This window comes from Lynx rufus, unplaced genomic scaffold (genome assembly GCF_022079265.1).
Source record: "Lynx rufus isolate CCGP_SWC_20201006 ecotype Redwood Valley unplaced genomic scaffold, mLynRuf1.p SCAF_2, whole genome shotgun sequence".
Lineage (NCBI taxonomy): Eukaryota > Metazoa > Chordata > Mammalia > Carnivora > Felidae > Lynx > Lynx rufus.
Genome location: NW_025814834.1, coordinates 29,901,458 through 29,973,240, shown reverse-complemented (window position 1 = coordinate 29,973,240; position 71,783 = coordinate 29,901,458). Strand labels below are relative to the sequence as shown.

The following is a 71,783-nucleotide window of genomic DNA, read 5'->3' as shown; positions in this document are numbered from 1 at the left end:
AAATGTCGGTAATCTTCCATTGGTAGGACATTGGTTTTGATTTGTCCTCCACCAGGAGTGAAGAACTCTTGCTGATCCATCTATCTGTCTTCCTCCTCCATTTGCCACCAAGAGCACAGAATTTTACAGGATCATACACAGTTGTAAAAGCAATGATTATAATTTCCTATGATGCATTACTCTGTGGACCAAAGAGCTTGATTCATATAATCTGTATGCACTTTGCTGGTTGGGAATTACATTGCTGGAACTAAATGAAAAAAAAAAATTAAACATTCTCTTCATACTCTTGGCTTTAACTGTGAATTTACTTTTTATTCATTTATTTATTGAGCTAATGTTTGAATGCCTGACTGTGCAAGGCACTGCAATAGGTACTGGTGGTGACTACTACTGGGCATGTAATAAATCATGATTCAAAATAGGGGATATTGCTTTTAGTAGCTAAACCTCAGGGAGTAATCCAGGTATCCAATATTTATATACTTATTTTCTGTCTGGAAGTTACTTCTAAAGACAAGGTTTCCCCATTCTTATTACTTTCAACTGACTAGAAATAAAATTTTTGATGTAAAGCATTATGTGGAAAAAGCCATAAGGCTTTCTACTCTAGTCCTAAACTACAGATGGGTTGCATACTAAATCACAGACTTCTAAACACACATTTTTAAAAAAGTAATCTCGGGGCGCCTGGGTGGCTCAGTTGGTTGAGCGGCCGACTTTGGCTCAGGTCACGATCTCCCAGTCCGTGAGTTCGAGCCCCGCATCGGGCTCTGTGCTGACAGCTCGGAGCCTGGAGCCTGTTTCGGATTCTGTGTCTCCCTCTCTCTGACCCTCCCCCGTTCATGCTCTGTCTCTCTCTGTCTCAAAAATAAATAAACGTTAAAAAAAAAATTAAAAAAAAAAAAAGTAATCTCTACACCCAATGTGGGGCTCAACTCACAACCCCAATATCAAGAGTTGGATGCTCTACCAAACTGAGCCAGCTAGGCATCCCTAAGTATACATTTTCATTCTTTCTTTTTAAAGGATGAAATAACAACTAACACTTATTAAGCACTACTCTTGCTTAGTGCTTTATATATATTATTTAGTTAACTCTACGAGGCAGGTGTAATTATCCTTGTCATTTCCATTTCAATAGGTAATAGCAATAGAAATGACATAGCTGATAAGTGGTCGAGCCAGGATTCAAATCTGGGCAATTAACTGATTCCAGAACTTTCTTTCTTAACACACAAATCAGTGTGTACATTAAAAAAAAATTTTTTTTTAACATTTATTCATTTTTTTGAGAGAGAGAGAGACAGAGTGCGTGCAGGGGAGGAACAAGAGAGAGGGAGACACAGAATCTGAAGCAGGCTCCAGGCTTAGCCGTCAGCACAGAGCCTGATGCAGGGCTCAAACTCACGAGCTGTGAGATCATTAGCTGAGCTAAGTCGGCGCTTAACCAACTGAGCCACCCAGGTACCCCACAAATTAGTGTGTACATTATCACATAGTGCTGCCACCCAGTAAATAGTGTTGGATATAATGACTGCCCCAAAAAGAGTGAACAGAAATTTTAGAAACAGCTTCAATGCTGCGAACGCTTAGTAAATCAAAGTCTTGTTGAGTACACATGCAATAACTAGAACTTAAGTTCATCATTGAGTTCGTTGTCTATTCGATAGCATGACTCAGAAAATATAGGTCCCAGCACAGTTATTCAGAATAAAGTAGAACTTCATACTAGTATCTGTTTTGCATTGGCAATTACTTTCCCATAACTGAGGAGGACTGCTGTCGAGTTAGGTATTTGTTGATTTATTTGTTATGATTTATTCAAACATTTATTTGAATGCTTGTGTCCCTTCAAAAATTATATGTTGAAATCCTAATGCCCAGTGTAATGATTTTAGGAGGTGGGACCTTTGGGAGGTGCTTCAGTCATGAGGATGGGGCTTTCATGGATGGGATCAGTGCTTTTATGAAAGAGACCTCAGGAGCCCTGTGCTCCCTTCTACCTTGTGAGGCACCATAGGAGGTGGCAGTCTGCAACCTGGAAAGGGCCTTCAACAGAACCTAACCGTGCTGGCACCCTGATGGTGGACTTCCAGGCCCTGGAACTGTGAAAAATAAATTTGTTCATGAGCTACCCAGTCCGTGGTATTTTTTTATAGCAACCCCAACAGACTAAAACAATATTATTTTTCTAGTTCTTGGAAAAATCCTGAAACTCTTGAGTATAAAAATTTTGGCTGCTTAGTGATAAATTCTGTAAAAATATTCTAATCTGGGGCACCTGGGTGGCTTAGTTGGTTAAGTGTCTCAGGTCATGAGCTCACGGTTCATGAGTTGGAACCCATGTTGGGCTCTGTGCTGACAGCTCAGGGCCTGGAACCTGCTTCAGATTCTGTGTCTCCCTCTCTCTCTCTGCCACTCCCCCCCTTGCATTCTGTCTCTCTCTCAAAAATAAATGTTAAAAATTATATGTATATATATATATATATATATATATATATATACACACATACATATATATATACACACATACATATATATACATACATACATATATATACATACATATACATACATATATATATATATATATATATATATATACACATATTCTATCTATCCCTAATTAGAAAGAATGTTTTTCATGTTTACTTTATTTCTGCATTTGAGTACACACATGTATCATTCATAGAAAGGTATAGTTTTCTATTCCAAAACACCTAAGTGTAAAATATTTTCATATTAGGAGTCTGGGTGGCTCAGTCAGTTAAGCATCCGACCCTGGATTTTAGCTCAGGTCATGACCTTACAATCATGAGCCCGAAATTGGGCTCTGCACTGGGCATGGAGGCCAAGATTCTCTTTCTCCCTCTGCCCTTCCCCTGTTCATACATGTGCTAAAAATAAATAAATAAATAATATTTCCATGTTGAAGTTGGTAGATATTTCCCAACTTAGTTTAAAAAATATATAAATCTAGGGGTGCCTAGCTGGCTCAGTCAATAGAGCAAGCAACTCTTGATCTCAGGGTCGTGAGTTTGAGCCCCAGCTGGGCATAGAGCTTACTTAAAAAAATAAAATAAATACACACACACACACACACACACACACACACACACACACACATACACACAAGTTGGAAAAGGGGAAAAATGGATTCAATTTATATCCACATTTGTACAAATATTTGAAATATGGATACACTCAACAAGAAAGAACATTATTCAAGATAATTGAAAGTTTTAGAATAAAATAGAAGATGAAATTTATAAAAAGTGACTTATATAGTCCAGTAAAATACACATAATCTAAGATATAATTTGAAAGTTTTGTCAGCATATATATGACTACATATGACTAATTTCTACTAGATTGCTAATCACTTGGAAGTGATTCACAAATAGGGTTGTCTATCAACAAATTTAAAGAAATGGAAGATAGTATCCTGAAGGACCAATAAATTATACAGCATGAGGGTTACTAGTTAATAAATGGATTATCTTTCTACATTTTTGTATTTTCCAAATTTATAGAGAGGCAGTTACTCAACATTTGACAACGTAGATAACTTCAGACTCTGCTCTGGGTGATTTGCTTATTAGTTTACCCAAGACCAAAATTTAAGACCTTAAGCCATATTATGAACATAGTTCTCCTAAAGAAGACATAGACATTCATTATTTAGGGGAAAAACAAAGTGCTAAAAATTATTTTCTTTTTTATTTTTGAAAGGATGTTTGTATTAGCTTTGGAAAATTGATGACCAGCATTGGAAACTTTGTTCAGGGCACTTGGGTGGTTCAGTCAGTTAAGCATCCAACTCTTAGTTTTGGTTCAGGTCATGATCTCACAACGAGCTCCATGTCAGGCTCTGCACTGACAACAGGAAGCCTACTTGAGATTCTCCCCCTTCCTCTCTCTCTGCTCCTACGGTGCTAGCTTGCTCTCTTTCTCAAAATAAATAAACTTAAAAAAAGAAAGAAAACTTTGTTCATTAATTTATTCATAAAATATTTATAGTAAGCCTACCTGCTAAAAGTATACTAAGACTTATACAGATGGTCACACACAATAAATGGTTGAGAAATTATTGTCTCTGCCTGAGTTTCTAATGCACATGTATGAGTGAAGCACATGTATGCATTTAGTGACCCAAAAGATACCAGATCTCAATTTCCTAATGGGCCCCATAGTTCTCTCCCCTGGTTCCTAGATGGGTATCCCTCCATTATAAGTGTTCTTAATGACACATATGAACAATGTATACATTCATATTTGTGTCTCTAAACCCACACGTGGGAGATAAAGTAAGTAGTACTTAATGTCCCCATTTTACAGATTCAAAAAAAAAAAAAAATCAAAGACCTTGTCATTTAATTCAATCACTGAACTACCATGACCCAGGCCCCAGTCTAGGGCTCTTCGGCTTGCAATTTACTTGTGTGCACTCCTAATCAAATAACAGCAATGATAGGAGGAAAGGACCACTTAGATAATCACTCCCTCAGATAAAGGACTAAGATGACTTTCTAGTACTTCTGCTAGTAAATTTTTATTTTATTTTCTATTTTATTTTTTAATAAGATTTATTTTATTTACTTATTTTTAAATTGTTTATTTTTGAGAGAGAGAGAGAGAGAGCAAGCAGGGGAGGAGCAGAGATAGGAAGACAGAGGATCCAAAGTGGGTGCTATGCTGATAGCAGGGAGCCCGATGTGGGGCTCCAACTCATGACAAGATCACTAACCTGAGCTGAAGACAGATGCTCAACCAACTGAGCCAGCCAGATGCCCTGCTAGTAAAAATTCAAATACCGTAAGAGGACAGCTTATTGCCTCTGATAAAAATGCTGCCTCCTCCAAACAAATGATACATTTGGAGGAGAAACTTTTCCTGTTCAAATAAAAATGTGTTGCTCTTTGACCTCATAATGTCATCTCAAGGAATTTGTCCTTACTGATATACTTAGAAAATGGGGCACCTGGGTGGCTCAGTCAGTTGAGCATCCACCTCTTAATTTCAGCTCAGGTCATGATCCCAAGGTTGAGGGATCAAGCCTCACATCAGGTTCCATGCTGAGCATGGAGCCTGCTTGGGATTCTCTCTTTCTCTCCCTCTACCCCTCTCCTGTAGTCGTGCCCTCTCTCTCTGAAAAAAAAAAAAAAAAAAAGTAAATATTTATGTACTAGGGTATTCATTACTGCATTATCTATATTAAAAAAAAATTTAAAGGAATCTAGAGAAAGGCCTAAATATCCCATCAACAGGGAAGAAGTATAGCATAGTGGTTAAGAATTGCCTAGATTCCAATCCCATCTGCACAATTTACTAGCTATGTGATCATGGACAAATTACCCCACTGTGCTTTTGGTTTACCAAAAGCTAATAATAGAATTTACTTCATTGGGCTGTGATATTTAGAACAGTGCCTAACCCACAGTATATGCTCAATACATTTTAGCTATCATTATGGATAGGAATTGGGATAAATTTTGGTAGAGGCACACAATGGAAGACTAAGTAACTAGTAAACTAGTAAAGAGAACCCTATATACTCTACTTAACCAGAAAGCAATCTCTGCCAACTTAGTCTCCCTCCAATGCCTAAGAAAAAAATTTAGCTAAACTTAAGTTGGCTAAACTTAGCACATATATATTGAAGAACAAAGAGTAAATTCTTTGAACTCTGGTGGAAAAAGCATTTGGGGGTTTTGGAGAAGGAAGGTGAGAAGCTTTGGAGAAACTGGAGTGTGAGGAGAGAAGAGGGTAGCCAACACTTTTGATGCATTAGCTTTGTGAGTGGGTTCAGGAGAGAAAAGGGACCAGGGAAAGAACTAGGGGCCTTATTAGAAATTGAGATTGGTATCTTTTTGGTCACTAATTGCATCCATGTGCTTTACCGCATCAGAAACTCTTAGCAGAGACAATAATTTCTCAACTGTTTATTGTGTGTAATCGTGCTGAGTCAGAGAGTGAGTCAATGCAGCTCTCTGGGAGGGAGGTACTCACATGGGAAAAGGAATGACCTCTTCTGGGCAGATAGGCCAGTTTAGGAAAATTCCTTGCCCATGCCCTAATCATTGTATCTTGGTGCCCGGGAAAAATTACCTATTATTCCCAAGAATGAGCAGTTGAGTTGTTCTACTCAACCTTGAGGATCAGGCATAATAACTCAAGTTAACATCAGATGTTCACATATACAGAGCACGTTGGGTACTGCCCAGGGAATAAAATTGAATAGGCACAGTTCTTGCCTAGTAACCTTAATTGTCAAGCTATTAAGGATATTAGCAGGTGACTGTTAAAAGCACAGAAGCTCCTAATAATCTCTTTAGTAGTTCACCTGGCAGAAAGGTTTCCTACCCCTCTTAGGGTGTTTTCCATTTTCCTTGTTAAAATTGCTTTTCTTGGGGCACCTAAGTGGCTCAGTCGGTTAAGCGCCCAACTTCGGCTCAGGTCATGATTTCACAGTTCGTGGATTCGAGCCCCATGTCGGCTCTGTGCTGACAGCTTAAAGCCTGGAGCCTGCTTCAGATCCTCTGTCTCCCTCTCTCTGCCCCTCCCCTGCTTGCACTCTGTCTCTCTCTCTCTCTCTCAAAAATAAATAAACATTAAAAAAATTTTAATTGCTTTTCTTGCACAGGAACTTAATGAACTAAACCATAAAACATGAATGGAAGAACTAATTCTCATCAAAAAGTTCACAGTAGAATAAGATGTGGATTCTTAAGACTCAAATATATTAATTATCAGTAGGTTTATACAGGGCACCACATGTTCCTAAAACCATTCCCTTACAAGATATTTGTCCTAATATTCCAGTTTCAGATGAGGGTTTTACCAAAGGGCAATACATTTTCTATACCGAGTCACATGAAGGAAAGATGCAGAGTACAGGGGAGGACAATGATAAATTGGAACTGGTAGAAAATGCATCTCAAGTATAAGTGGGAATGACATGAGAGGGAAATAATAGGTAAGAACACTTGAGGCAAACCACTAGAGATAGAGTGAAAGGAATATGGAACACATCTCATCTCCTATGGAACAAAAGGTTTAAAAGGAGATGGACATACACATTGGCTGGTAAAGTGGATAAAGGAGAGGGCATAGGTCACCAGAGTGAGGACACACACAGGAGTTACTGAGGAATAACCCCAATTTCCCAAGGGAATGCGGCTGCCCAGGGATACACTACCCTTCCTTATCATTCCCTCCGGGTTTGCAGGTACAAAACAAGCCCCAACCCATCAAGAGGTGTGGCTGTTTAGTTCCTGCTTCTAAGTAAATAATACATTTCCACTTCATGCTTTATGGGAATTGTAGTTTGAGATTTGGGGAGCTAAAGGAAGGCATAGGTTATTACTTAACTTTATCCACATAATGTTGCCCTTCAGATCGATACCAGGTTGCTTCCAGTTTTTTTTTTTTTGTTTTTTTTTTTAATGTTTATTTTTGAGAGACAGAGAGAGTACCAGTGGAGGAGGGGTAGAGAGGGAGACACAGAATCCAAAGCAGGCTCCAGGCTCTGAGCTGTCAGCACAGAACCCGACTGGGGGCTCGAACCCACGAACCATGAGATCATGACCCGAGCCAAGTCAGACACTTAACCAAGTGAGCCACCCAGGTGCCCCAGGTTGCTTCCAGTCTTAAAAAAAGAAATGAAACAGGCAAAAAATGTGTGGCCCTTATTCTTCTTGACAGGGGAAAAGGAGATTAATGAAATTTAGTCATGCTTTACTGCTCCTTTTAGATTTCCAACATTATCCCAGGCCTTTCCAGCAGCAAAGTAGATGCTTCTATTCTAGAACAATGGGGTGAGGTCACCCTATCCCTAGGAATATGAGGAAAATCCCAAAATCTTGGAAGAGTTTAAAGATCTCAGTATGCTCAGTGTCTGTCCTAGTTTGCCTTTGTGATTACAAAACTTTCTTTTTTGGGGGTGTCTGGGTGGCTCAGTCAGTTAAGCATCTGACTTTGGCTCAGATCATGATCTCATGGCTCCTGGGTTCAAGCCCTGTGTCGGGCTCTGTGCTGACAGCTCAGAGCCTGGATGCTGCTTCAGATTCTCTGTCTCCCTCTTTCTCTGCCCTCCCTGTCTCATGCTCTGTCTCTCTCAAAAATTATAAATAAAAATTAAAAAAAAAATTAAAAACCCAACTTTCTTTTTTTAATTCAGAAAAAAATTAATATACAGTAGACTGTTGGCAGGGAGGTTACTTATCCTGCTGAATAATGTAGTAAATCCTTTAAATGGAAATGGAATGGAAGTCCCTAGAAAACTACAGTTCGGGGTCCATTGTGGTGCTCAAACTGTGATACTAAATATGTCACCTGAGGAACACTACTTCGTTTGGACCTAGTACTTACCAATCTATAGCACCCCAGCCTGGACAATCTGCAAGCAACCTAACAAAGACTCATTTCCTCCTATAAATAACCTTAAGCCCACAAAGAACATTTCAGTTACATATGCCAAGGATCCTGAGCTATATTTAAAAGCTTAAAGAATTTGAGCCAAAGGGAAGGGCCTCAATGCTATCTAGTATATAACAGGACACTTACCCACTCTGTAATGGATACAAAAGTACTAGAGTTGTGTATGTAGTAAGTAATTAGAAAATAGTTACGGATTAATTGGTATATTATAGAAACTTCATTTTATAGTTGTTAATGGTCTCTGGCTTTCCTTCTCTCTCTCTCTATTTCCCTCTTCACTGCTGTGGTACAGACTCAGGACCTATGGCAGGAACTAATTGTCCCTCAATATTCACCCTTGTGGCAGTTTTAATTCTTTGACACTCCTCCCATGGGATGTATGTTTCCCCCTCCTGAATCTGGGTGCACTCTAAGACTGTGGACAGTGGAAGTGATGCTATAGAACTTCCAAGGGTAAGTCATAAAAAACCTTGCGGCTTCCTCATTGGTCTCCAGGAATGCTCTTGCTCTTGGAGCCCTGAACACTCTACGATTATCCTGAGACTGTCATGCTAAATAGGCCACAAGTAGATGCTCTTGAAGACAATCCCATCTGAAACTGTCCTTCTAGCATTCCAGCCCAGGAGCCAAACTTGTGAGTGAAGACGCTATCTGGGAACGGAGTCTTCCCACCACAGGTGCTCCAGCCCCGAGCTGTTTCAGTCATCTTGTAGAATTCCATTCATCCAGCTGAGGATCCAGCCTTATGGAACACAGATCGATCACCCCATCTCTACTGTGCCCTTTCTGTACTTTGCACTCATGGAGTCATCTTATAAGCATAGTAAGATAGTTGTTGTTTTATATAATTAAGTTTTAGGGTAGTTTGTTACACAGCAAAAAATAACTAGAACACTATCTCTTAGAATCTTTGTTTTAGGGGCACCTGGATGGCTCAGTTGGTTAAGTGTCTGACACTTGATTTGGGCTCAGGTCATGATCTCATGGTTTGTGGGATTGAGCCCCACATTGGGCTCCATGCTGACAGCATGGGGCCTGCTTAGGATTCTCTCTGCCCCTCTCCTGATCCTGCTCGCTCGCTCTCTCTCTCTCTCTCAAAACTAACTAAATAGGAATCTGTTTTAGTTAGGTAGATGGCTTTAGTTGGTATATTTCCCAGCCTCCTCTCTTGCAGGTGAATGTGGCTATTAAGTCTTACCTATGATATATGAGTGGAAATGATGCAATTTCTACGTCAAGTCAATAAAATGCTAAAAGGCAGGGTGCCTGGGTGGCTCAGTCGGTTGAGTAGCCAACTCTTGATTTAGCTCAGATCATGATCCCAGGGTCGTGGGATCCAGCCCCACATTGGGCTCCACGCTGAGCGTGGGGCCTGCCTGAGATTTTCTTTCTTCCCTTCTTTCCAATTTACGCACTCTCTCTCTAAAAAATTAATAAAATAAAATAAAATAAAATAAAATAAAATAAAATAAAATAAAATAAAATAAAACTCCACTTCCTCTCTCTCATCCATCCATGTCTTGCTGGCTGAAACAGTGATAATTGGAGCAGCTATCTAGGATACATAGATATTCCGGATGCTATCACAGACTGGATTCCCCACATAGCAGACTCTGAGAAGAGTTTAGTGTACAGAATATTTAATTTTTTTTAACGTTTATTTATTATTGAGACACAGAGAGACACAGAGCATGAACAGGGGAGGGGTAGAGAGAGGGGGAGACACAGAATTCAAAGCAGGCTCCAGGCTCTCAGCTGTCAGCACAGAGCCCAACACGGGGCTCAAACCCACAAACTGTGAGATCGTGACCTGAGCCGAAGTCGGTTGCCCAACCAACTGAGCCACCCAGGCACCCCAGTGTACAGAATATTTATTAAGGAGTTCCCTGAAGGTCAACACCTGTTAAGGAGGGAAAGAAAACAGGAATGGGCAGAGGGAAAGGCTGAGCTGTAGTACAGGCCCAATGACAATCTCATCCAAACCCACAAAGAGCTCAGAAGCTAAGATATAAGAAAGCCCTTTAGAGTTGTCCTCCAGTGGATCTAGAAGGTCAGGCCTTTATACTCCCACATGGGTCAGTCATTGTATGTGAGTCATCCTACCATATGCTTTTGCTAGGTTATAATTACAGCATATTAGTGATCTATTATTACATAACAAAATAACCCAAAACTTAGTGGCTAAAAACAACAAACATTTAGTACCTCAGTTTCTGTGTGTTGGGAATCTGGAAGTCTATGGGTTATAGCCATCTCAACTGGGGGCCAAAGGATTCAGCTTACTCAAGTGGTTGCTGAATCCTTAGCTGATGATTGCTGGTTCCTTAGCACATGGTCCTTTTCATAGGCTGCCTATGTGTCCTCTCAACATGGTAGGTGGTGATCTGAGAGGGAGAGAGTAAGAGAACAACCAAGATGAAAGCCAGTCTTTTAAAAACCTAATCTCAGCAGGGACATCCCTACTGATTACAAGTGAATCAGTAAATCCAGCCCACACTTAAGGAGAGGGGATTACATAAGGACATAAGGGCATGAATCCCAACAGGCAGGGATGGTGGGGGTCATTTTCAAGGCAGCCTACCACACATAACATGCGCATAATTTTGTATCCTATTTTTAGTTGTCATCGACTTTGATGTTTTCACTACATATTCATTAAAAAAAAACCTTTTTTTTAATGTTTATTTTTGAGAGATACACTGCGAGCGGGGTAGGGACAGAGAGAGGGGAGACACAGAATTCAAAGCAGGCTCCAGGCTCTGAGCTGTTAGCACAGAGCCCAACGTGGGGCTTGAACTCGTGAACCACAAGATCATGATCTGAGCTGCAGTTGATTCTTAACTGACTGAGCTACCCAGGTGCTGCTACATATTCTTCATTTAAATAAGAGTGTTGGGGTACCTGGGTGGCTCAGTTTGTTAAGCACCCGACTTCAGCTCAGGTCATGATCACACAGCTTGTGGGTTTGAGCCCCATGTCAGGTTCTGTGCTGACAGCTCAGAGCCTGGAGCCTGCTTCAGATTCTGTGTGTTTCTCTTTCTCTCTGCCCCTCCCTCACTCGCACTCTTGTCTCTCAAAAAAATGAATGTTAAAAAAAATAGTAAAAAAAAGAGCTGTTTCTAATTAAAAAACCTGCCTCTAATTTGTCCTTAATTCTCTATTTCCACAATTACAAAATGCATATGTAATACTAGATTTCTTTCTATAGTCCTTTCCAGATCCAAAATTATATGCTTCTAAATAAATGTTATTCATCTTGTGATCTCTTTACATACCAATTCAAATTAAATATTATAAACTAATGACTAGTCGTAAACCACACATTTGCCATGTTTTTCAATACCAACATATGCTTTGTAGTGTAAGTTATTTTTGAAATATTAAGATGTCAAAGATCTTGAATATCAGTCATAGGTAAATCAATCTTCAAAGTTTTTCAATGGTAAAATTCACAAATACTTTAAGCAAAAGGTATTTGTTTCCAAGATCCTTGTTCTCTTAAAATCTAGACCTGAGATCTAGTCAGTTTTCTCATTAACATGGTCTCTTAGGCTAAATTAAACAAAATAATTAAAGTACTATGCAATTAAGATATTTTAAAATATTGGTTATTAAAAATTATTAGGGAGTTACTAGCTATCTTCATCATTATTAAAAGGTGGCCATTTTTGTCTCTCTATATTTTTTTCCAATAGATCTTTATCAGATTTTTTCCCACTCGTTTTCAAAAGTTGAGTCAATCACTAACAAGGTCTAGGCATGCTAAGACACGACTAGCCTCACCAAATGTCCTAAAAAAATAGCTTGTAATATTAATGTGTATCATAATTTCTATTTGAACCCTCATTTTCACAGCCATACAAGACCTTTGCTACCAACAGATTTGTAGTATTACCAGGGACATCTTAACAGTAGTCATGACATGTTAACATTAAAAAACAAAACAAAACAAAACACCTCTTAGCACTGCTTTCTTTTCTCATGTGTTGAATAGTGGCAGTGTAATTGGTTAGAGTAACAATAAGGCTGAGTTTATATTAGCTAGAAGTTTATGTTGGCAAAAGAATCCACTGGCCTCCTTTGTGCACATCAATAGCTCTGACCCTCTATTACCTTACTATCTATCTTACTACCCTTACTTTACTAGCAAGTATTTTCCCCCTCTTCTGATAGCATTGTTTTTATGGTTTTGCTCTTAGAAGTACTCTCTTTTAAGGGTTAGAACACAACACTCAGTAAATCTTTCTACTTGACTGGTAAAAGTTCTATCAAAATAAGCAGAGTTCTACATAATAAATTTCACAACCTTGGTGGACGGTCCGTAGTAGCAGTGTTTTGTTGATTAGGTTGACCTTGGATAAGTCAATTTAATTCCTTGGAGCCTTAGGAAAGGAATGGATTTCTTTAGAAAAATGTAAGCTGGAGGTTATATTAGGCATGACTTTCACAATCAATAGTTTGAGTTTTTCACTTGATTCATTTAGAATGGAACTTTTAATTTTAGGATAAAGAACTTCCCTGGCGGTGCCTGGCTGGCTCAGTCAGTAGAGTGACTCCTGATCTCTTGTGAGTTCAAGCCCCATGTTGGGCAGGGCACAGAGTTTAAAAAAAAAAAAAGAATTCCCACGGATGGTTCACTGCAACCTCCTGAAACTGAGCAAAATTTTGAGTACACATTTTCCTCTAATAATGGTCTTCAGTTATTGAGCACATTGAACATTTACTATGTGTCAGGAAGAAAGCTAAGAGTTTCATAGGTTTTCTGACCTACTCCTCAAAACAACTCTTTGACGTCAGAAGTAAATACAATTATTCGATTTTTTATCCCCGTTTTACAAACGAACAATATTAAAATTTTTCTAAATACCTTTCCAAAGTTGAACTAGATATGTCAGACCTGGCAAGAAGTGGTGTTTAAACAACTCAGCAACAAACAATAATGATTGTATACTGAGTATTATTAAGAAGGCATAATACTTTTTATTAACGTATTTGTTATAATACAATTCACAATAAATTTGGGGAGCATTCTGTATGGAGCTTAGGCATTAAGATTCTTCTTGTACATGTACTCAATTTTCATACTGTCCAAAAGGTTTACATTTGAGGCAACATGGGACAATAAAAATATCTTGAATTTAAACTCCCTTACCTTTAGTCTGTAACTCTGTAGCTTTAGGCAAGTTACTTCATATTTCCTGGGTCTCAAACCTATTAGTTGCAGGTTTTTTGTGAAATTAGACATAATGTACTTCAAGCTTTAGAGATACAGATTTAGAAGGTCCTCTTTAAATGATATTACTTTTCCCATTGCTTCTTAGCTTCCCTTTTGGCTAAATCAAGTATAAATGAGTATCATTCTTCCTGGATATTTTCAGACTGGTTTCTTCACCCAAAGGGATTTGGCCCTCAGCCTTTGTAGACCTTCTCACTGCTGACCCTTTCATTACTTAGAACCATAATTCCATCAGCCAGGTTAGTCTCACCTATACATATTTCTTTTCTATCTGGGAGCTTTTCTTCAGAAAGTCTTTTTTCCCTAGCAACCACCCTTAATGTTTATGTCCGCAATAACCTTACTATTAAGCATTACACACAATAGGCACTCATCAGACAGACTTGCATGTTTACTTTATGTAAAAACAAGCCAATTTTACAGAGCACTACTTACCCCAGACAGAGCATTCTTTAAAGAATTACAAGTTCAACACGCACTGCCTAGATGGCAGCCCAAGGATTCTGGACCAATTTGGTTATATGTCACCTCTTCTCCACTTGAACACAATGTTCCCTCACCAACAAGCCTATGAAATCTACTAACATTCACTGAAAAGTACTGTGTAAAATACAAAACAGCATATGCCACATATGCCCCCTCGAGGTCAGCTACAGTGCTAAGGGGACAGAAAGGTTGTGCTGAATTCAAAGGCTTTAAGCAAGAATTTGTATAATTTCAGGCAACTTAGAATTTTAAGTACTTTAAGCAAAATACATTTCTTAATGTTTTACTAAAGAAGATAAACGGTTCTGAAAAAGCTGTTACAAGTGACACATTTTGTACAATTTCTGAAGATAAAGTATCGATGACATATTATTATTTTAAAAATCTTATTGTATCAAGAATATTGCATCCTATAATTGGGCTAAGTCTTTAGTGAAAATAGGAATAAGGATTATAAAACAAAAGGATTCTGACCATAGATTGTGAAAAAAATTTAATGTTAGATTATCTCCTAGGTTAATTGTAAAATTTTTACTTACTTTTTAACAATGAAAATTATGAAAGCTGTCAGTTTTTCTTCTATTATTGGAATAATTTAGTTCATTTAAGACGACAGATGGTGTTAATATAATGAATATGGAACTTCAATAAAGACCTAAATTATATCTCTTTACTCCTTCACTCTAGTGGTGTATGTGTATGTATAATCTCTTACACAAAGAAAAATGTCACATAAATCACCGTGACATAGAAACAGATTCAAGAGAAAACAGAAAAATGGACTATATATTAAGCTTCTCAATGCTAATTCTTAGAAGTAATAACCTATAGGATCTGTATTAATGGGAGGCAATTATGTGTAGCAGGAAAGAACAATGGGCTTTGGAGTCAGAACTAAGCTTGAGTCCTCGACTTTGCTGTGACCTTGGGCAAGCTACCAAATACCCCTAGGCTTCAGTTTCCTCATCTGTAAAATGAGAGAACATTATCTCAGTGAATTGTAGCAAGGACAAAACAAGACAATACACATAAAACCAGAGTGCTTAGCATACAGGAAAAGCTGAATAATCATGATCTACCATTATTATGATTAATTATAATTGTTCAAATACATATCTGATGTAGGATTATATTATATATATATTTTCTATTTACCCAGCTTGACAGAATGCTTAGATCATTAGCACTAGAAAACAGTGGCTCCTAATGGAAGGACCATTTTACAAACATAAACGATCAATGAAAATAAACAAAAACTCCTATTTTAAGGATTTTCTTTATATGTGTCACAAAGATTACCAACGCTTTTATGTGAAAGAGCATCTGTAAATATGTTCATTAAACTATTTAACAATGGTTACATACAACACATAAATGTTTTTGAAACCTCAAAATTCACTAATAACCACAGTATCATTTTCAAATAAGCATGGTACAATCTTAAATATTACATCATTCAGATTATTTTTTAAACAGATAAACCTGTAGGAGATCACTCCAACATAATTGTCCATTAATTATTTGTAACAAAACAGGGTTCCTAGTAGATGTTTCAGCAAACGGATGGCTCCTCTACTGCTTGGGCACCTTCTGTGACAGCTTTGACACATTTGGCCATTGTCTGTGAGGCTCTGCTAATTGAGTCTGAAAGATATTTTAAAAAGTGCATTTTGATAATACAATTTTTAAAAAAGCACACAGTAAAACTTTCTTGTTGCACATATTCAGGAACAACAAAAAAAGACTATAAAACCCTATTGAACTATATGTAATGCGAGAGCAACAAATTCAGAAGTCCCTTATTAGCTAATAAATGTTTTTAACAATTACTCCTAGGAATGATTAAATAATTATATATATACAGCCATGGAGTGTCTGCGTGGCTCAGTCAGTTAAGTGTCCGACTCTTGATTTTGGCTCAGGTCATAATTTCACGGGTTCATGGGATCCAGCCCCAAGTCAGGCTCTGTGCTGCCAGCACAAATTGGTATTCATTCTTTCCCTCTCTCTCTCTACTTGTGCATGCTCTCTCCCTCTCAAAATAAGTAAACTTAAAATAATAATAATTATATACATTCATACAACATGCTAGTGTGCAACATTAAAAATATTGTAGAAAATTATTAAAGACAGGTAAAACATGTACAAAATACTATTTTTGAAAAAAAGTTTATAAAATAGTATGTATACTAAAATCCACTGAATTGTACACTTTATGAGTGAATTTCATGGTATGTGGATGATATTTCAATAAAGCTGTCAACCCCCCTCCCCCCCATAAATGAATAATCATATCTTTTGTTTAAATAAATGTATGTGTATATCCCTGGATGCCTGACAAAATGTTAAAAAAATAAATATAGTTATTTTTCTGGATGGTGGGATCATAGTAATTGTTTGCTCTTTGGGCTTAAGTATGTATTCTATAACAAACATAACTAAAAAACAATTAACAATAATCTTAGATACAAACTTAAAAAATTAAAAAATACACTATCTGCTTTGATAGAAAATTATTTAAAATCATTTTTAAATTACCTCATAACACAGATATTATATCAGGTGTTATTTTATACCAAATGGAAGATTTGCAGTAAAGAAGTTTCAGTAAGTCTGCATTCCTTAAGAACATTCCTAACAATATACATCAGAAGCACTGGGTTTTTTTGTTTGTTTGTTTTTATTTATTTTATTTTTGAGAGAGAGAGAGACAGCGTGAGCAGGGCAGTGCAGAGAGAGTGGGAGACACAGAATCTGAAGCAGGTTCCAGGCTCTGAGCTGTCAGCCCAGAGCCCGATGCGGGGCTCGAACTCACGAACCATGAGATCACGACCTGAGCCCAAGTCAGACGCTTAACCAACTAAGCCACCCAGGCATACCTAGAAGCACTGTTTAACATGAGTTTTGTTATTTCTACTGTATTTCTCAGAAAAACCTTAGCAATTCTGGCTGTCACTTACAAAAATGCTTCCTAAATTAGTATACAATGATTTTATACACAACAGTAAAATTTTATATTGAAAACATGCTTACATTTCAGAAACAAAAAAAAAAAAAGAGTAAAATCAGATGATACAAATTACATTACTTCTGATGTTTGAAAATTTTCAAAGATTAAATAAAAATATCAAATATTCTTAATAACAGGTTGGAATCTTTTTTTTTTTTTTTTGGCATTTATTTATTTTTGAGAGAAACAGAGGGAGAGATTGAGCGGGAGAGGGGCAGAGAAAGGGAGACAGAGGATCTGAAGTAGGCTCCGCACTGTGAGCACAGAGCCCAATATGGGATTCGAGCTCATGAACCATAAGATCATGACCTAAGCCAAAATCAAGTCAGCCGCTTAACAAACTAAGCCACCCAGGCACCCGAAGACGTTGGAATCACGATGCTAAATTAGGTGATCTTCTACCTTCCCACCTTTTATATTTGGCAGGCATGCTGACAGATGCATACCTGTCATGTAGAAGTCTTTTATTGTTAGCTGAGGTGGAACAAGCGGATCAGCAAGAAGTTGCTGGTTCACTAGCTACAACAAGAAGAACAAAAAAGCATGAGATCAATAATAGAATTGAAAACTAACACCAGAGGATACACTAGTATGAAAACTGCATACAGGCAAGTTTTTACCTTGGAGAGCTCATTTGCTTGCTGGAAATAATTGGCTCCTTCAACATCATCATATCGGACAAGATTAGGAGAGACTTCCTCCAATCTGTTCCTTACTTGATCCAGAGTATCATATGGAAGAGTCATACCTGCAATCTATACATATCAGGTCCCAAAAATTGACACAAAGCTTTAGTATTTAAAAATTCAAATCATACATAATTGCAACTATAGTGAAATAATGTTGTGCCAATGAAAATTCTATTGGCGTTCATTAGCATGTATATTGTGGTTAAGTGGAGAACACAATGGTCAAAAATTTTAATTCATAAACAGCTATCAGTATGTTAGTAATTTCTCTTTAGAAATTAGACTGATTATGAAATAAATCATTAAAGAGATAATGGTATGCTAAATCTGAATGCTTTTGCTAACCTGATACTGATCATAAACAAAATCTACAGACAACTGTGTATAATTTTAAATCTCATGATGCCTTTTTTCTTTTTTACAATAAAAAGAGTTAAAAGCAGTATTTTTAGGCAAAAAATAAGCCAAAAATAAAAACACCAATATCAAATTCCCATTTTCTGAACATATTTTTCCAACAGAGATTATTCAAATCATCTCTGCACTTCAGACTTGCATCCACTTTGTCTTTGACAAGCTAACAAGTCAAACTTCCCATTAGCAACATCACTAAAAACAAATACCTCAGAGAGGGCTCTTATAATTTTCCAGTCTTCTCTTGCCAAGCCAGGAGGTGTCACTGCTACTCTTGTCTGCTGAGCTCGGCCTTCAGTATTGACATAAGTGGCTGACTTTTCTGTGTAAGCAGCGCCTGGGAGAATAACATCAGCTATTGGAGCTCCAACGTCTCCATGATGTCCTGCGAAAAGACGGAAAATGCAAACCATATTTTAGCAAAAAATTGATTAGGTACCATACATGAACCCAGAAGATACCCTTTTGTAAATCCCATTAAGAATTTAAAAAGTGTTAAAAAACAAAAAATAATTACAAAATTGTTTACTAAATTACAATATACAAAACAATATAAAAATTTTTTGGAATAAAAAGCCCACATTTCAACTCCCTTCCCAAAGAAATCACTGATAAGCATTTGCTATGTATCTTCCCACATAATTTTTTGCAAATACAGAAATACACATAACACCGCACATATATGGGCAACTAGCTATATTATTTCTCTTGATAATTACAAACTAGAAATGCTCAGGTATATGTAAGTGAAATTTGGTAAAGTAGATGGAAATGGTGGAGGAACAAAAATGTAGTTCAGGAATGACAGTGATAATACTAAAAACACAATAAACAGAAAACTATACAAAATAGCTTGCTGAAAAACTGAAATAGTATAATGAAAGTTTTAATAGTTTAACGAAACTGTTAGAAGGAAAAAAGAACTTGAGTTAAACAAAATATATAAAATATTTAGTCTCATTTTTGTACATACATAGAAAAATACATGAAGCACACATTTCAAAACCATCATCAATGATTATCTCTGGATACGATAAGGAGCTGGATGTAATTTATGTATTTTGCTTTAATTTTAACAAACAAAAAATACAAAACATTATATAATGCTTTTTATGTGCCATGGCAATAAAAAGCCTATTAATAAATTTATGGTGTTTGTGTAAAATGAAGTAGAGAGTTATGTAATACTTTTCCCTGTAAAATATCCAGGAACACTCTGGACTCCATCTATTCCAGGGAAACTTGATTACATTTATGAGTAAGAGTTCAAGAAAATGAGTCAAATACAAAGAAGCCAAAGGAGTACTGTCAAATATATTTCATTAAATGTTCTGTAACATAACACTCATGATTTTTTAAACTTTTTATACTGTTTATATAAAAGTGCTTTCCTCTAATTATATAATAATGGTAAACATTCTTTGAAAAGCAGAATTTTAGTGCTACATAATATTTCACTGTATAAATAAACCATAATTTAACCATTCCTGTTACTGAAGCATTTAGGCTTCCTTTAATTTTTTGTTATTAGATATCATCAGACAGTAATTTTTTTTAAATTTTTTTAAATATTTGTTTACTTTTGAGAGAGAGAGAGAGAGAGAGAGAGAGAGAGAGAGAGAGAGAGACAGAGTGCGAACAGGGGAGGGGCAGAGAGAGAGGGAGACACAGAATCCAAAGGAGGCTCCAGCCTCTGAGCTATCCGCATAGAGCCCAATGCAGGGCTTGAACTCATGGAGCGCAAGATCATGACCTGAGCTGAAGTCCGATGCTTAACCAACTGAGCCACCCAGGACCCTTAAGTAATTTTTTTTAAAGTGATCTCTACACCCAACATAGGGCTTGAACCCATGACCCTGAGATCTAGAGTCAGAAGCTCTACCGAATGAGCTGGCCAGGTGTCCCAGGTAATAATTCTTTTTTTCTACAGGTAATAATTCTCAATTGCAGTATCAACTATGTAACTAATAAAACCTATGATTTGGTTTTTAAAAAATATAGGGGCGCCTGGGTGGCGCAGTCGGTTAAGCGTCCGACTTCAGCCAGGTCACGATCTCGCGGTCCGGGAGTTCGAGCCCCGCGTCGGGCTCTGGGCTGATGGCTCAGAGCCTGGAGCCTGTTTCCGATTCTGTGTCTCCCTCTCTCTCTGCCCCTCGCCCGTTCATGCTTTGTCTCTCTCTGTCCCAAAAATAAAAAAAAAATAAAAAACATTAAAAAAAAAAAAATATTGAGGGGCGTCTAGGTGGCTCAGTCAGTTAAGCATCTGACTTCGGCTCAGGTCAAGATCTCATGGTTCATGGGTTCGAGTCCTGCATAGGGTTCTGTGCGGACAGCTCGGAGCCTGGAGCCTGCTTCGGATTCTGTGTCTCCCTCTCTCTCTGTTCTTCCCCTACTCACACTCTGTTTCTCTCTCTCAAGAATAAATAAACATTAAAAAAATATATTAAAAAAATATTGGGGCGTGTGTATGAAATTCTTGAACAGAAAATATTCAATCCACTAAATATATTGCCATACAGTTTCTAATCTACACAATATTCGATTCTCTTCTGTTTCTGGTATCACAGATGCTACTTACCTTGATAAATAATGAAACAATCCTTTGGCAAATCCTGTCGAGTGATACAACCTCCATCTGCTCCCAGGAGAAATAGCACTTTGGGAGGGCTCTTACGAATTGCTTCCACCCCAGGTTTATAGCCAAGGTCCAAAGCAGCTACTTGGCTTGCAATCCTGTAAAACAATCAGATTTTTAGCACACCTGCAGTGTTATCATTATAAAAAATTAAATGTGATTCTTGAAATGATACTTAATCTCCTTTCTATTCAATGCTGACAAAGACCTTCCCTTATCTTCTTTACCCATTTTAAACAGATGTCAAAACCAGAAACAGCAGTTTTTTACTGTTTTAAGAATGGCAAACAAACAAGGTGCTTACAATTATTAGAATAATTGTGGAAACATTATGCCAATTGAAATTACCCTAAAATTGGTTCTTAGTCAACACAGTAAGCCAAAAACTGTCATTAGATAAAAATTAGACGATTTTGAAAACCGAAAGGGAGAAATTAAAACACTACCCATAAGACTGTAACTTGGAGAAAACTATAATTAGTTCATGGGTGTATGTCCTTATGAAGTTCTTTCTATGAACATATACTACTCTTATAAGCAGAAAATAATCCTTTAAAGAACAAGTCTGAAATAACTATACACTGAACAACTCAGTCTTTGGTCTAATTTGCTAATGTTAACTTTCTTTCTAGAAATAGTAGCCATTCTGAGGACCTACTATATATAAAGCAGATTGGTGTTTTACCTATTTGTTGGGGGAGGAGAGCAGGTCAAACCAACTCCTACCAGATGCTACTACTCTGTCAAACTCTGACTGGATAACGTCAAAAGAATGAAACGTTTTTAAAAAAAGTGTAAGACATATATAACGAAAACTACAGAACAACTTTGAAAGAAATTAAAGACCTTACTAAATGGAAAGACATCCCACGTCCATGGTTTAGGAGACTTACTACTGTTAAGACAATACTCACCAATTGAACTTATAGATTCAGTGCAATCCCTATCAAAAATCCCAGCTGAATACTTTACAGAAACTGACAAGTTGATCCTAAAATTCATATGGTTTGCAAAGGACCCAGAATAGCCAAACCTATCATGAAAGTAAACAAAGTTGGAAGACTCCTAATTCCCAATTTCAAAACTAATCCCTGTGCCCCAATAGTATTTTTTTAATGTCTTGATATCTCTCTCTCAAAGATCTGAGCAGAGACTCACATTAACTTATGACAGTCTACCTCATCCCGGAAAAACAAACTCAGTAAGCCTAAGTTTTGCCTTTGCAATAAAAGATACGTCCTAATAAACTAAAATGAACTTTCAAAAAAGGAAATCTTTTAATAATGAAATGAAAAACAAGGTTAATAAATTAAAAATTACATCAACGTCAGTGCTGTCTAGAATGAAAACCGACAAAATGATGGAACAAAACAAGACATTTTCTCTAAGGGTGCCTGGGTAGGTCAGTCGGTTAAGCATCTGACTCTTGGTTTCAGCTCAGGTCATGATCTCACTGTTAGTGACTTTGAGCCTCGTGTCGGGCTCTGTGCTGGCAGTGCAGAGCCTGCTTGGGATTCTCAATCTCCCTCTTTCTACCCCTACCCCACTTGTGTTCTCTCTCTCAAAAGTAAATAAAGTTTTTAAAAAATGTTTGTTTATTTTTGAGAGAGAGAAAGAACGCAAATGGGAGAGGAACAGAGAGAGAGAGGAGACACAGAATCCAAAACTGTCAGCACAGAGCCTGACACAGGGCTCAAACCCACAAACCCCAAGATCATGACTTGAGCCGAAGCCAGCCACTTAGCCAACTGAGCCACCGAGGTGCCCCAATAAATACACTTTTTCTAAAAAGGCATTTTCTCTAAACCCAGAAAAAAAGGAAATGAGAAAAATTATGAGGGAAAAGAACCAAAAGTCTGAGGGCCACCAATGCATAACAAAAGAAGCTTCTGCATGAGAGCAAGTAACTAAATAAACCAGTAACTATGATATTCCCAGGCAAAGGTAATGACAGCTGAGTGTCACCACTTATGTTCTGGTAGAATTTTCTTTAACATCAAAAATAAGGAACCCTTAAAAATCAAGAACCAAAGGGCAAGCAAGCAGACACGCACACCTACACAAAGTCAGGTCATTCTCAGGGACAAAACTGAGATTACAGGAGATTCTCTTTAAAATGTTAAATGAAATGATGAAAAATTACTGACTATTAAAGGAAAAAAGACTGTCACCTTTGTACTTAGCCAGGTGTTTATCTGTGAGAAGGAACCAGAAATACATTGTTAGACATTCAGGAATTTTTTTGAAGTTACTAATTTTGGTACCCATTCAGAAACACAAAACTGTACGAATAAGGACATGGATGCAAGGGTGAACTAAAAATAAGAAGTAAAAATTGTGACCAGAAAGGATCCAGAGGTGTCGGTTAAGCGTCCAACTTTGGCTCAGGTCATGATCACGTGGTTTTTGAGTTCGAGCCCCATGTTGGGCTCTGTGCTGACAGTTCAGAGCCTGGAGCCTGCTTCCAAATCTGTGTCTCCCTCTCTCAGCCCCTTGCCCACTCACTCTGTCTCTCTCTTTCTCTCTCAAAAGTAAATAAACATTTAAAAATATATATAAAATATAAAGTTTTTCAAAGTGTTTACAAGATTTGCAATGCCAAATCAAACCAATAAAGGAGAAATATAACACTGAAATTGATGTTTTAGAATGTATGAAAATACTTCTAAATGAAAACAATTTGCCTATCATATTTAAAAGTGGTTAGCTTGGGGCGCCTGGGTGGCTCAGTCGGTTAAGCGGCCGACTTCGGCTCAGGTCATGATCTCGCGGTCCGTGAGTTCGAGCCCCGCGTCAGGCTCTGTGCTGACAGCTCAGAGCCTGGAGCCTGTTTCAGATTCTGTGTCTCCCTCTCTCTGACCCTCCCCCGTTCATGCTTTGTCTCTCTCTGTCTCAAAAATAAATAAACGTTAAAAAAAAAATAAAAAAATTAAAAAAAAAAATAAAAGTGGTTAGCTTTAATCCTTAAACGAATTTGAAAAGTAATACGTGGAGTGCCTGGGTAGCTTGTAGGTTAAGTGTCTGACTCTTGATTTCGGCTTAGGTCAGGATCTCAAGGTTGTGATATCAAGCCCTGGGTTGGGCTCTGCGCTAAGTGTGGAGCCAGCTTAGGATTCTCTCTCTCTCTCACTTTCTCTGATATTGCATTATTTTTTTTTTTTAATTTTTTTTTTCAACGTTTATTTATTTTTGGGATAGAGAGAGACAGAGCATGAACGGGGGAGGGACAGAGAGAGAGGGAGACACAGAATTGGAAACAGGCTCCAGGCTCTGAGCCATCAGCCCAGAGCCTGACGTGGGGCTCGAACTCCCGGACCGCGAGATCGTGACCTGGCTGAAGTCGGACGCTTAACCGACTGCGCCACCCAGGCGCCCCCATATTGCATTATTTTTAAAGACTAGCGCCTCCCCCCAGATTTAAAAAAAAAAAAAAAAAAGCTCAACATGACTCTTCATCAGGGAAATACAAATCAAAACCACAGTAAGATACCACCTCACACTTGTGAGAATGGCTAAAATTTACTACACAAAAAACAACAGGCTTTGGAAAAGATATGAAGAAAGGGGAACGAACACTCTTGCACTGCTGGTGGTACAGCCACTCTGGAGAATAGTACGGAGATTCCTCAAAAAACTAAAAGTAAAACTACCCTACAATCTAGCAATTGCACTATTAAGCATTTACCCAAAGGATAAAAAATAATACAGATCTGAAGAGGTACATGCACCCCAATGTTTACAGCAGTATTAACAACAATAGCAAAACTATGTAGAGAGCCCAAATGTCCATCAGCTCATGAATGGATAAAGAAAATGTGGTGTCAGGGTGTCTGGGTGGCTCAGTCGGTTGAGCATCCGACTTCAGCTCAGGTCATGATCTCGCGGTTTGTGAGTTTGAGCCCCGCATCAGGCTGTGTGCTGACAGCTCAGAGCCTGGAGCCTGCTTCAGATTCTGTGTCTCTCTCTCTCTGCCCCTCCCCACTCACACTCTGTCTCTCTCTCCTTCAAAAATAAATAAACATTAAAAAAAAAAAAATGTTTTTAAGAAAATGTGGTATACACACACATACACACACACACACACATATACAAACACGACAGAATATTACTCAGCCATCAAAAAGAATGAAATCTTGCCTTTTGCAATGACATAGATAGAGCTAGAATGTATTATACTAAGCCAGATAAATCAGAGAAAAACAACTATCATATGATTTCATTTATATGTGGAATTTAAGAAACAAAACAGATGAACATATGGGAAGGAGGGAGAAGAGAAGAAAGGGAAATAAACCACAAGAGACTTTTAACAATAGAGAACAAACCAAGGGTTGATGGAGGGAGGTAGGTGGGAGATGGGTTAGATGGGTGATGGGGATTAAGGAGAGTACTTGTGATGAGCGCTGGGTGTTGTATGTAAATGATGAATCACTGAATTCTACTTCTGAAACCAATATTGCACTATTAACTAACTCAAATATAAATAATAAAATATAAAATGAAATGAAATGAAATATTAAACTAGGGGTGCCTGGGTGGCTAGTCGAGCATCCGACTCATGATTCTGGCGTTAAGTCATGATCCCAAGGTTCTGGGATCAAGCCCCACATCGTGTGGGGAATCAATCTCTCTCTCTCTCTGCTCCTCTCCCCTGCTCACTCTTGCTCTCTCTTAACGAAAAAAAAAAAAGACTAGCATCAATTTACATGTTAATAATAATGAAATAGCTAAAAATTTATACATATTCATGATATTAAACAGCCATTAAAGTTTATAAAAAATTTCTAATTACAGGAGGAAATTTTATCAGGTAATGAAAATTGATCAAAACCAGGTTACAAAACTGTTTACACAATATGATTTCAACTATATAACTAGAAAAATATTTACACAGGAAAAAAAGGACCAGAAGTAGCAACAGTAATTATCTCTAAATTGTGGAATAAGGATAATTTCCATTTTTGTATACTTTGTTCTCTTTCCAACTTTCTAAAATAAATTTGCATTATTAATATAGTCAGAAAAAAAACTTTCCTTACATTGAGTTCTCATGTTTACATTTTTATCATTTAGTCGAAGTCACAGGACTTGTTGCAATTATTGAACCAAGGTATACTAATAGGGTACAGATTTTCAAAATTTTGTCAGCACTGCTTTTTCAAATATTTTAAATATTATTTATTATCTCAGGTTCTTCTCACACAGAAAATAAAGGTTTTAATCTGTTTTGCATCTGCTACAGATGCTAAATATTAAGCTGTTTGTAAGTCTAAATGTGACAATGTAACAGAATACACGTACACAAATTACTTGAATTTTACAGTATATAAAACAATTACTCAACATACCTATGAAGGATATTCATAACTTTCCAATCACTGGTAACATCACTACTCGTCCGAATCTTTTGAGCAATGTTGGAAACAGCTGCAAGAATTGCTGCCCCATCATTTCTTTGGAGTGCAGAACTGCCTAAAACCACCATTGGTTTTTTAGCTTCATGTAATACCTATTTAAAAAAAAAAAGAATTTTGATTAAAAAAATCTAAACAATCAACTAAATCTAATCAAGTTTGCATCTACGATATGTTGTGTCAAGTTTTAGTTTCAATGCAGAATGCCTTTGATTTTTACTAATCAACATATAGACATACATCCAACCAGATTTAACCAAAAACATGTTGCCAATGCTACGGTGAAATGGCTAAGTGAGAATCAGATAAAACAGACTTTCTAAAACTAAGTACTGAGAATGAAAGACTTTCCCAAATATCCTTTGGTCAGAATGATTATGGGTATGTCCAAGAAAAACTGGGCAACGTCCCTACAGACATTTAGTTGGTACCGTCTAAGAGGAAAAACCACACTCAAGTACCATGCTACAGTCTATCTACCCACCATGCTCCAGACAAGGAGGAAGAGGTAGGGAAAGCAACAATCACTAGGATTACAACGCAGAATAGCTAAGACTTTAAGGGCTCTGCTTCCTGAATGTCAAAACATGAAGGGAAGTGCACGCCAAAAGCAAAGGAAACAACAGATTTGGTGGAGGATAGAAAAATTAAAAGCTGAAGACTATATAGCTCACTCTCCTGTCCACCCTCTATATCATTCCTCAATAAATAAGCGGCCCAAAGCAAAGAATCAGCATGAAAATTATGCCTACATACTAGGGGAGGACATTGATCACAAGAGGAATTTCCCAAGAAAATGTGAAGTGTGCAGAGAAATAGTTTTCAATAGCCTCAGAGAAAATGAAAAACACGCTTTTTCTCGCTTGAAAAGAAAGGCTTAGAAGAGTGACAAAACAGAGAGTATTATACAATAGAAAGACATTTTGTCACAGAACTCAGGAAAGAACTGAAAGAGAAACAAATTAGCGATGAACTTCATTCCAGAAACAATAAAAAACAAAATAAAACAGGACTTCAAAAATAGGGACAAGAAAGACAGGCAATACAAAATCATATAAAGCAAACTGAAAAAGAATAAAAGAACAAAGGAAAAATGACAGAAAAAGACACACAAGGGGATCCAGTATCTGCTTTGTTGGTTCATTCTTTTTTTGTTAGCAGCACATCTTAATAGAAAACAGACTTAAATCTAGTATAGAAAAAAAACATACTTATCATCTTCTGGGGCATGGAGATAGGAACTAGAAAAGAGGGACACTTTTAAGTATTTTTTTTATATTTTTGATCACTGCAGTTGTAATCATGTTTTTCCTATTCAAAACAAAGGAACTGGGCTTAGCTGCCTTGTCCCCCTTGACTACGCCTAAAGCTACACCATCTTGGAACAATAAGGAGAAGCGCACACGCAAACACAAGGAAGCAAAGGCACAGAGGATAGTAAAGCAGGAAGGAATGTCTTTCCATGATGACATCCTTGGACAACCACAACATCTGTCAAACTGCCTACCCTCCAGAGCCATTACATGAAAACCAGAAACTTCTTTCATTTTTTTAACAATCAGCACTCCACCATACACACACAAATACTAAAGTAAAAAGAACCTTGAATCTTCACAATGAAAGGTATACCATGTCCCATAAAAATGTGACAGAGAACCACCGTTAAGGTATTCTGGTGAAGTTATTAAATTTCAAAGATAAAGATCTAAGTATAAAGTATCAAAAAAAAAAAAAGTTTCTATGGGCGGCTCAGTTGGTTAAGCGTCTGATGCTTGATTTTCGCTCAGGTCATGATCTCACAGTTCTTGAGATCAAGTCCCACATGGAGTTCTGCGCAAACCCCTGGTTGGGATTCTCTCTCCTCTCTCTGCTCCTCCCCTGCTCAAGCTCTCTAAATAAGTACCTAGACAGTTAAAAAAAAAAATTAGGACAGGGGTGGGGGGGAAATATGACTGACATCACACTTCTCCACAGTAACAAAAGGCCTTGTTTATAAAGTTCACAAAGAGAAAAAAAAGAGTGTGGCTCAAGAACTCTGTATCCTGCCAACACTCTCTTCAGGAATAAAACAGACACTCCCAAGCAAGCAAGAACTCAAGGTATAGTGTACTTATCAGCCCCTCTTGGAAAAGTAAATTAAGACCTATAAATATCAGACAGCAATGAGATAAATGTAAATAAAGCGCTCAGTAGGGAAGGACTGGTGAAATTTAGTAATAACTCTTGCAATAAAGAAAGATTTCCTAAAGTTTAATTGTTTCAGGTTCACTTCAATTTCTTTTCTGATAATTTCAAGTAAAATTAAACCATGGTACATAAAAACAGCATGTATAACACGATCTCATCTTTGTTTGCCTATCCATCCATCTTGCTCTATACATGAATAGAGATGACTATGATGGTTCATCAATGCTTGTTTGGGTTGGTGGAATTTGGGGTAATACTTTACTTTCTTCCATTTTCTTTTCTGTACTGGTGTAATTTTTAACAGTAATCATATATCACTATTATAAAACAGTAACTTTTTAAACTAAAAATGCTTAAAAATTAACAAAGGTAGGTACATATAACTTGAGAGCACCTGGCTGAATGGATGGTTACCCAAAGCAATCTCCTGAAGAATTTTGGGGGAATCTCCCAGATGGTCATATCTGTAAGTGAGATCCACTGGGCTGCCAATAAGGGCCACTTTTAAGTCATTATGAAGCCAGCTGAAATAAAAATGACAAACTTTTAGAGCTAAATTACTAATTCAGAATAGTCATCAGTCTCATCAATGCTAGGGTCTACATTTACGTTACAAATGTTAAAAACACAAAAACACTCACAGCACACTTAACCTTAACAGATACAACTTATTGTATACCTTTCAAAATAATAATGCTGTAAGAATACACACCAAGGTAAGTCAGTGAATTAATTTGCTGTTAGGAACCCTACGCAACCTATAAATAAAACTTTTAATTTTAGAATAAATGATTTATAATTTTTATTTTGCCTTATCACAGCAGAGCCAGTCATCTCCTAATTATCCATTAAGGCCACTTTAATATAGTTCATGAAAATAAACTACATCATTCATATTTATTCTCTTTGATAGGCAAGTATAGAACCAGTTCTTCTAAAAATAGTTACAAATGAAGTGACCAAATATTGTTTGTCTGAGACAGTGCTGGTCTTCATCTGTTACCCTGGAGTAATTAATTCCCCCTGTCACTCTCAACAGTATCACATTATAGACAAATTATACCAACCTATTTATAAATCTCTAAAATATGAAAAGATGGAGGTATTCTACAAAATACCTGGCTTTGCTCTTCAAAAAAATGTAAAAAAAAAAAAAACAAAAAACCCTGGAGAGAGTCATGACACTAATTGCAATGTGTGACTTGAAACTGGATCCTGGGCAGGTAAAAAAATATCATTAGAAAAAATTATAAAAGAAATTATGGAAAAATTGGTGCATCTTGAATTATTTCAAAATGAGAAGATAAAGTAAAACGATCAGCAGGAGAAGAGGGAAGGAATGGATTGATTAGAAGCAGCCCTCCAATTATCTTCTGGAGTCTCATTCCGACTAACACTATTAGGAATCAGCTAAGTAGTCATTTTTCAGATGTAAAACAAATTATTATATAACCAGTTTTTAAACCCTGGATATTACTAACCTCTTTCGAATTCTAGCATTAAACAGCGGTGCCTCAAAACGCGGATTTGTACCAACGAGAAGGAGAACATCTGCCTCTTCCACACCAGCAATTGTAGTATTAAGAAGATAATTAGAACGCAAATCTGTGCTAGAAATACAAAATTAAAAATGCAGGTTTACTAATACACAATGACAATCCACGCAACATTCTCATGTCCACAAACCCAAGGTATTCCCAGACAAAAAATTCTTAGGAAGTATTTCTAAATTACATCAAAGTTTCAGATACTTATTATTGATAACTGGATTCTCTAATAGTTCCTGGCTTGACTTTGGCCTATATATGTGAAAACAAATTGGTGGGTATGATGGAGAATCCAAGCGGTCACATATCAGCCATAGGTGTATTTTCTCTTTTTTAAATTTATCTTTTTAAGTAAACTCTACCACCAATGTGGGCTTGAACTCAGAACCCCAAGATTAAGAGTCACCTGCGGCGCCTGGGTGGCTCAGTCAGTTGAGCATCTGACTTTGGCTCTGGTCACGGTCTCAGAATGCATGGGTTCGAGGCCCGTATCAGGCTCTATACTGATGGCACAGAGCCTGCTTGGGATTCTCTCTTCCTCTCTCTCTGATCCTCCCTGACTTGCACTTTCTCTTTAAGTAAATAAACTTAAAAAAAAAAATCAGGAAAAAAAAAAAAAAAAAAAGAATCACTTGCTCTACCAACTGAGCCAGCCAGGCAGGCGCCCAGATGTACTGATTTATACACAGCTTGTCACCACCACCACAACAACAACAACAACAAAGCAAGCCTAGATGCTAGATTCATACTGCTCACCCAGCTCCTGCAGTGGGGAAGACCTCTTCAGTGCACAAGGTGTCAGAGTCCACTCTATTAAGCAAATCTTTGAGAGCTACCAGGGCTTCAGCATCCACCAAGCCACCTGCAATTGCTGCCACATCCTTGCCTTGAACACTCTGCAACTAGAAATGGATGAAAAGGGTATCACCAAAACACCTCCGTTCGGCAAAGACCACTGCTCAGAACACAAAGCAATAGTTATTTATAAGTATAAAAAAAAGCAATGAACTTTTGACTTAAAAGGTTTACACTAATTATTAATAAAAAAGTGAGAAGCAAAGGTGTAGATGAGGCTAATAATACCACCAGCTTGGAGGGAAGCTGTTTTATATTAGAAACAAAGAGGTCTCATAATGAAGTTTGGAGAATGAAGAGTGAGGAATTACAGCTAAATACAATTTCTTCTGAAGTATCCACCGTTCCCTCAAGTCCTTTGTGTATGTTGCCTTTGTCTCTGGCTAGAAAGCCATTCTCTCCACTTTTGCTCTGGCAAGTTTGCATTCATTCTTCGATTTTGCCTAAGTCACCTCACGTAGGAAGGCATCCCTGATACACTAGTCGTGGTTAGGCACCCCTCCCACAGGCTCTCTCAGACATGATTTCCTGCACAACTAACTGCAGCAGCACATGATACCTGACTGACTCTGCATCTTTCCCAACTACAGAATTGTGGGAAGTAGGGACCATATATTAGTGGTCTCTATAGCCCTACTGCCAGCTTGATATCTGGCATTTGGTTCTTTTATTTGTTTTGTTGCATTTTTTTGTTTTTTGATTTTAGAGAAGAGAGAGCAAGTGAGCACAAGTAGGGGAGAAAGAGGCAAAGGGAAAGAGAGAACCTTAAGCAGGCTCTACATTCAGAGCAGAGCCCGATATGGGGCTCGATCCCACAACCCTGGGATCATGACCTGAGCCACAATCAAGAGTTGGATGCTCAATAAAGACTGAGCCACCCAGGTGCCCCTCTGGCATATGGTTCTTAATAAATGCTCATTAAATGGAAGGCAATCTTGGTAAAACAAAAGAAGTGAAAAGACATACATGACCCCTCTTTGTTACAAAGATGTCCCTTAAAAATTACAAATACTATTTATTCTATATTTCAATTTTTTACCATTCCAGCTACACGAGAGAGTGCATCTTCCCAGGAAGTGTAGGTTAAAAGCCCCTTTTCGTTTCTGACCATTGGCTCGGTTAGTCTTTGACGTTTTAGCCCATCATAGGCAAATCTAGGTAACAGAAAATACACCATTTACGGAATCTTGCTAGGGGCAACTATAGTTTTCAAGTTTAAAATATAAAAGAAATGTTATTTAAATACAGCACTGGTTAAAGTGTCAAACAGAATAAATACCTGAATACAAATAATTACTTCAGGTCTTTTGAAGGATGAACTAATAAATTATTTTATGAACACCATCTGAAACTAAAACATCTAAAAAGTTTGGGTTCTTATGATTTGTTTTCAGCTACCTGAATACTCTTGAAATTGTAACACATAAAAATCTGACAGCTAAAGAAGCCAATCATTTAATCACTTTTTCTTTTTTTTCTCAAATCACTTTTACTTATAAAACTTGAATACCTCCAGATATTTTATCAAAATTATCACGTGCAAGCTCTAACTTATATTTAGCTTCTTTTCTCCAATGAACAAACTGGAATAGATTAAATATATTAATCCCCTTCAATTTTTCCAACTGAGAGGAAAATGGTATTTGTCAAACTTAGTAAGAAAGCCATTGATATACCTAGGACTATTAACATTAGTTTTGTCCAGTTCTCTATACAAATAATCTAGATTAACTAATTTACAAGAATAAAGACAGTCCCTTAAAATTAAAGTGACTATAAAATTTAGTTTAAATCAACTGCAAAAGTGAAGGAAAACAATGTAGTAGCACATACCTGGTTTTATCAGAGATCCACTCTTCATTGATGTCCTCATGCATCCTTGGCAAAATCCGCATCACCTCTCCAGTTCTTGTGCTTACCACAATATTACTTCCAACTGCATCCATTACATCAATGGATTCCGTCTTTCTGAGAAAATAAACACCTATGTTTACCACATTTATTTTGGCAATAAGGACAAAGTTTCTATTACCTGGTTTCTCAAAAACAAAAAATTTTACGAGGACTTTCCTTTCTGAGTTTCCAAAGTTAATGGGACCCAGAGAAACTGCAAAAAAAAAAAAAATACCCTCGTATTTGAATACATCACATTAATTCCTACTGTAAAAATAAAGCTTTAATAATTGTTATCTAGGGGCGCCTGGCCTCAGTCAGTTAAGAGTCTGACTCTTGATTTCGGCTCAGGTCATGATCTCATGGTTCGTGAGTTTGAGCTCCGTGTTGGGCTCCACACTGACAAAATTTCTTAATCCGGCTGTCAGCGTGAAGGCTGCTTGGGATTCTCCATCTCCCTCTCTCTGCCCCTCCCCCACTGGCGCTTGCATGCATGCGCGCTCTCTCTCTCTCTCACAAAAATAAACTTCAAAAGAACAGATAAATGAATAAATAAAAATAGGAACTGTTAAATAATACAAAAGCCAATGGTAAGGGCTCCAAATGGCCAAATCTGATTATCAAGATAAATAGCAAGAGAGTAAGATTTTTGGGTATGGCCAATTAAAAAGTCTGATAAATCCTCCCCACAAAAAGCAAAAATAAAGCTGGACAGAATTAACAAAAAACAACCAATTCAGCACTTTGGAAATCTTCCAAAGGCAAACACCATCATGAGAAGCTTTTATGTGGTGCAAAACTACTGAACTTCAAGCAAGAAGCACAGAAATCAGCGGTGGTGTGTCTTGGGGCCTGTTCTCATCCCCTTCCTACCACCTGAACAGGAGGCTCTGCCAGGCTCAGGGAGGCTGTGGAGATGGAAGTTTCTTTTCTGCATGCATTATGGGAGTTTCAGGAAGCAAAAGAGAAAAACCTCTACTTGAACATTTCACCTATGTACTGTGCCCCATCCCCCCAATCTTTTTATATACATAAAATACATGGCTTAAAACACAGAATTTTGAGATACTCCCACATATTCTAGTGGAAGTCTAAATTTGGGGGGCAATTTAATGATAGGCTTTAGAACCTTAAAAATACCCAAATTTGTTGCAACTACCTACTCCATTTCCCAGTTTAGTCAGAAGAATCAGAAATATACGCGAAAATTTACGAGTAACAATTTTTATCATAGATTTACAACTATATAGAAACAAACTAAAATGTCTAATAATAGGAACTGATTAAATAAAGGATGATATAGCCACATGTCTGAAAACAATATACAGTGAGAAGAGACTATAAATTTTAAAACATCAAGACAATTTTACTCTTTGGAAGAACAAGTGAATAAAATAATTATGTGGTTAAGTACTTTGGAATCAATCTCCAAGAAAACTATAATTAATTTGCCAGATCATCCTATCCTTTAATCTATCTACTTACTTTCCATTAAGAGGGTTTTACTTAAAGCAAATACATAAAACCTTAGCAGACCAAAACAATTAGAATACAGGAAGAAAATGAATCTTAAATTTTTTTGAATAGTAGCCAATTAAAGGATAAAAAACAAATTGTCAAAAATTACAACACTGAATACCTTGTTTCCCAAGGGCGGGCAGTAAAAGCATAGGGCTTCGAAGTCAGGGCACCTACAGGGCAGATATCAATGATATTTCCAGACAGTTCAGACATGAACATCTTTTCAATGTACGTGCCAACTTGCATATCATTTCCTCTGCCTGTTGTTCCCAAATCATCTACTCCTGCAATCTCACTTGCAAACCTGCAGGATAAAAATATACCATCAAATGGTAAAATCCAGCAAAATTATCTCCTTTCCTATGATCACAGTGAGATAATGATTTTCAAAACACTAAAGAGACACGAGTTTATTTTCAATGGTGAGCAAAGTCCTTGAATAAAAAATTGTTCAATGCTTGCATGTAATTTAATCACAGCATAACACAAACTGCACGAATCATAGGTATAGCTCAGCAAGTTATCAAGGAGTTAATGCTTGTATATTCTTATTTGTAAACTCCACAGAAGTTGATATTCACTGAAAGTGAACAATCCATTTTATTGGCTTATGCAGAAAACAATAAAAACATCCCTCTTCTCCTACCAAAAAAAAAGTTGCCTTTTTTCTCTAGTATTGTTATTCTACCAAATTTTGTGACTATTAAGTATCTGAATGATATTGCAGAAGAGAGAAGGAAAAACATTACCTGATGCAGCGAGTACACTGTATACATCTAGTCATGATAGTCTTTACCAATGGCCCAATATTCTTGTCCTCCACAGCACGTTTCCCATCTAAAAATCTGCTCCTATCATTTCCAAACATCATGGACTGGTCCTTTAGTAGATTAGGAGAGAGTTAACATAATGCTGCTAATGAAATTAAAACCTGAGATAATCAAAAAGATTTATGAAGTTTGACAACATACCTGCAGATCACATTCACCTCCCTGGTCACAAATAGGGCAGTCTAGTGGGTGATTTGCTAACAAGAACTCCATCACACCTTCTCTGTATGAAAAGTTGTAGTACACAAAATGACATAAATTTTTGGCACTCAAAATGGCTATCTAACCTTCAGGGATGTACCTTTTCATATAGTATTAACTTTACATTTATTATCAAAATACCAATGTAACCATCATTCTAGTATTAGACACATAGTCTAAAAAATGCTTATAGAAGTCCAGGAATAAAATATCATTAAAGAATCTAGAAAATTATGACTTTTAAAAACACAAAATTACCCAAAGTCACTAAATAGTCTTCAGAAAACATCAATTCAAAACAAAACAGGGTGCCTAGATGGCTTAGTCAATCAGGCGTCCAACTTCGGTTTAGGTCATGATCTCGCAGTCTGTGGGCTCAAGCCCTGTGTTGGGCTGTGCTGACAGCTCAGAGCCTGGAGCCTGCTTCGGATTCTGTATCTCCTTCTCCCTCTGCCCCTCCCCTGCTCACACTCTGTCTCTTTCAAAAATAAACGTTAAAAAAAAATTAAGAAAAAACAAAACACCCACACAAATGCACAGCAAAAACAAATATAATCAATGCCTATATAGTAACAGTAATACTTTACTACAATAATCTCAGTTCAATAAGCCCCAAACTCACTATTCATCATAAGTTGAACAGGTTACTATATAAGAGATTCTTTTTCAAGTTTATTTATTTTGAGAGACAGTACGGGGGCGCCTGGGTGGCGCAGTCGGTTAAGCGTCCGACTTCAGCCAGGTCACGATCTCGCGGTCCGGGAGTTCGAGCCCCGCATCAGGCTCTGGGCTGATGGCTCAGAGCCTGGAGCCTGTTTCCGATTCTGTGTCTCCCTCTCTCTCTGCCCCTCCCCCGTTCATGCTCTGTCTCTCTCTGTCCCAAAAATAAATAAACGTTGAAAAAAAAAACAAAAAACGAGAGACAGTACGAGCAGGGGAGGGGCAGAGAGAGACAGGGAGAATCCCAAGCAGGCTCTTGTGCTGCCAGTGCACAGCCCAACACGGGGCTCAATCTCATGAACTGTGAGATAATGACCTGAGCTGAAACCAAAAGTCAGACACTTAACTGACAGAGCCACGCAGGTGCTCCTAAATGAAAGCTTTTTTTTTCTTTCCCCTAAGAGCTTTGAATGCTCAAAACCATAAACACCTGACTTCACCTCCTCAACATGTACTTAATTCCACTGCTCCTAGAAGTCAAACATGCCAACTTTTTCAAAACTTGCTACTGAATTTCCCATCTATGGGAAGGTCTAAATACTGAAATGAACAATTTTCTTCTCTAAGAAAAGTTACTATGCTAAATAACATGAAAGTACCTTGCTTTCTTAGATTTCTCTGAGTTTGTCAGGATATTCCAACCTTTCATTACTGGCATGGCACAAGCCGCCACAACCTGGAATTTCAATGGAAAAATGTCTAAGTATTTGTATTTAGTTGTAATTATAAGCAACCCAACATATAAAACATTCAGCTATACATTTGAAAATAAGCCCAGTATCTTTGAAGATTCATTTTCTTTACTTTTCATAGTCACGATACGATAATCTGACACTTTACATTTCTCTATGAAAAAAAAATAAGATCTTGTACTTCTAAATTCTATCCTCCTAGTCAATGCAACTCTATATAGAGACTCTGAAACAGAACATCAAATAACTGTGTTTTGATTAGCAGGTACTACTGAATTAAAACTTAGAAGACAAAATGAAATTAAACAGAAAGTGAACCTCTTCATTGTAATCCCTTTCTCTAGTGAAAATGGCTCGGCATGAGCCCTTCCAATGTACTGCCTGGCAATTCCACATCCTAGTTGTCACACAGCCATTTGGAAATACTACTGCCAGCTGTAAAAAGTCACCTTTAATTTCTCAATCTGTTGTAATTATATAGTGCTTGCATTTATAAAGCACTTTCATCAATGCATTTCCAGTTTTGAAATGAACAGACTCAACTGCACAAAATAATAAATTTACAGATACAATTAAACAGGGCTAGGTTTCTCCACTACAACAATGATTCTAAGTAAAATTCGCTGCAAGATTTAAAGTTTTCTACCTTCTACAGCATGGTGTGGAATTTTAGGTATCAAGTACCTTAGGAGCTTTCTCAATTTCAACAAGGCACATCCTACAGTTTCCAGCAACAGACAATCTTTCATGATAACAGAATCGAGGGATCTGCATGCCAACCTTCTCACAAGCCTAGAAGACAAAGGAAAAAATTCTTGCATTAGAACAAACTGACCTCATCCTTGCTTTGCCTAAAACAGAAAAAGAAAGGCTATAACCACCTGCCTTATTACTCCTATCTATAAACATCTATACTTTTATTCATTCTTCATCCCTAAAGAGATTTCCCTCCTTCTTTGCTCTTGACTCCTGCTCCTGTCTGCTCTCAAGCCTGCTCTAAGGCCTCAGCATGCCTATACCTTATGGAAGAAACTGAATAAATGAACCTCAGATTGTGCTGAAGGTCTGACTCCTCATTTCCACTTTGAACCATTGTCCATAAAGACACCCCTTCAAACTTTGTCCCTGTGGTTTCATACGTGGACTTCCCACGTACTAGATGTAGTGGGTATAGTAATAAGCAAGATCTTGTCCCAACCTTCATACTGGTTCACATTTCAAATGATTATACCCAAACCCTCATCTGGAGCCCTGACAGTTCACCACTTCTCCAAGTTCTAGACTTAAATAGTTCTGTGCATGGATACGCTCTATGGACAGCTAAAATTCAATCTATTTGTGTCCCCTATGATACATCTCCAAATAAGTTAACAAAGCCAGAAACCACAAAAATTTTTCCTGCTTTTCATTGTGCCTAAAGGCCTATCAACTCACTCTCACTGAATCTATCCTTTTATTTTCATTCCCATTGCCACTATCTATTTTAGGCCTTTAATTTTCAGTTCTACTAATGCAAGATACTCTTCCCTTGTGTCTCTCACCAGTCTTGTTATTCTCCAAACTAACATCCTCTATGGTCACTGCAATACAGCTTAACTGCCATGAAAACTACTGAGAGGTCAAACTATAAGCTCTTTAGTATGACATATATCTTCTTTCATTACTGAATCTATTATAGTAATTTGATTTCTTGTTTTCTCATCTTCTATATATACCTCATGTTCTAACAATAGCAAACTATTTAAAGATTCTTTGTCCAAATATAAACACTTATCCTTTACAAATCTCCTCAGGGAGCACCTGAGATATCCCTAACATCTCTTTCTATCACTTCCTATATACCTGGCAAAAATACTCTCCACTGTACCTTTAACATACACTGTTATGTATTTATTGTTTACAGGTCTATGCCTGGCAGATAGTCTAAAAATGACTGCTAAATGAATAAAGAGCATTTAGTTCTTGGTAACTTGCAGACAGAATGAAGTATCACTTCTTCAAGACCAATTTTGTTAGTTCTGAAGGAATCTGGAGAAATTATATATTTAACGCATGAATTCATTTACCTGCTTTGTAGGACACATTCTTAAAAAATATTACTAAAAATAGAGAAATCACATGAAATGAAAAGCATCAAGCAGGTTCACAACAAACAAAAATTATCTTTTCCCCAAACTTAACTAAATTAACTCGTAATTTATTTTTGGTAACTTCAAATTTTAAATGGGTATATACTCGGAAGGCAGAAGTGAAACAAAATAACTGCCATAATTCACTGAAGAAAGTCAGAAACAGATAAATGATAGCTCACTTTGAAATGCCAACATTTTAAATCCAACTTACTTTCATATAATTTTACTGTGTATAGTTCTTTTATGAGCATTTATCAAGGAATCTTAAAAATTTTTAAAGTAAATAAAGAGTGTAACAGAAATAAATTGATACAAAAAACCCACAACATATACAAAAACAAAGAATCGGAACATATGCCTACTTGGAGTACGGTAGTTCCTGGCTCCACCATGACAGACTGACCGTCGACAAATACTTCAATTAAGTTGCTTGCTGCTGTGGCAGTTGTTCGAACTGACCGTCAAAAATATTGAGATGAGAAATAAATTAAGAGTTGAATTTATTATAGCAGAGGATAATGGGCTAATTCTAACCTACAAGTCTAAAATTTTTCCTCATTTTACACCATTCCCCTCTATTTCTCTAGATGCAAACTTTTAGAATACTGAATTAGACAAAAACTTTTCCAAACCTGAATACCAAGGTAGAATTTGGCTGCCCACTTTTAATGGTAGTTAATTTAAAATTTTTAATACCATGGGAAGTATGTTCATGGGAATACTACTTTTCAAAAGCAGGACTGCTTTTTCCATTTTGGGACTGATAGTTCCTACTACTTTTTATTCCATGACAACTTCTATAAACTGTTTAAAGTTATATTTTTAAAATTATTCAATTTGACTAGGGTCATTTGTTTCTATTTTATTTAAAACAAATTATGTTTAGGGTCTTTTAAGAAACATTCCATAAACCAATGAATTGACAAAGACAGTAAATGCAAAAATAGTACCCACAAATGCAAAAAAAAATACTCACCACATCCTTTATGAGACTTAGAAAGGCCTACTAAGGCCCTTTTTAGAGGTATCCTTAACATATTGCTAAGAATAAAACAAAGAAGAGTTATATTATCATAGGAAATAATAAAACTCTAATTACAAACTTCTGGGTAATGGTTCTTAGGTTTAATAGCACTTTACATACATTATTTCATTGAACATTCACAAGTCCTGATATTTTTCCTCAAATTCTAGAGATGAGAATACTCAGTCTGAGAGAGAGTAACTAACTGACTTGTACAATGTCAAGGAGCTAAGAAGGAATAGCTAGTAATCAAATTTACGTAAAGGGCAGTGTTGTCGTTTTTAAAGTATAAACAATCAAATGTAAAACACTACTATGTAGTAATATAAATTTTAAGAATAAGTGAGCTTATCATTAATACTATGTAAATAAGACCTTCTGCCTTCATTTCGTACCAATACTCATTCTAACATTCCATGTTCTTTTTTTTTATTATTTTTTTAAATGTTTATTTATTTTTGAGACAAAGAGAGACAGAGCATGAACAGGGGAGGGTCAGAGAGAGGGAGACACAGAATCCCAAGCAGGCTCCAGGCTCCGAGTTGTCAGCACAGAGCCTGACGTGGGGCTCGAACTCATGGACCATGAGATCATGACCTGAGCCAAAGTCGGACGCCCAACCGACTAGGCCACCCAGGCGCCCCTGACTTTCCATGTTCTAAGCAGTTATCTACTAAATGTTCCTGAGATTCTGAGCTGGCTCAGAAGTCCAAGCCTTTTAAGTATCTGGAGAGCCATTTTCTGGGCTTGGTACAATTATTTTACAGATTTGCAATTATAGGTCTGTTCTACCCTCATTGGATTAATGAACTTCTTGAATCTTTGTATCTTTGGTGCCTATTTCCAAGGCAGATACACAGTAAGCTCTAAAATAGTGGTTCTCAGGGTGCCTGGGTGGCTCAATCAGTTGGGCAACTGACTCTTGGTTTTGGCTCAGGTCATGACCTCATGGTTTGTGGGTTTGAGACCTGCATGGGGCTCTGTGCTGACAGGGTGGGGCTTGCTTGGGATTCTCTCTCCCTCTCTCTCTGCCCCTTCTCTGTTCGTGCTTTCTCTCTCACAAAATAAATAAACTTTAAAAAATAAATAAATAAAGGGGCGCCTGGGTGGCTCAGTCAGTTGAGAGTCCGACTTTGGCTCAGGTCACAATCTCACGGCTTGTGAGTTCGAGCCCTGCGTCAGGCTCTGTGCTGGCTCAGAGCCTGTAGCCTGCTTCATAGTCTGGGTCTCCCTCTCTCTCTCTCTGCTCCTCCTCCACTCACGCTGTCTCTGTCTCTCATAAATGAATAAACGTTAAAAACAATTAAAAATAAATAAATAAATAGGAGCTCCTTGGTGGTTCAGTCAGTTGAGCATCTGAGGCTTGATTTTGACTCAGGTCATGATCTCACCGTTTGAGATCGAGCCGGACATCGGGCTCTGTGCTGACACCTCAGAGCCTGCTTGAGATTCCCTCTCCCTCTCTGCTCCTCCCCGACTCACACTCTCTCTCTCTCTTTCAAAATAAATAAAAATTTAAAAACAAATAAATAAAACAGTGGTTCTCAACCAGGTACAGTTTTGCTTCCCAGGGAACATTTGGCATCATCTGTACACACTGTTGTCACAGCTGGGGGGAAGTTACTAGCATCTAGTGGGTAGAGGCCAGGGTACTACTAAACATCCTACAGTACACAGGACGGTATCCCATAATAAATCTTTGTTGAATTACTGAAAGAAATAGGAATGAATTATATAAATAACACCAATTAAAGACATACGTAAGCAAACAGAATGTTAACTGAACTTTAGAGTTTTCATCCATTCACTTGATCGTAAGGGCGTGGAACTGAACTTTTTGTCTACTCACTTGATCGAATGCACTAAGCATCTAAATTATAATTTTTCACTTGGAACTTCTAAAAATGGAAATTATGTGATCAGAATGTAACAACGTAGGGGCACCTGGGTGGCACAGTTGAGTGACAGACTCTTGATTTCCGCTCAGGTCATGACCTCATGGCTCATGAGACCCAGCCCTGCCTGGGGCGCTACACTGACAGCATGGAGCCTGCTTGGGACTCTCTCTCACTCTCCCTCTCCCCACTCACACACACCCTCTCTCTCAAAATAAACTTAAAAAAAAAAAAAAGTATCAACATAATGACTTTCAAAAGTAAAGAGAGTAGGGGCGCCTGGGTGGCTCAGTCGGTTGGGCGTCCGACTTCAGCTCGGGTCATGATCTCGCGGTATGTGAGTTGGAGCCCCGCGTCGGGCTCTGTGCTGACTGCTCAGAGCCTGGAGCCTGTTTCAGATTCTGTGTCTCCCTCTCTCTCTGACCCTCCCCCGTTCATGCTCTCTCTCTGTCTCAAAAATAAATAAACGTTAAAAAAAAAAAAATTAACAAAAGTAAAGAGAGTAGAAAACAGTACGTATACGTAAGTTTTAAGCATAAAGTTTCACATATCTATTATAGAAGAGGTATAACAAGGTTTCTAATTCAGACTTGTTAATTCATAAAATTCATTAATTCAGAACTTGTGACACTGAATTTGCAGACATAAAGGCTACCACATACCAATGAGTGATTTTTGATAAATCAGAGCTTCCGCTTAATGTACAGATCAGGAAGCAAACAATACTTCTTAGATTATGTGGTATTAGTAGGAGTTCAGTAAATGTCAATTAGAACTAAATTCAACGTAGACAGAAATAGCCACTGAAGATCAGTTTCAAAGTCCTCTTCCTTGGTATTCCCTCTCTGTACCATAGGCACACATTGTGTACATAACTTTATTTTTCCACCTACTAAACTGTAGGTTAGTAATTGAGTTTAGTACCTACTAAACTGTAAGCTCCTTGAAGAGGAATAGTGCAATTCGGTCATTTCCCTTTTCCGAAGACCTAGCCCTTGAAAAGATAGCCATCAAATAATCTTATCAAGTTCCAAATGAGTAAACTCTATCTTATTAAAATGTATTGCTATATAAAGGTAAATCTGAATTTGCTGAATTAATAGTGACAGAATGAAAATCAATAATCAATATTTCACACAACATCAACACTTTCTTACTATTATTTTGTCTCCATACAATATAAAAGTATTGCCCACTTTAGCTAGGAAATCAAGCAGAAATAGGTGGTCTCTTGAAAATCCAGCAGGGAATGGTGCATAGCCCCAACAAAAGACAGTTTCACAAAACTTTAATCTGTACTTTACATGTATTTATCTACCTCGTGGGAATGGAGATAATCGCCTCCAAATGGGAAAATGTTAATGACCAATCATTTCTAAAACTAGACTGGACAATTTTAGCATAGGAACAATACAAAATATTCCCTACCATATAGCCTGCATCCACGCACTTCTCTCCAAGATACCACTCTATTGGAAGCCACCATCGTCTTGCCTGAACTATTATAAAAGCCCCCCCCAACAGGTCTCCTGCTTTCTACACTGTTCCTACAGCCTCTCCCGTCTTCCCACAGACTGTGGCCTCGGACTTCAATGCATTCCTTCAGAGCTTTCTGGCCTCTCCTTGTCCTTCAAATTCGGGCTTAAAAGCCATTCTCCAGGGAGACTTTTCTTGATCAGCCTGTCCTAAATTTCCCAACTACTCCCTAGTCCCATCACCCATTTTATTCTTCGTGGACTCGGTTCTAGTTCATAGCAGACGTTCGAGAACTATTTGCTAAATGAATTCTATGTCTAATCTCTGGCCGAAACTTAACTTCCACTTCCCTGGAATTAAAAAGTGCAGGTGCTCTGACAGCCTTATAGCAAACACCCTGCTTAACGATGCACACGCGACTCGGTGGAAAGAAGAACATTCCGTAAAGAAACAACTTGATGTTTATTCAGCAGACACGGTTCACGTTACATTTTCAACGCCCTCTATTCGTTCTCGAGCGGAGCTGGGGCGCGTCCACGGTCTCCCGGTACGCGCGTTAGATCCCAGGAACTTTTAAGCAACCAAGCTGTGTTATCCGCAATGCGACCTGGGGCAAAGCTTTTAAATATTTCCTACAGTTTCCCCACCAGGGAAAGGGATAAAAAATGTTCCCCAACGCACTCAATGGACAAAAGCAAAAACAACAAAAAACCCCCGAGGAGTGGATGGTGGCTAAGGCAATAGCGGCCAAACAACGTACTGTACCAAGTACGTGTGAACTCGGTGGGGGCAATGCTCAATCCGCGGGCCTAAGTCAAGTACATAGACCCTCTCCCGGGGAACAAAACGGCCTCGGCTCCACAAAGGGGAATGACCTGCATTTCCCTTGCACAGTGAAGGTCACCCACAAGCCTGTCTCCGGGCCAGCGCTCCCAGGGCTTCCTACTCCTCCACCAGCTTTCTGCTCCGAAAGACCAGAGACCATGGCTAACAGCCCTCACCTGCCGGCTCTCGGGGGTGCCGGAGGCGGGGTGGGATGCGGCACCCAGTCAAGGACAAGAGTAGAATGAGTCACCTGGGCCAAAGGAAACAGTCTCGTCAAGAAATCAACTTCTGTGGCAAGAGGCACCTCAGCCTTCTCACCCAAGCACGACCTCACCTTCCCCCTGGAGCCGCCGAAGCCGCTCTGCAGAACTGTCTGCACCGCACCAACCCCCTCAGAGACCGGCTTGCTTATTCAATATGGCGGCCTCGGCTAACCTCGCCCGCCGGGCCCGGAGAACGGGAAGCCAGGAGGGACTAGAAGCCCCAGATTCGACAATTTCCCCGCTCAGGTTGAGTTCGGCAATTTCCGTCAGCTGGCCAGGGGGCGGGGCAAAGGGCCAGTCGGTTGGAAGGGGCGGGAGCGGGGGCGGGGTGGGGGTGGTAGAGCTTGGAACCGCAGTTCCGCCGGAAGTAGTCAGCCTCCTGAGGCCCGGCGTTTTCGGTCATTTCCGGCACTTCAAGGGGCGGTTCCTGTAGTGTTCCGGGGCCGCGCGGTACTTATTTAAGAAACACCCTTTTGTATCAGTTTATTTCTAAACACAAAGGCCTGCGAATAACACGTGGGCCGTTCAATTCAGAGCCACCCAGTTTTACATTGAGGATGAGGAGATTAACGTACTTTGACCTTTAACCTTCGGCCCCGTGCGGCAGAGGGAAACGCCTACGTCTCTATATAAGGCCTTTTCCGGCATTCGGCGGCCCCTTTTCCCTTCTAGCGCTAGGCGCTCGCTCCCCGCGCTCGCGTTCTTCCCCCCGCTGCTGCCCCGTTCCGCGATCCGCTGGCGCCATGGGTTTTGGAGACCTGAAAACCCCCGCCGGCCTCCAAGTGCTCAACGACTACCTGGCGGACAAGAGCTACATCGAGGGGTGAGGACGGGCTTCGCGCTGGGGCCGGGCACCTGCGGTCGGGCCACGTGGCGCGGCCTCTGCCGCCGCTGGGGGAAAGGCAGCGGGCTTGCGAGGGGTGAGGGATTAAACGTGTGCTTTCTTTCCGTTGACAGGGTTCAGCCGGGTTTTCCCGCGGCTTTACTCAGCGAGTGTAAGCCTGTAGGTCTGGGTTAGAGGTTACAATCTTGAGGGATTTCTCGGGATAGCGCAGAGGACCAAACACGTGGTCCCTGATCTCGAGTTTACTGAAAAACCGGGCAGCTTAGGTTGCCAGGTAGCAAATGGCCCAGTTCCCAGGAATAAGTTAGACAGGGGTGGCGTTTGTCATTTATTTGCTGGCGTTGGTGGTGTTTTGTTTTGTTTTTTCTTTTAAAGGCAAGTGTAATTATTTTTGTGTCCGCGGCAGGTATGTGCCATCACAAGCAGACGTGGCGGTATTTGAAGCAGTCTCCGGCCCCCCACCTGCCGACTTGTATCATGCCCTACGTTGGTATAATCACATCAAGTCGTACGAAAAGGAAAAGGCTAGGTAAGATTACCTTGGTATTTGTCTGAAGAGCAGGATGCTTTCTAAGCTTAAACCCAAGATTTAACACCTGACCAAATGGGACCCAGGCTACTTTAGTTTTGTTGGGATATTGTGAGCTAAGTATCTTTGTGACTTGAGAAGGCCAAGAGACTGAAGTCCTCCGTTTTTTCACAGAACAGGTAGAACATGGACAACAGCAGTTCAACTTTTCCCCACACTGCCCAGACAATGTGCCTCGACCCTGACCTGGGGGGCCCACCTCTGGGGTGAGAGGGTGGCTCATTCATTCAGTACTTGGCCATTCTTCTGAAACTGCCAACAAGGGTGGAAGTTTGGGGAAGTGGACTCCAGTTCACTAAGAATGGAACTGAGCATACTTAATGAAATCTCAAACTGAAATATTCATACTGAAAGAGTAAATCCTAGTGAGTATTGAATGTAATAACGTCTCACATGCTACTAATGTTTGTTGGGTGAGGAGGTAAAGATACAAAAGTATTTATCTGGGAGTGGTTAGGGGTAAATTCATAGTACAAAAGGGTTCTATTGATAAATAGGGATGGAAACAAGTTCTGGCGTATGGTCTGAAAAAGAACAGCGTACCCACCTCATCGTGATTGAACTTAAAATTTTTTTTCAAGCCTTCCAGGAGTGAAGAAAGCTTTGGGCAAGTATGGCCCTGCTAATGTGGAAGACACCACAGGAAGTGGAGCAACAGATAGTAAAGACGATGATGATATTGATCTCTTCGGTTCTGATGATGAGGAGGTATGACATACATGAATACGTATGTTGAGCTTAGTTGTAGACTCTGGTGAAATTGCCTGGATTTGAATTCTGGTTTCACCACTTTGTTACCTACCTGACTTAAAAATGATGAGTAAAACCAAATCACCATCTTTCGGCTGAGCTCGTGATGGATTTGCTTTTTTCTGATGAGACTGGTCTTTGTTGTGATGGTCCACTAGCTTTTGAGCTGAGAAACAACTAGCTTTGTGAAATGCATTTAATTTTTCTTCATAGGAAAGTGAAGAAGCAAAGCGGCTAAGAGAGGAACGCCTTGCACAATATGAGTCAAAGAAAGCCAAAAGTAGGTCATTTTATAATTTGTGCTGCTTTAATTTTATAATAATGTGAGTAATTTCATTTGAAGCTTGCTCACCAAAGTAATTTCCTCCTTTGTTGAATAGGTCAGTATTTTAAAACCCGTGTAGGTGGCTCTTCATAAAACTTCCACAGCTACTGGTCTGCAGCCGCTCTTATAGTAGCAGTTGTGGCATTCCTCTGTGGGAAAGAAACTGTCACACAATTAAATACCTCTTTCTTAGCACGACAGAAAGTGGGCATGTGAGTGACAAACAGATGACTTCTGTGGTTTCGTTGGGCTGAGGAGATGACCCACCGGAAAACAGATGACGATTTTAAAAATGTCTTCGACTAAAATGAAAAAAACGTAATTGAGTGAGTAATGCTGTTTGTGCTCTTTTTAGAACCTGCGCTTGTTGCCAAGTCTTCCATCTTACTAGATGTGAAACCTTGGGACGATGAGACAGATATGGCAAAACTAGAGGAGTGCGTCCGAAGCATTCAAGCAGACGGCTTGGTTTGGGGCTCTTGTGAGTTCAGTCTTTACTTTCTGAAAATAGCATCTGGAGTTTGCATAATTACCACCTTTGTCAAAGAACAGGCCTTTTCTAAGGTTTTTTTCTTGATGCTCTTTCAGCTAAACTAGTTCCAGTGGGGTATGGAATCAAAAAACTTCAAATACAGTGTGTAGTGGAAGATGATAAAGTTGGAACAGATATGCTGGAGGAGCGGATCACTGCTTTTGAGGACTATGTGCAGTCCATGGACGTGGCTGCTTTTAATAAGATCTAATGTTCATTGTAGATAATTGCCCTTAAATAAAAGCTTGAAGACAACTGTTGACTCTGACTCTTACATGGGGTGGTTTTTATATTTTTCCCATTTTGAGGGAAGAAACTCCATGGATGTGTAATTCAAAAATACAAATTTGGGTCAGTATTGTTAGATATTTAGCCCAAATTAGTAGAAATGGACTCGATCGTAGTATAGTTTCTGGACCCATTGCACAAGGGTACCACTTTGACCACAATATTGCAAGTTTCCTATTTGCCTTGTTTTCAAAAGAAACTCTATAAACTTCACTTGTGGAAAATTTGGATTAAGAAATTTGACGAGGGGTGCCTGGGTGGCTTAGTTGGTAGAGCGCCCAACTCTTGATTTCAGCTCAGGTTGTGATCCCAGGGTTGTGGGTTGGAGCTCCATGTTGGACTCTGCCCTGAGCATGAAGCCTGCTTGAGATTCTCTGTCTGGGTGGCTCAGTTGGTTAAGTGTCTTCACTTCGACTCAGGTCGTGATCTCATGGTTACTGAGCCCCAATAGGGCTCTCTGCTCTCAGCATAGAGCCTGCTTTGAATCCTCTGTCTACCTCTCTCTCTGCGTCCCCCACCCCATGCTGCTCTCTCAAAAATAAATGTTTAAAAAAGATTTTCTGCCCCTTTGCCCTGCTTGTGCATGTGTGCAGGCACTTGCTAAAATTAAAAAAAAATTTTTTTTACTAGATTTTTAGCCCTGCAGGTTTATAATGGTTCAGACCTTGGGTACTTTTGCAGGGAGTTAACCAAGTTAATACCCAGGCTGGTTTTCCTCAGTGGGGATGTTGGGGGTATTTTAATGTTTGCTGGAGTACTTAATGAAACGCTGGAGAAAAGGAAATTAAGTGTTGAGATGGACCAATGACTTCAATTGCAGATGAAGTATAGTAAAACCTTGGTTTGCGAGCATAATTTATTCTGGAAACGTGTTTACAATCCAAAGCACTTGTATGTCAAAGCAAATTTCCCTTTAAGAAATATTGGAAACTCAGATGATTCGTTCCACAACCCGGAAACATTCATGTAAAAAGGGTTACAGTACTGTAATTTAACACAAAATTATAAAATATAAAGAAAAATTAACTTGCATGTACCTTTGAAAACCCTCATGGCTGGTGTGAGGGAGGTGAGAGAGGAGGGTTATTGTGCAGGATGACTTTCACCATCACTAATGAATGTTGACTACAGTACAGTTTTTTTTATTTTGAAAGAAGGATCAGAGCGAGAATCCCAAGCAGGCTCTCCCGAGCCCAGTGGGGCTCGAACTCAAAAACTGAGATCATGAGCTGAGCTGAAACCCAAGAGTCAAAAGACGATTAACCCACCAAGCCACCCAGACACCACAACTACAGTACAATGTTGAGAGACTCTTGTCATGTATGTATTTAACGTAACTGGCAATAAGGCAGCAGAGGGTCTCTATCTGCAGGCAGCCTGACCTAGAATAAGCAAGGCATTCCTAAGCTTACTCTTGTATGGACAAGCAAAGGACTGCCCAGAGGTGCTTTGAAGTGACAAAAAAATACACTAGTGCCAGACACACTTCCAATGAAAAATCATTGATTTCTGCCAAACACCGCAGCCTGAGAGCAAGCATCTGAGCGTGGGAGACAATCACCCACGGTCTGCAGCAAGAAAGAGAACCATTGGTTTAGTTGTGATTTGACGTTTGGCACCATATACCACTTGTATTGCAAGACCTTGCTCGTTTATCAAGTTAAAATTGAGAAATGTTTGCTCATCTTGCAGAACAAGTTACTCGCAGTACAAGGTTTTACTGTAATTTGTTGTCACCTAAGGATCTTCAAGTCGGGGGTTACTTGAGACTGAAACTTCACACAATTAACAAATTCCACTTGAAAGCAGTATGATAGGAGATGGGGTGTGCAGTGTTACTAAAGGGACACCTGACCCCAAGGAGGGAAATCAGCTCCAGGGAAAGATTCCCAAATTTGTCACAAATTACAACAACCATTCGTCAGGCAGATGCTGCAAGTTGAAAACCATGCCTCATTGACTGTTAAGGGAGAGCTTGTTTTAAGGGTTTTTGGCAGTGTGGTTTTTGAGTAGCAGTGTCTTGGGAAGGGTGTTTACAGGTAATTGATTCCCAGGCTGTGGTTCATAAGCCTGGCTTGGGTGTGCAGGTGGGGACCGAGTGGCACATTTTACTTGGATTTGGAAATATGAGAACCTATTGGGAAGGGACTTCCATACTGTGGTCTTGCTGCAGGTAAATACTGAGATGAAGGCAGTATGTCTAAGTCAAGCATACTTGACTTACTGGAATACCGGAAGCAGCCGCATCATAGTTTGGAATATATGCAACCTTTGGCCTTTTTTTTTTTTTTTACCGTAGTTTTTATGAAAGAGTTTAGGAATTCTATCTTGAAGTCTTATTTTTGTGGTCCCTATAGACCAAAGAGATGAAATGATATGTTTGAGGTCAGAATTTTCCTAGCCAAATCAGACAGTGCTATTCTTTTCCTCTCAGTTGGATTTTCTTTATATGGGAGACCACTTTACATGTGGGAAATTGTTTACATTCGAAAGAAAATGTATTTAATCAGTGCTTCTATGTATTGATGACTACAATCTGCACTAAGCAGTATTTCCACCCTCATGAGGAATTTTCCAATTGTCAGTGTTATGAGAGCCAGCAGAGGGCAGTGCTTCATTTTCTGGAGAACCAGAGCCTGGAGATTATGGAACTGTTGCTATGGAAAGATCGAGATGTAGCAACTGGGGAATAGTAGCCCCAAATCATTCACAATAGTTGACATGTTAAAGGGATTGAGCTCAGCCAAAATGTAACATATTGATAAAAACTAATGATTAAAAATTTGGTTAAAAGTAAAAGGAGTTAGAACAGTCAATTCAAACTGCAGCTGTCTTGCAAATCTCAAAATGATAAATGATAAACATGTGACTTTAAAAATCTTCACAGCCTCAAATATTTTTATTGGTATCTTTTAATTTTTATTTTAAAAAATAGTACAGTAGCATAGTTCAAAAATCAAGGGGTTATACAGTGAAGTCTGTCTCCCTACCCCCCCAACCCCAGGCCTCCTGTTTACCTCCATAAAAGCAACCAATCAATGTCAACAAGTCCTTAGGTCTTTCCAAAACTAGTCTAAACATAGAGTAACTGTAGCATACAATACAAGGTGTTCTGCACCTTTTACTTTGTCCATCGAAATAGACTTGGATGTCTTGGAAATTATATCTTGGATATTCCATATTGTATTTATAAAGCTTCCTGGTTTGCTAATAGTTATATAATCCTTTGTCTCATAGCTTATTTGACTGGTCTGTTTACTGGAGCTTTCGATGGCCTTCAGTTTTCTGCTGTTAGAAGCAATGCTCACATTTCATGTGAGCCAGTATACCGAGCGACCTGTTTTTGAGCCATGGGGCGTAGAAAGCATATGTATACATAGAAAATGAGATATTTTTGTTTGTTTCTGACTTTGGAGAATTAAGATAAAAGAGGCCACCTTTTTTTTTTTTTTTTGACGCCCCAGAAGTGATTACAGTAACTCAGACCATATTTATTTTTCGTGTTCAGCATCCCTAGCACAAGGCTGGGAACCGTGTGGGAATTCAAAATGATTCATTCAGTATCCTGTCAGATGCTATAAAAATACAAAAGAGTTAAGAAAACTACAATAGGGAGTTGTCTCAAACACATAAAATTGTTAAAAATTAGTCATTATGTGATTAGGCAAGTAATCCAAAAAAAAGTTCAGAGGGTCAGGGAAGGCTAGAATTGAAAAGTTTTTTTAAAGAAGTTGGGACTTGAGCTGGATGGACCTTGATTGGTAATTTGTAAAAAAAGGAAACGCACACACGCAAAAGAAAGAAAACACGTGAAAATTCCGGGGGTGGGGGGTAAAAAGCAGAATGATAAAGGCAGGAATAAGAATGGACAGTGACACATTTGGGAGGCAATTAGATCAATCTGGCTGGTGTTTGCAGTATCTGTTTGGTATTAGGGTGGGGTCACGTTGTACATTCAGCCTGGCTCCTGTGAGGGCAGAGTGGGGCCGAGACTTGAAGGTTTCCAAGCCAGATAATGACAAAGGCAGACAGCTTTGACCTGGAGTTGCTTCTGAATCAAAGGGCTGTTAAAACCCTAACATAAGTGAAAACGGCTAACTTACGGCATGTATACTCAATGAAATACTTTATGGACAATATAATTAAAAAGTAACAGACTCTAGCAACATTAAAAAGTACTGGAGTTTTTCCCTATTAGGAAAAGATAGGCTTGTGGACAAATACAAATACAAAAACCTTGGTGTTCATGTTTGGGGATATATGTGTACTCCCCGCCCCCCACCCCCTCAAACAAATACAATTTAGCAATGGCAAATTTTTTGTCCTTACAATAAAAAAGTAAAAAAAAAATACATGCCTCATATACATTTCCATTTTGAACCCCCTTGCAAGCCTATGAGATAAAGCAGACACTGTTACTACCATTTGAGATGAGGAAACAACTCTGAGCAATGATTTGCCCGACGACTCACCTAGTGAGAGAGAAACTGAAACGCAGGTCTTGGCCAGGTTAACGTGTTGGAAATAGAACGAAGAACATTCTTCATCCTTGCTTTTAGACAGCTTAATCCTATTTCATTGATGTGACCCTTGCTGCATATCCTCAGTTAAGGAGAGTGAGAAGATAAAGTCACATAAGGGTACATTTAAAATGGATATTGAGACTGCTAAACATTCTCTCATTACGTGCTCTGTATGGATAATAATAGTTGCATTCCAGAAATGTCCCAAATGACCATCTGTTGTTTGGAAGGCCGCTGGCCTGCATAACTTCAGTAAAGTAAAAATCAAAGGAAAATGTCCAGGGACTTCTCAAATTCATCCCCAAAAGAACTGCCCATATGTAAGATACTATTCAAACCTGACACCAACTTGTAAAACTTCTATCCTCCCTCCGTCCCTACAAAATGGGACTATTCTCTTTTTTTCTGATCACAGCCTGTTTTCCAACCTCTGTACATCTGCCCTTAATGTGTCACCTATCTGAAAATGCCTCTTTCCTCATCGGCACTTTAAAAAATTGCAGTCATTCTTCAAGATGCACTTCAAATACCTCTTTCAAGAAATCTTTTATTCTGCTTCTGACCCTTTGCAGCCTCCGGACGCAGTCTTTTATAGAACTTCTATACTGTCTTGTTTTTAAATTCTCTGTGTAGCTCCCCTATGATTCCTAGGAGATTTTTACGTTCATCCAAGAGGAAAGGATCTAATATTTACTAAGCAGTTACTATGTCAGAAGGTGCCAAGAATTCCATTGATTAATACCAGCTAATAGTGATCAAGTTATTTATAGAGCTAAGTACCCTTCTAAGTGCTTTACCTGCATCAACTCATTTAATTTCCACAGCAACGTAGCAGGTACCACTATTATCTCCATTTTGAGATGGGAGAAACAGGTCCAGAGATTTGAATTAATGTAGCCACAAGGTCACAGAGCTAGGATGTGTGAGGGCCTTACTTCAAATCCAGATACCCTACTTCTGGAAGCCCTGGGACTTGCCTTCTTCAAACAGCTTCTATCCATTGAAGAGGCAGGTCTGACTCAATGGGTCTCTGCCTCATTCCCCGAGAGCCTGGATTCTTTACTGTCCTGCCAGCTAGGCACTGAACTCCCTCACTCCCTTCCCTAATTGTTCCAGTGCCTGTCCTCTCCTCCAGCCTCTGTCCTTTTAGTCACTCAATCCTGCTCCTAATCATTAGACCCTGGGAAAGCCTCACTAGTCAGATTCCAACTATCCGGGGCGGAGGCTTGGAGTCCCCAGGCCCAGGCCCAATGCTACTTCCTGGATCTACCCTCAAACTGAGAATAAAAAATTAACTCCTGTTTCTGCTGGGAAGTACTTGTATTGCTTGCTACTCTCCCCTAGCAGATTCCTGTTACTATCAGCGATTATCAAAGCTACTAACACTAGAGTTTTTAGCCTGGGATCTAAGAACGCTATTTTAAAAGCCTGTTTCTAGGGAAGGGCTCCTGGCTAGCTTAGTCTCACATGCGACTTGACTCTTGACTGTAGGGTTGTGAGTTCGAGCCCCATGTTAGGTGTAGAGAATTTTTGTTTTTTTAAATTTTCTTAATGTTTATTTATTTTGAGAGAGAGTGCACAAGAGAGCACGAGTGAGCAGGGGAGGGGCAGAGAGAGAGGGTGACACAGAATCCGAAGCAGGCTCCAGGCTCTGAGCTGTCAGCACAGAGCCCCCCATGGGGCTTAAACCCACGAATTGTGAGATCGTGACCTAAGCCAAAGTCAGACGCTTAACTGACTGAGCCACCCAGGTGCCCCAGATTACCTTTTTTAAAAAAAGCATGTTTCTAGGGAAAGGACCTGAAACTTTCACTAGATTCTAAAATGAATTCAGCGTCCCTCTAAGACCTTTGTAGACCTTCTTTAAAGCATTTTTCTTTTTTGGAAGCCCTACCTTTCATATCAAACACTGAAACATATTGAAATCCCATATTAAATTAAGTTTTTATATAGTTACAAAATATTTCATTTGACCGACATAAAGGTGTATTTTATAGACGTATAATTATTTATTAATTTTGACTTTTCAAGTTTCTCTTTTTGTATTCTAGAACCAATACTATTTTTTAAGATCTCAGATTTTTTTGAAGTTTATTTATTGAGAGAGAGAGAGAAATCCCAAGCAGGCCTTGCGCTGTCCTGATGCAGGGCTCAAACCCACAAACTGGGAGATCTTGACCTGAGCCTAAACCAAGACTTGGATGCTTAACCAACTGAGCCGCCCAGGCACCCAAAGATCTCAAATATTTTTATAGGCCCTTGGTAAGCTCCTGCTTACCAGGTAGTAACATCTCCTGCTCCATAATTTCCTTCTGCCCTTGGTTGCCTAATCCTCTCCCTGCTTCTCACCCTTCCTTTCTCCAACAGCCTTGAGAATCTCTCCATTTGCTCAAGCTAAGGATGAGCCTATAGAGTTCTCTTTGTCTTGGATCCTCCAGCTTTTCTCCTGATCCGGAAATCAAGGCCTATCCCTTGAGGGCAAGTGGAATCTCTTAACCCCTCATGGTAGAGGGGGCAGACACTGACAATGAGTACCTTTCTTCCTACCCTCCTTCCATACTGGGTAGGGCAGAAACCATGAAATTTGGGAGTGACAGGTTGGGATATGCTGAGCTATGCCACACATTTTGGGGGAATAATTTCCAAATCCAGATCTGATTGTTGTTTGGGCCAACAGTAAAGAACAGAGCCAATAAAGATCTGAGACTAGCATTTCCAAAAGCTGAGAGATGAAATAAAAAAGGATACTGACTCAAGAAATAATACATCTCCTCCCAATTTTCAAAATAAAATCCGGAAATTATGGAAAGTTAAATGCTTTTAAAAATTGCAGTGAGTAGCAGAGTTTGTATTCATAAAAGACAAGGATACCAGCTGGAACAAGGACAGGAAGGGACAGGGGATACCAAGGGACAGGAACAGGATCCTTAGGAAACCCCAAAATCAAGCAACCCCAATGTTTGTTCACTTCTATACTGGGTGCTCTTTCCTCTCTGAACAATCTACACTTTTCTTGGCTTTCTTCTGGCACTTATTACTGTCTACCTTGTTCTAGCATTGTTTTCATGCAGGTTTGATCTCTAGACTTTCTAAACTGTTAAGTGCCACATGCCTCTGTATACCCCTTAGACACTCATCTGTTTGCTAAAGGAATAAATGGATAGAAGGCAAAATACCATTACAGTCTAAAATGCAACAGATTTGCACCATGAAGAGGTCACTCACTGACGTAAAGGTATACTTCATTGGTCTTGTACTGGTGCCTACATCAATACAGTTATAGGAATAGAAGGTAGAAATATATCACTATGTCACACATGCTTTCTTTTTCTGAAATCTTTCTGAGATTGGGCTGGCCTACCTACTATCTAGATGTCAGGGTTTTACGTTTACAGCAATGTCACGCATACTTGCACATACCCAGAGTTTTCCAAAAATGTTAATTATACTGATACCATGAGGGATTAAGGATAGGAGCATATCCCCATTGACAGGTGGGGTCACCTCCCCTTGAACCTGAACTGACCTGGTGGCTACTTGGACCGAGAGAGTACAGTGGATGTGGTACTGCATCAGGGGTCGGACATAGCCTTTAAGAGGCCTAGAGATGTCCACCTTGGCTTCTTAGGGCCCTAAACTGTGCCATATAAGGAGTCTGACTACCCCAAGGTACCATGCTGGAAAAGCTGTGAAGAAAAAAGAGAAGAGAAGAAGGGAAGAACAGACCGTAGGGCAGAGGAGACAAGCTGTTCCCAACCTCGGCCACTGGGGTCATCCCGGTCCAGCTAAAGCTCCAGACCTTGTGAAGTGGAGAGATGAACCATCTCTCTGTGCCTTATTTGAATTTCGGACTCAGATTTATGAGATATAATAGTAATAAATTGTGATTTTAAGCAACTAGATTTTGGGACGCTTCACTAAGCATTAATAGTTCACAATGTGTTAAGCTACTATAACCATTACTTTAATTTATAAATGTATATACATAGATTTCATGAAATGAAGAAATTAAGTACATGCTGCATTTTTAAGACACGTCTCATAGGTTCCTTGTGCAAAACTGAAGTGAGCTTAAGCACATATTTTAACACTTTTGAAATGAGTTAATCATATATTTAATATTAAGATTTAGGACTTCCAAATTACTAAGATTTAAAAAAATAGCTGATACTGTGTCACCAGTGGTGACTAATCCAATATGGTATAATTAACAAAAATGACAGATAATTTAAGTTGCAGGGGGGAAAAAAAAATGAAGATCTTTCCTAAGGTTTATACCCACACAAAAATGTAATGCCAATAAATTGACTAAAAATAACAACAAAAAGATACGGTTAGTTCTGTACCTTGGAACCAAATAACCTGAAAGCATTTGTCAGGGGACCCACATAAAAGCTTTGTACTGATTTGTGGAAGAGTGATAACTCACTGAGCTGTTTCCAGGAGACACAGGTTCTTGGTCTCAGAGTTCCTGAGCTGTTCGCTCACCGTGCCAGAACAGCTGACTTCCCACAGCGTGTGCTTTAGTATCTCAGCAACCGAGGCCCGAAAGCGCGTTTGGAACTTCTTACTAATCAGGACGTAGAGGATGGGGTTCAAACAACTATTGAGGAATGCCAAGCCAGTGGAGAGGGGGATGCCGGCCTGAAGCACATGGTGGAAATAGCTACTGTGGTGGATTGTAAGCTCCCAAATGCTAAACAGGTGATAAGGAGTCCAACAAATCAAAAAGGCCATGACCACAGCGAGGATGGTCCAGAAATGCTTACTGGAGACCAGGATGCTTCGCTTCTTCACCTTGAATATGAGACACAAGTAGCAAATGCTCATTGCTAGCAAGGGGAAGAGGTACCCAACAATAAATTTCACCCAGGTCAGAACATGGTGCCTCACGAAAGTAAGGTCAGGATCATACTCGTGGAAATTGTTATAGCAGAGAGTGTGGTTATTGAACTCCAGAGTGTCCCGGAAGTATAGGGCAGGACCACCCATTAGAGAAGCCAAAAACCAAACGGATGTAATAACTATCAGGGAGTTCTTTAGGGTTCGGTGCCGATGAGATACGACAGGATGGACCAAGTGGATATAGCGGTCCAGACTAATCACCGTCAGGAAAAAAACACTAGCAAACATGTTCAGCTGGGCAATGAAGGAATTGGCCTTGCACAAAAAGATGCCAAAGGGCCAGTGGAAATTCATGGCCACATAGGAGATGTACAGAGGTAGGAAGAGAAGAAAAATGAAATCCGCAATAGCCAGATTGAGGAACCAGAGAGCGGTGACTGTCTTCTTCCACTTGAACCCCGTGAACCAAATGACAGTGGCATTTCCTGGAATACCCAAAATGAATGCTACACAGTATAACACCAGGGAGATCCAGTGAACAACTCCCAGGTGGACTTTCTCCTCCAAATCAGACTCTGAGGAGTAATATTCCAGGGTATAGGAGTAGTTCTCAAATTCTTCAAATAATGTTTCGTCTAGATCTTCCATGACCTTGTCAAGTGGAGAATGAGGGTATCTCTAGAAGCAAATTTTAAAAGAAAGAAAACAATGTTTAAAAGCAGAGGAAATGTTCAGTGAATAAGGAATGCCAGGCTAAAAATATTGCATCTTATGAACTGGAAAAAGTATATTTTGGGATAAGATTTGTGATTATATTCCAGACATCCAATCTTGGTGAACCTCAAGTTTGCTCCGATTACTCTCAAAGCTGTAAGAATTGATTTTTGTAAAGTATTCAGTAAATGCCAAATTAAAACGATGCAGGTGTAATTCCTCTCTCCGTAAGACTTATAGGCCTGACTAGAGAGAATCTAACATTCGATAGGCATATATTAGGTTCTTACTCTGCACGATTATTTTATGGAAGGTACAAAAGAAAACAGATGAATACTTACACGGTGATGACTTCAAATCCCTTAGTGGTACCCTGACTTCCCAAGCTATGGACAGAGTTCCAACTGCTTCATCAATCCACCCACCTGGATGTCACAGACAAGTGCTAGAGATTTTAATACCCTATTTTGTATCCATTGATGTTTTGATTCTATGTTTATGAATGCAAATCTGTCCATAAGAATTATATCAGTATGGAAGGCTTTTCAACCAAAAGGTATCCTTGGGAGTAAACTTGACTATGACCATTTAATTTCTGTATCAATTTCCCATAGAGTGCAGCTAAGCTTTACTTAAAATTTTATTTTATTGAAATTCCTTTGAAGTAATTTGAATTAATGATCTTTTACATTTACAACAAAAATCTGATTTTTCTTTAAAGTTTATTTATGTATTTTGAGAGTCGGAGGGGCAGAGAGAGGGAGAAAGAGAATCCCAAATAGGCTCCGTGCTATCAGCACGGAGTTTGGGTCTCAAACTCACAAACCGTGAGATCATGACCTGAGCTGAGATCAAGAGTCAGAGGCTCAACCAACTGAGCCACCCAGGAGCCCTGAAAAAATCTGATTTATTAATCATTTTATTTTGTTTATGTTTGTCCATACAAAAATGTGTCTATTATAATTTCACCCAAACTTAAGTTCTCTTTCATGACCTTTTCTCCCCCCTCCTATCAAGGGTTAAGAAGATGGAAAAGGCATCTTTTCAATCAGAGTCAAGTTTTGCTGGGTGCGATTTTAACAACCTCAATTTTATTTCTTGTTATTTCTGTCTGTTATATTCAAAATCAAGTAGAAAAAAAGATGAATAGTTGCATTTATTTCATGGAGCTACAATCATGAATGGGGCAAATATATAAGATCTGGGATTACAGTAGGGTTAGAATGAAGAGGTCAAAATGTCCCATGTTGCTCAGAGACATCTCACACTCCTGCTAACGCTGAATTTATCATCCCACCTAAAATTGTCTGAGGAATCTGGCAGGGCATAATTAAAAAATAAAAGCAGGGGCACCTGGGTGGCTCAGTCAGTTGAGCATCTGACTTCGGCTCAGGTCACGATCTCACAGCCCATGGGTTCGACCCCCGCGTCAGGCTCTGTGCTGACAGCTCAGAGCCTGGAGCCTGCTTCAGATTCTGTGTCCCCCTCTCTCTCCACCCCAACCCTGCTTGTGCTCTGTCTCTCTCTTTCAAAAAAGTGAATAAACATTAAAAAAAATTTTTTTTTAACTAAAAGCAATTCATTAGCATCCTCCCAGACCCAGCCACCCTTCTTTATTTTTCAATATTCAGCTCAAATGCCACTTTTTCCTAGAAACATTTCTTGACATCACCTTCCCCCAGATAATTATAATAAGAAGAACTATTATTATAAATAATAGTCAATGTTATTGGGAATTGTTTTGGTGCCAGGCATGTATGATATAACTTGATTCTCATAAGACTCTTATAAAGTGGGTAAGTGGTCCTATTACTATTCCCATTTACAAGAAAGGATACTGACGTTTGAAGAAGCTTAGTGAGTTTCTCAGGATCACACAACCAATAACCAGAGAGTCAGGATGTAAATTCAGATCTGTTGAAAACAGAGCCTGAGCTCTTAGCTACTACAACAGTGTATGACACTGTGCTCTTATTGTACTTAATATACTATATTGTCATTGGTTTATCATTGATTTCTGCCCTACCAAACTCTCAATTCCTTGAGAACAATGCCTGTCACCTCTGAACCCCATGGTCCCTAGCACAAGTCTTAACATATCACAGGTGCTTAACAAGGGCTGAAGAAATGATTGGCTCTGCTACAAAACCCGTTCAGAACCAAAGGCAACAGGAGAGTTTGTGAGTTCACCCCCAAGTCACCGTCATCGCCAGAGTCTCTCTGACCTTGAGCACCCCCAGGATCTTGGCTTTTCTCTTGACACCCGGTCTTTTCCTTCATGTACCCTACTTCAGGGAGCAAGAATTGGCTTCTTTCTTGCCGCCCTTTGCTTGCAGGTCTGGGATCTAATTCTGCCCACTGCTTCTGGTCCCTGACCCTCCTCTGTGTCAAATCTTTTCTAGCCTAATGTCTAACTCCCTGTCTTGGTTTTCTGCCTATATACTGGGACACCCTCACCTTCCTGGTGGTTATGACCTTTTAGGCTGTTAGGAATTCTGCAGCCCAGTGGTCCACCCAGGTGGCAGTCTAAATCACCTTACAAAATCCTAAGCAGGAGGCAGAAGGAACCTCATTCTCCAAACACAGAAAGCCAGTGGAAGACCCCTAACTGCACTACAACGATTATGCTCACCAAAAGTCAGAAACCTCTCCCTTCCAATGCCATTACTGACCCTACTGGGCCAGAATGATCATAGGACCTGCTGAACGACACCAACCACCTCTTTTCCCAGTTCTCTTGGCGGGGGGGGGGGGGGGCAGCACCTTGCAAATGAGTGCCCTAGCTCGTCCGTTTCAGAATCCCTTCGAACAGAAAACCCTGAGGTTCACAGAGGTTCCCAATCTTCCAGAAAGAAGATGAGTTGACTAGACACAACGCCCAGTTAGTGCAAGCTGGAGAAAGATCTTCAAGAGTTGCTAAATGTTGCCCAGCTGACACCTTCACAGGAAATATAATCTAGGAATTCCCCTACGATTTAGAGCAGATGTTTTTGTGTGGTGATGATGGTGAGGGGTGTGGGTAGAATGGAGAAAAGAGAGAAGTAAGGCAGAGTTCAGCAACTGTCCCCCTGAGAACTTGGACAGACAGTTAACCCTTAAGGACGTATTCTTGTATAATTCTTTTTTGTTTTTTTTAACGTTAATTTATTTTTGAGACAGAGAGAGACAGAGCATGAATGGGGGAGGGTCAGAGAGAGGGAGACACAGAATCTGAAACAGGCTCCAGGCTCTGAGCTGTCAGCACAGAGCCCAACGCGGGGTTCGAACTCACGGACCGCGAGATCATGACCTGAGCCAAAGTCGGCCGCTTAGCCGACTGAGCCACCCAGGCGCCCCAATCTTGTATAATTCTTATTCCTTGCTGATATGTTGCTTTAGTTTATAGGCACCTCCGGACCTAATTAAGTTTCCAAGTCTCACACCTACCCACCTATCTAGCAACTATATTAGTTTCATAGGGTTGACAAGACCAAGTGCTCTAAACTTAAAATCTTAAAAATTTTAGGGGCGCCTGGCTAGCTCAGTCGGTTAAGCAGCCAACTCTAGATTTTGGCTCAAGTCATGATCTCACAGTTCGTGAGATCGAGCCCCGCAATGGGCTCTGCACAGACAGTGCTGAGCCTGCTTGGGATTCTCTTTCTCCCTCTCTCTCTCTCTCTGCCCCTCCCATGCTCTCTCTCTCTGTCTCTTAAAATAACTAAATAAACTTAAAAAAAATCTGAAAATGTTAAAACAAATTTTTTGTCTCACAATCTGGAAGCTGGAAGTCTGAAGTGAGGTGCAGGCAGGGTTGTTTCCTTCTGAGGGAGGTCTGTGAGGGAGAATCTTCCCTAGCTTCTGCTGGTTTGCTGGAAAACTTTGGCATTTCTTGGCTTGTACATGTGACACCCTAATATCTGCCTTCATCACCACATGGCGTTCTCCCTGTGTGAGTCTCTGTGTCCAAATTTCCCCCTTTTATAAGGCCACTGGTCATACCGGATTACGACCTACCCTAATGACCTCGTTTTAACTTGACCTCTGTAAACACCCTAATTCCAAATAAGATCACATTGTGAGATACTGGGGGTTAAGATGTCAACATATCTTTTTGGGGCGGCCACAATTCAACCCATAACATTAACCTAGTGCTGGCAGCCACCATTTCTGAATTGTAATCACTCATTCATTCAGTATGTATTTAAAAAAATTTTTTTTAATGTTTATTTATTTTTGAGAGAGAGAGAGAGACAGAGACATGCAGACCATGAGCAGGGGAGGGGCAGAGAAAGAGGGAGACACAGTCTGAAGCAGGCTCCAGGCTCTGAGCTGTCAGCACAGAGCCCCATGTGGGACTCGAACTCATGAACCACAAGATCATTTCAGTACGTGTTTAGTAAGCGCCTCCATTTCTCAGGGACTATTCTAGTTAATTGTGCTTCTTCACTACATGAGACAATTATTTCTTCCCTCTTAGTTTTTAGATTCTAGCAGAAGGGGATAGACAATAAAAAAGCAAATGACATGATGTGTTAAAAGGTGGTAAGGGGGGCGCCTGTGTGGCGCAGTCGGTTAAGCGTCCGACTTCAGCCAGGTCACGATCTCACGGTCTGTGAGTTCGAGCCCCGCGTCAGGCTCTGGGCTGATGGCTCGGAGCCTGGAGCCTGTTTCCGATTCTGTGTCTCCCTCTCTCTCTGCCCCTCCCCCGTTCATGCTCTGTCTCTCTCTGTCCCAAAAATAAATAGAAACGTTGGAAAAAAAAAAAAAAAGGTGGTAAGGGCTGTAGAAAAAACTGGGGGGAAAAGAACAGAATAAAGGGAAAAGGTAAGGTGCTTTTAACTTTCAGTGGAGTGGACAGAGAAGGACTCTTTGAGAAGATGGCAACCACAAAAGATGGGGGGCACGGGGTAAGGGAGTTTGTTATGTGGATCTTGTAGGCGAGAGTGTTCCGGGCAGAGGGAACAGCCAGTGCAAAAGCCTACGGCAGAAGCGCCTCTGACATATTCCAGAAACAGTAAAGATTCCAGTAGAGCTAGAATAGGGTGAGCGATGGGAGCAAGGGGAAGAGTAGAAGAAAGGAAGCAAGAAGGATGCGTGGGAGGTCAGACTGTGTAGACGGTTGAAGGCCACTGAGGGACTCTGGCTTACACTCTAAGGGAAATGGGACGCCATTGAAGGATTTTGAGCAGAGGTGAAATGTAATCTGTTTCTATTATCAAACAATCCCTCCTTCTGCTCTGCTGGGAATAGACTCTTGCGTGTGGTGGTGGCAGTGCGGCCAAGCGAATATAGAAGTAGCAAGACCAGTTAGAAGATTATTGCGAGACGCCTGGTCAGAGAGGAGAGTGGCTTGGATAAGGGTGGTAGCAGAAGTGATGAGAAAGGACTGGATTCCTTTTTTTTTTTTTTTTTTTAAGTTTATTTATTTTGAGATCGAAAGAGAGGGGTGGGGGAGGGGCAGAGAGAGAAGGAGAGACAGAATCCCAAGTCTCCACATTGTCAGCGCAGAGCCCACCGCAGGACTGAAACTCACGACCACGAGATCATGACCTGAGCCAAAACCAAGAGTCGGAATCTTAACCCGCTGAGCCACCCAGGTGTCCCGGGGCTGAATTCTATCTCTGTTTGGAAGCCAGAATCCATAGGTTCCTTGGTGGATCAGGTGTGAAAGAGGAGCGTCAAAAAGGACCCCCAGCTTTTAAGGGGCCCTCTGTCCCAGAGTCTAAGGCCCTCTACCACCCTTTGTTCCCTCTTCTCCTTGGCTGGGACATGGATCCAATGAGGAGCTATCTCGTACCACGTGGATGAGGGAAACATGTTTTTTTCATAAGCTAGAAGAAGCTTGGGCCGTCAGATGACCTCAAGGAGCAAAGAGGCCCTACCTCTTCGGACTTCCTTTCTCTACGTGACTAAGTGAGAAAATATTTGCCCCGCTATTGTTTTGGGCTCCCGGTAAAGCAGCGGGGCCTGTATCCTAACTAACTTAGCTCCTCTAGACCTTGCCTTGAAGCACGGGGCTGGAGACCTAGCAGTGCCCACCTCCCGTGAAGGGAGGCTGTAAGAAGCCCTCAAGGAAGGAGCTACTCTTAGCAATGGTCATGGCTCCTGGAAACGTACTGGCAGAGAGAAAGCAGGGAATCTTCCCTTAGGGACAGCAGAAAGAAGAAGAAGCTGCCTTTGTAAGGGGGGAGTCTCTCTTACCCAAAGCAGCATTTCCATTCCTCTTAAAAAATTTTTTTTAACATTTATTTATTATTGAGAGACAGAGAGAGACAGACCGTGAGCAGGGGAGGGGCAGAGAGAGAGGGAGACACAGAATCCGAAGCAGGCTCGAGGCTCTGAGCTGTCAGCACAGAGCCCGCCGCGGGGCTCGAACTCGCGAACCGCGAGATCAGGACCTGAGCCGATGTCGGACGCTTAACCGACTGAGCCACCCAGGCGCCCCTCCATTCCTCTTTAGATGAGAAATGTACTTTCTGCTTTGCCATAGTCACCACCATTTCCAAATCACTCATTTATGATACTTTCAAGAATACTGTCAGCACTTGAATTTGTAATCTTTGCTTAACACTGTGCCCTGTATCTAGAAAGAAATAAAATGATTGCAAAATAAAACTGTACACATACGAGACAGAGTACAAACAAAGTATGGATAATGCAATCTCAAAATTATACCTGCAATCTCGGGGCACCTGGGTGGCTCAGTCGGTCAAGCATCTGACGTCTGCTGGGGTCGTGATCTCGCGGTTTAGGAGTTCGAGCCCCACGTGGGGCTCTGTACTGACAGCTCAGAGCCTGGAACCTGCTTCGGATTCTGCGTCCCCCTATCTCTCTGCCCCACCCCTTCTCGTGCTCTGTCTCTCTCTGTCTCTCAACAATAAATAAATGTTAAAAAAAAATTTTGTTTAAAAAACAAAGAGCAAAAAGAGAGACAAAAAGAAAGCATGAAAAGATGTGCCCTCAATCTAATCATGTGGGTACACACGTACATACACGTGCACACACACACACATAACACACATGTTTTTTGAGAAGTGATGGAAGGCTGGCAATCAGACTCAGTGGTGAAACTGGAGAAACATCTGGGCAATAGAAATGAGCCTTGCTGGGCAGTAACCAGAAATGGAGATGAATAGCAAGCAAATTAAGTCTTTGAACCCGGGCTTAAAGGAAACCCTGTCATTTATTACATAGGCAGAGGCAAACAGTCTTGGCTGGCAGTGACTTTCCACTGAGACCTCATATAGCTTTCTCAATTTGGAAATGCTTGGAACAGCACAATAAGAATGTCAAGATGAGACGTTCAGACTTGCCTGAAAAGAGGAAATAGCTACTGTATTTGTCTTAAACCATATGTGCTGCTGAAAGGCAAATAAATAACTGTGCCTGAGATAAAGACTAACAGATATACGTGACCGTAAAAGCTTTTGAGTAGCCACTTAACTAGGTGCCAGGCTACGCGGTGGGTGTGCGTATATGCAGATCCATCAAGTCTGTTAGAAATGGGTGATAAATGCTCGGTGTGGAGCAAAGGTCGGAAGACTACCCCTGAGGTTTGTGGTTTGGTTTCCAAACAGTATGAAGAGCGATGTTTACCGCAGGGATTCGGATTCTGAGACGACCCAAGTTATCACATTCCTGGGTTACATTTACCCAGATACTCAAGTGGCCAATGTCTGGTCCTGGAGCAGAGAACTGTATTTTTAATTAAATAAATTGGTCTCTGATCAATTCAGATTTAATAGCTAGTAAAGTCTGAACTCTTTTCTGAACAAAGAGATTTCACTGCAAGAATCCTGGCAGAAAAGTGTGGTGATAAATAGTCTGTAAAACCCAGATGATTTGGGGGAAGGACATCTGGTAGAAATGTGTATCATTAAACTTTTAAATGTGGCTTTAAACTTTTAAACTTTTAACTGTGGCTTGGCGATAGAGGGAAACATTTTGTGTATCTACCTTGACAAAACACAAGGATTCCTTCTGGCAGAACATTTGGTGAATGCAAGGGGGTTTAATTTAGTTCCACAATGATGAGTTAGATGGATTTTTATGGACCATTGCAAAAATGTACACCTAACAGAATCTTTTTTCTTTTTTTTTCTTTTTTAATTTTTTTCAACGTTTTATTTATTTTTGGGACAGAGAGAGACAGAGCATGAACGGGGGAGGGGCAGAGAGAGAGGGAGACACAGAATCGGAAACAGGCTCCAGGCTCCGAGCCATCAGCCCAGAGCCTGACGCGGGGCTCGAACTCACGGACTGTGAGATCGTGACCTGGCTGAAGTCGGACGCTTAACCGACTGCGCCACCCAGGCGCCCCACACCTAACAGAATCTTAAGAGAATTTAGTCTCTAAACTCCTTTGAACAGAGAGAAGGATATGGTGTTGTTGATCTTTGTCTATGTGGATTGCCCGTGTAGGGTTCCCTAAAAACCTGGTAAAAAAGAATTGAAGAGGGGCGCCTGGGTGGCTCGGTCGGTTAAGCGTCAGACTTCGGCTCAGGTCATGATCTCACAGTCCATGAGTTCGAGCCCCGCGTCGGGCTCTGTGCTGACAGCTCAGAGCCTGGAGCCTGTTTCAGATTCTGTGTCTCCCTCTCTCTCTGCCCCTCCCCTGTTCATGCTCTGTCTCTCTCTGTCTCAAAAATAAATAAATGTTAAAAAAAAAAATTTTTTTTAAAGAATTGAAGACCTGAATGTGTCTCCTTTGAAAACCTTGAGGGAACATGTATTTTGTTTCTGAATGAATGACAGAAATGAGTGGAACAGATCAATGGACACGACAGAGAAACTCTGGTGAAAACCACAAATCGGTGACCCAGCAAAACTTTATTTTTCAAGGGCTGTCTTCTTAGGGAAGAGAGATTTTTTTTGAAAAGCATAGGTGTATGTGTGTGTCGGCGGGCGGGGGAGGGAGGGGAGCTGGGGGAGTTATTTGGGAGCATTCCTCAGTATTTTCCACTAGCTATCAAATGTAAACTCTATACCACACCCCAGATTATACCCAAGATGTCTGACACCAGTAGAGTATTTTGCTACCCTTTGGTTGAACAGTCTCTGCTTGGAAGATGTTGAAGTATGGCAAAGTTTTTTAAAGGCACCTGTTGATTGTTTAAGGGAAGCCAGGGAAGTTTAAATGGAAATTAAAGGCTGGGGGTGAGACTGATGGCTCTTGCTGTTTGGGAGGTGGTAGAATAGTGATTGCCACAGAGCTTCTCCCATCCGAAGCCCTGGCATGACACACACCTTAATAGAGAAGCATCTTGCCTATCTGTCGTTCCTATGTCATTTACTACTACTTAATGTCAGACACGAAGATAAATAATGATAGTCCTTGGCATACTAGGAGGCTGGGAGTATTTTGGTTTGGCTCAAAGAAGGGGAGTGTTCTGGTAACGAAGGCCTTTGAATGTCGTGCTTAAGTATTTGGATTTCATTCCATCGCCAGTTGGGAACGAATAAAAATGTGTGTAGCTGGGAGTGACATCGCCAAAGCTTTGTTTTTGTAAGGATCATCCGGCAGCAGTTTGGGAGAATGTTGCCACGATTGAAGACAAAGAGGGAAGGGCCTTAGGCATGAGAGTGAGAATAAAGATGAGGGAGACATCGTTTGAGAGACGTTCACTTAGGAAATTAATAGAAGCTTTCAGGAAGCCTAGCAAAACTGCGTATAACCTTCACAATAACTTTTTTATTCAGCTGGCATTAAGGTCAACGTCAGATAGAAGAGCCAACTAATTTTAGGCATACAGATGTTTTATTCACTTTTAAAGGCAGTGGGGTTGGGAGAGAGTTCTTCCTTTATGGGGAAAAAAAAACACAAGTGAATTGAGTGGAAATGAAATGATACCTATTTCGTTCTGTTGGGATCAAGGTCTTTTCATAAAAGGCACTTGCCGGCTGACTAGAAGTGTAACCCCCACGCTTCACTTGGACAGTTGAAGAAGACGAAGCACATATTTGAAAAGTCAATGTCTACTTACGTTTCAGTTGTTTTAATGCTCCACCCAGAAGTTAATATCCAGATTTGTGCAATCCGTATGGCCCTGTGGACTGCTGGGAGAAAACAGAGAATGGTTAACCTTGGGTCAGGGAGAAACTTTTAGGCTTAATTTCTTTGCAAGACTTTCAGCTAATTAACACACAGATATAATTTAAATATCCAGCAATAGGGGCACCTGGGCGGCTCAGTCGGTTGAGCGTCCGACTCTTGATTTCGACCCAGGTCAGGATCCCAGAGTCACAGGACTGAGTCCCACGTTGGGCGCGGTGCATAGTGCCTGCTTGAGATTCTCTCTCTTTGCCCCGGCCCCACTTACTCTCGTGCTCTCTCTCTCTCTCGCAAAGAAGTTAATAAAGAAATAAATATCCAGCAATAAAGTGGTCTATGGGCTCTGGAATCAGAATGCCTGTTGTCAGATCCCAGTCCCATCTCTTCCTAGCTGTGGTATCTTAGACAAATCAGCGATTCCCTCAAAACCTCAGTTTCCTCATTTGACAAATGGGCATAGTAATAGCACTAACTCATAGGGTTGCTGTGATAATCACAAAAGGGAATCCTCAAAAGGCGGTTTGGCTCAGTACCTGGTACATTAAGCGTGTTCAGTAATTGTAGCTATGGATTATCACCAGTTCAGGACTAACCAGAGCGGGAAACTGGCTGGCTCCTGTGAGAAGGGCATTCGACTCCTGGGGCACCTGGGTGGCTCAGTCGGTTGAGTGTCCGACTTTGGCTCAGGTCATGACCTCGAGGTTCGTGGGTTTGAGCCCCACATCGGGCTCTCTACTGTCAGTGCAGAGCCTGCTTCGGACCCTCTGTCCCCCTTTCTCTCTGCCCCTCCCCTGCTTGCATGCTCTATCTCCCTCAAAAATAAACAAACATTTAAAAAAAGAAGAGCATTCGACTCTTGATCTCGGGGTCCTGAGTTGGAGCCCCACGTTGAGTGCAGAGATTACTTAAATAAATAAAACCTTTAAAAAATATAAATAAATAAACAGACACTCGTTTTGTTTTGTGGGCTTCTTATTTTTCAAAATATTGAATCTGTATGGAGTTCACATGTTGTTAGATTCCTCTTTTCTGAAGGTGTTTGAGTTGGGGGCTGCCATTATTATCCCCAAATCTGGCCAAGAGTGGTGAAAAAATAGAATACCATAGAGCATTATAGTCTTCTTACTTCTCTCGTTTATAAAGCTTATTTACCTCTGAATAAAGATATAGTCTAGGTCTTTTACATTTTTCTTTCTTTCTTTTTTTAATGTCAGCTCTATGCCCAACATGGGGCTCAAACTCATGACCCTGAGATCAAGAGTTGTGATCAAGACGTACATGCCCTACCAACTGAGCCAGCCAGGTACCCCAACATAGTCTAGGTCTTTATCTCACTTTTTTCCAAATTTTATTCAGAGTCTGGGAGAATCACCATCATCAATAATGTAATGTTTCAAAGCCTTAGTCACAGCAAAGAGAATTCCTCAAATCAGTATTTCTTTGAAAAGGGATTTTTCAAGTAATTTTTTAGCAGAAGGAATATGGGTACTGAATTTGAAAACCTTGGGGCGCCTGGGTGGCTCAGTCGGTTAAGCGGCCGACTTCGGCTCAGGTCATGATCTCGCGGTCCGTGAGTTCGAGCCCCGCGTCGGGCTCTGTGCTGACAGCTTAGAGCCTGTAGCCTGTTTCAGATTCTGTGTCTCCCTCTCTCTGACCCTCCCCCATTCATGCTCTGTCTCTCTCTGTCTCAAAAATAAATAAACGTTAAAAAAAAAATTAAAAAACAAAACAAAAAACCTTGATGGCACAGGACTTGTGTAACCTTATTTTTGTAGAGCATATGACTAAACCACTACTGGAGATCCGAGTTTTCCCAGTTCGGGGATATTTTCATTCATATAAACAATCAACACCAAAGCTTTAATCCTTTTTTAGTGTCTCCTGGCGGTGTTGTGTCTCCTGAAGAATGGATTTTAGAGCACCTCACAGAGTACATAACTTTTCATAAATAGATACCACCCATGGCTTAAATTCAGAAAAGTTTGGGCCACACAGTGGAAGTCTGCAGCTACCATACCTGTTTGCTATTCTATTTCATCATTACTTGGCACTAAAGACGTTTTGCTTCTCGATCACATATTGTCAATGACATTTACAGAATAGGGGCAATACTGGGTTTAGGGTGGAGACTGAATGGGCAGCCATTGGATTCTTATTTTAATTTATATTAAGATATTTCCTTTGTGAAAGAGAGAGAAGGCTATTCTCCTGCAGGAGAAGGAACAAAAGTCAAGGGACTTGTAGAATAGACCCAAGCTGCAGCCATTTCACAAAACAATACTGTTTATCATTCAGAGAGGTAGTAAGTGAACTTGGTCGTGGAGGTGGAAGAGAAACTGGTTTTGGTTGCAACAGTAATGTTTTTTTCACCACAACGGCAAAAATGTGCGGGGTGGTGGGAAAGGCAACGGTGCTAGAACTTCCTCCCATTCATGGAAGATTATGCCTTACAATATATATTTATATAATGCCTGACAATAGCTTTGCCTCCCCCCGCCCCCCCAAACTGGGAGGACGTAGGAGGGAGTGTGGGATAAAGTGTAGTCGTGGAAGATAAAGCCTAAGTTGAAAGTCTTTCCAGTCGGTCATTACCAAACAGTTGGGTGCCAGAATCATTATTTTGATGGTTTGGAGCCATTCGTCATGAACATTTAAAATTATTTCATGCTAATAACTGCAAAGCTGGCAACCTCAGCTCTCCACTTTGTCATGGTCAATCTGTATCAGGAGTAGTTTGTTGAGGTCGGCAAAACAGATTTTGAAAAGACCACCGGAGGGTGAAAGCAGTGTAAAAGGAAGGACTTAGGAGACCGAGGGCACTTGAAAAGTTACATCTTTGCTGGAATGGCTGAAGGAAACCAGTGAGAAAGGAAAACTGAAGGAGTCTGATAGCTGTCTTCACATACTTTAAGATGAGGAAAAAGTAAGACATTACTGTGTTTCTCATGTTGGAGCTAGGACAAAAAAATGTTGGCATAACAGCCAAGAAAATTTGGCTTAGTAGAAGCAAGAATTTATAGCTGTTCAAAACAGAGAATGTTAAAAAATCTACCAAACAGCAAATGGAGCAAACAGATACGTCGCATTGGGTGGGCACTAAGGGGGCTCGCCACAGCCAGACTGCTGGTTGGGGATGTTCCAGAAGGCACTGATGCACGCACAAAGAAGGGGTCTTTAACACCATTCTTTCTTAATTTAAAAAAAAAATTCTTTTTTGACGTTTATTTATTTTTGAAGGAGAGACAGAGTGTGAGGGGAGAGGGGTGGAGAGAGAGGGAGACATAGAATCTGAAGCAGGCTCCAGGCTCTGAGCTGTCAGCACAGAGCCCGACGCGGGGCTCGAACCCGTAAACCACGAGATCATGACCTGAGCCGAAGTCAGACACTCAACCGACTGAGCCTCCCAGGCACCCCTTTTTTTTAGTTTTTCAAATGTTTCTTTATTTATTGAGACAGAGAGAGCACAAGCAGGGGAGGGGCAGAGAGAGACGGAGACACAGAACCCAAAGCAGGCTCCAGGCTCTGAGCTGTTAGCACAGAGCCCAACACGGGGCTCAAACTCACGAGCTGTGAGATCATGACCCGAGCCGAAATCTGACACTCAACCGACTGAGCCACCCAGGCGCCCTACAGTCTGTTTCTTATTAAAACAAATGAGAGCCATTTACCTCAATACACTACTGTGGATAGTTTGTGATCTATCTCTGAACATCTGGATATCTCACTCTATAAATTAATTCAGGGACTCCTTTGCAACTTACAATTACAATAATACTTTACAACTATCCCACTTATGGGAATGTTTCCTTATCGTTTGTCCCCCTTGGTCCACCCAAAAGTTCAGATTGCACGGCACGGGGCCAAGATTAGGGTGAGGCAAGTGAGGCGGGGTCAGACAAGTGTAGGGCCAGATCCTGACTTCACTTAAAATTTTGGTATTTTGTTCAGCAGATTTT

General features: G+C 39.9%; 3 protein-coding genes and 2 non-coding genes across 7 annotated transcripts; 3 read left to right on the top strand and 2 right to left on the bottom strand.

Annotated features, from left to right (window-relative positions):
* Positions 1-13,397: 13,397 nt before the first annotated feature.
* Positions 13,398-44,568, bottom strand: NDUFS1 (NADH:ubiquinone oxidoreductase core subunit S1). Of its 3 annotated transcripts, none has more exons than XM_047083812.1 (19): positions 44,459-44,568; positions 39,881-39,945; positions 39,267-39,358; positions 37,457-37,564; positions 36,680-36,756; positions 35,301-35,382; positions 35,079-35,209; positions 34,448-34,633; positions 32,749-32,883; positions 31,955-32,069; positions 30,817-30,962; positions 29,995-30,123; positions 28,908-29,037; positions 26,261-26,421; positions 20,856-21,010; positions 18,487-18,662; positions 17,795-17,929; positions 17,621-17,693; positions 13,398-15,808 (listed from the first exon to the last, which is right to left on the bottom strand). In XM_047083812.1, the coding sequence occupies exons 2-19, from the start codon at positions 39,939-39,941 to the stop codon at positions 15,717-15,719; spliced, it is 2,184 nt and encodes a 727-aa protein (XP_046939768.1). In that variant the 5' UTR covers positions 39,942-39,945; positions 44,459-44,568; the 3' UTR covers positions 13,398-15,716. The 3 variants fall into 3 exon arrangements, with proteins under 3 accessions (XP_046939768.1, XP_046939769.1, XP_046939770.1); XM_047083813.1 differs by having other exon boundaries at positions 44,375-44,464; XM_047083814.1 differs by lacking the exon at positions 44,459-44,568 and adding an exon at positions 44,301-44,366.
* Positions 44,569-45,042: 474 nt separating this feature from the next.
* Positions 45,043-47,682, top strand: EEF1B2 (eukaryotic translation elongation factor 1 beta 2). The gene is made up of 6 exons (XM_047083530.1): positions 45,043-45,210; positions 45,638-45,760; positions 46,402-46,528; positions 46,784-46,850; positions 47,251-47,376; positions 47,484-47,682. The coding sequence occupies exons 1-6, from the start codon at positions 45,131-45,133 to the stop codon at positions 47,636-47,638; spliced, it is 678 nt and encodes a 225-aa protein (XP_046939486.1). The 5' UTR covers positions 45,043-45,130; the 3' UTR covers positions 47,639-47,682.
* LOC124516827 (small nucleolar RNA SNORD51) lies at positions 46,626-46,703 on the top strand. The gene has a single exon (XR_006963215.1). It is a non-coding gene; the product is annotated as a small nucleolar RNA SNORD51 (small nucleolar RNA).
* Positions 46,992-47,124, top strand: LOC124516830 (small nucleolar RNA SNORA41). The gene has a single exon (XR_006963218.1). It is a non-coding gene; the product is annotated as a small nucleolar RNA SNORA41 (small nucleolar RNA).
* An 8,981-nt stretch (positions 47,683-56,663) lies between the features above and the next one.
* On the bottom strand, positions 56,664-57,731 carry CMKLR2 (chemerin chemokine-like receptor 2). Its single transcript, XM_047082459.1, has one exon. The coding sequence runs from the start codon at positions 57,729-57,731 to the stop codon at positions 56,664-56,666; it is 1,068 nt and encodes a 355-aa protein (XP_046938415.1).
* Between the last annotated feature and the right edge of the window lie 14,052 nt (positions 57,732-71,783).

Bases quoted from the DNA above. Each gene is read 5' to 3' on its own strand.
- NDUFS1 (XM_047083812.1), bottom strand. From the start codon at position 39,941: ATGTTAAGGATACCTCTAAAAAGGGCCTTAGTAGGCCTTTCTAAGTCT. The intron at 39,359-39,880 runs GTGAGTATTTTT...TTTGACGGTCAG, and splicing joins TAAGTCTCATAAAGGATGTG to TTCGAACAACTGCCACAGCA. The intron at 35,210-35,300 runs GTATGTTGTCAA...AATCTACTAAAG, and splicing joins GAGGTGAATGTGATCTGCAG to GACCAGTCCATGATGTTTGG.
- EEF1B2 (XM_047083530.1), top strand. From the start codon at position 45,131: ATGGGTTTTGGAGACCTGAAAACCCCCGCCGGCCTCCAAGTGCTCAAC. The intron at 45,761-46,401 runs GTAAGATTACCT...TTTTTTTTCAAG, and splicing joins TACGAAAAGGAAAAGGCTAG to CCTTCCAGGAGTGAAGAAAG. The intron at 46,529-46,783 runs GTATGACATACA...TTTTCTTCATAG, and splicing joins TCGGTTCTGATGATGAGGAG to GAAAGTGAAGAAGCAAAGCG.
- CMKLR2 (XM_047082459.1), bottom strand. From the start codon at position 57,731: ATGGAAGATCTAGACGAAACATTATTTGAAGAATTTGAGAACTACTCC.